The sequence below is a fragment of the Panthera uncia genome, chromosome D4 (assembly GCF_023721935.1).
Source record: "Panthera uncia isolate 11264 chromosome D4, Puncia_PCG_1.0, whole genome shotgun sequence".
NCBI lineage: Eukaryota > Metazoa > Chordata > Mammalia > Carnivora > Felidae > Panthera > Panthera uncia.
Window position 1 is genome coordinate 62,681,446 of NC_064807.1, and position 72,089 is coordinate 62,753,534.

Here is a 72,089-nt window from a genome sequence, read left to right on the forward strand (position 1 = left end):
CTTTATATACATGTATAATGCAAACATAGTTTTCATGTGTCTTTACAGATATTCTATTTATATTCTTAATTTTTTAACTCTTTTCTGTGAACTCTGGTGATCTATGCCAAGTTGATACCTTTATCTACATTGATATAATTACTGTTGGACATTATTATTCTCTTACTCTGCTACTGCACATAGTTTATAGGTTCATAGTAGATCAAGGCATGACATAATGCGATAGATAAGAAAAAGACTACATAATAACAAAAGTTAGTGTGAAAAAAGATCTGACTAAAGTTGCAAAAATTGTGATTCAGATTATACTCTCCTCTAACATCTGCTGGGGCTACGACAAGAATACAGTTGTAAGCCCACATGCCATATAAATTAATCTATAACTTGTATATCAAGTTAAGGAGTTGGCCCACCAAGCATTCCTGCCCAGGGCCAAGTTGCTCTAGACTTTTTCTGATCCAAGAGCTGACTCTGATTTTTCTCATCCCTACCCCTCTCACCCTATTCCTGCAAGCTCTTTGGAGAACTATGTGTGTACATACATGCACGTACACTCACACACACATATGCATACAGGCACACAGACATACACCCACACCCACACACATATATGCTGGAGCTCCATCAGCCCTGAACCTCTGGCCTAATGGCAAGTTTGGTTTAAGACCTCTCTCCCATGAGTTTAGTTTGATCAAATTGTCACTGACCTTTCAAAACACTCTTACAAGACCAAATTGAAAAAAATATATAGAAAATTTTGTATTTCTGTTTGTGACCCAGAGTCTTCTAAATTCATTAATTTCTTTTGAGAAGCAAAAACAAAAATGTGAACGGTTTTGTAACAACAAAATATTAAATATACATATACAGGATTTAAGATGATTTCACAAATATACACAAGAATATAGAGGTCTAAAATATAGGCAGATAAATGATTAAAGTATTATATTTGAAAAGCTGTTGTATCAAAATGGTTTAAACATTTGCCATTCTAATTTGCAATCTGACTGAGTCACTTGTTTATATGCAATATAACAACTACAGTTCTATAGTGGTGATTTTTCTATTCAGTGTTTTAAATTCAGACTTAATTATTCATGTCATATTCTAATGACATTTTCTAGGTCCTTCAATGCTTCTGCATTTATTACTGGATTTATTCTCTAAGGATGAGTTGTCTCTTTTCTCTCCCTTTATTTATCCAACTATTTATGAACTCATGGATATTTACACTATTTCATGGATTACAGTCCAACACACATATTATTTTGTTTTCAAATTGTTCCAGATTTTGCTGTTGGAAGATCTTTCAGCTTGGCTCCTATGTGTTTTCAACCTATTCCCACCATTTTTATTGAGCAATTCAATTTTCATTTTATTTTAATCATAAATGGGTTTCAAGATAATAAGTCCAGAAAATATATGAATCTGTATTCATAATATCATCTCAATTTAATAAGTATTTGTGTGGAATAAATGATATTCCATCATTTAAAATCTATTGATTATAATTTTACACTTTTGTGGTATAAACACTATATTGTGATTCCAAAGCTGTTATCTCTGTGAAGTGAGTTAAAAGAACAAATTCTATTATGTGTATTTTTGTATTTTTAAATTGCTTTCTAACATAAGTTTTAATTTGATGTTGAGAAAGAGTATTTTATTCTTTATTTTTTAATTTTTTTAATGTTTATTTTTGAGAGAGATAGAGACACAGTGTGAGCAGGGGAAGCGCAGAGAGAGGAGGAGACACAGAATATGAAGCAGGCTCTAGGCTCTGAGTTGTCAGCACAGAGCTCAACACGGGGCTCAAACTCACAGACCACAAGATCATGACCTGAGCCGAAGTTGGATGCTCAACTGACTGAGCCACCCAGGTGCCCCATGAGAAAGAATATTTTAACCTGAAAAGATGTAATACTTTCTGGATAAGGGGAAGACTTTTTTCTTCTGTTTTAACTTCTTGAATTTGACATATCTGTGGAACATTTTCAAAAAAACAGATATGCAAAACCAACAGCTGGCAGTAAATATCTGTTAATATCTTGGTTTTTATATAAGGGACCAGGGCTTAGAGAAGTATTTGATTTTAGAGCCAGAGAAAGAAAAAATATTGATGAGCCTAATTTCATAGTTTTGCTCGTTGTGAATGATGTTAATTTAAGTTTTGGTTAGGATACAAGTTGTTAACATCAGGGGGATTTGGATAAATGTGACAGGGAAACCTATATTATTTTACAATTTATTGGCAATTCAAAAATGAGTTAAAATAAAAAGTTAAGCAAACTTATATATTCACTTGAGTTTTCTTGATACCTGTGCTATTTGAAGAATTTTGTGGGTTTTTTTTAATGTTTATTTATTTATTTGAGAGAAAGAGAGTGAGAGAGGGGAAAGAATCCCAAGCAGGCCCCATACTATCAGTACAGAGCCCGATGCAGGGCTCAAACTCACAAACCTTGACATCATGACCTGAGCTGAAATCAAGAGTTGGATGCTTAATGGACTGAGCCACCCAAGGTGCCCCTAGAAGAATTTTGTTTAATCTCTAAATAGCTGGTGACTTTCTGGATATTTTCTTATTATTTTCTAGTTTAATTCCATTATGGCCCATGAACATACTTTGCATGATGTATATTTTCAAGATCTTTTTATGGTTGATGATATGCTCTATTTTGGAGAAAGCTGAATACCCTTACCTGAAAACCTGAATAAATATTCTCCTATTGTTTGGACTGAATATTTTAAATGCTTATTTATTTATTTTGAGAGACAGCTCTCATGAGTGGAAGAGGGGCAGAGAGAGAGAGAATCCCAAGCAGGCTCTGCACTGTCAGCACAGAGCCCAATGCAGGGCTGGATCTCACAAACCATGAGATCATGACCTGAGCTAAAATCAGGAATAGGACGCTTAGCTGACTAAGCCCTCAAAGCACCTCATATTGGACTGAATATTTTAAATGTAAACTAGACATGGTGACTGATAGTTTTCTGAGTCTTCTATATTCTTAGTGTTTTCAATTTTTCCTATCTATTATCAAAAGTAGTAAAGTGTGATAGCAGGGAAGATGGTGGAGTAGGAAGACCACAGGCTCACCTTGTCCCATGGATCCTCCTGTATATTACTCACACCAGTGCAAATAATCCAGAAAGTGAGCTGAAGACTGGCACAACAAACTCTCCAGAGCTAAATGTAGAGAAGAGGCCACATCACAGAGGGTAGAAAGGGCGGAGACACAGTCAGGAGCCAAACTGACCCACAGGACCGTCTGTGGGAGAAACGGATGCCAAAGTTACAGAGAAGAGAGAAGATCAGACCCCACACAAGACACTCCAGGCACAGGGGATCCATACTAGGAAGATGAATCCCCATCAATTTTGGCTTTGAAAACCAGAGGGGCTTAACTTCTTCAGTCACTGGGGCTTAATGAGGAATTTTAAAAATCTGAGGGCTCAATTCTGGGAGAGTCTGAGGGCAATGGGAAACTGGGAATCTGAACTTAAAGAGACAGCACAACAAACAGCCCTGCTGAGATACAGCACAGAAGTAGTAGTTTGAAAAGTGCCTGGGATATACAGGAGAGAGATTTATTTACTAATATTAGAGCATGTACTAAATAGGCATGGATCTTAGGGAGACTTCTCAAAAAAATAAATAAAAATTTAAAAAGGAGCTGGCAGGCACTATTTCCTTTCCCTGCCCCCAGCCTAAATACACAGACACCTATAGGAACCTGTGCACCATGAACAGTCTCTGCCTAGCTTGTTAACATCCACCTTGCCCCACACACCTCTGAGGATCTGTTTACTCCAATCAAGCCTCCTCACACAGAAAACCAGTGCAAACCTTGCTAACACCAAGCACCCTCCACCTATACTCTTCTGCAGACCCAGCCTCTCAAACACACCCTCAGGAAAAGTTCCTCCAGGTAGCATCACAAGTATGGTAGTATGCAAGGAGCATGGACAGAGATCAGCACCACATAAAAGTGATGCCTGCTATAAAAAGAGAGGAAGATAACCACACATACCAGTTCCACTGCAGTCTAGCAGTGGTCTGGTGTGATGCAGGACTTAACCATCAACCAAAGCTTTTCAGGGTACAATACAGGGAGAGTACCCTGCAGTTCAATGTTACTGCAGCTCTGGAAAATGCCTGGTCTGATTCAACTCAAGCCCAAGGCAGCCCCAGACTCATCCACTAACAACACAGGGCCTAAACACTACCCACAACAGGCAAAGACAGCCATTACAGACAACTGGTCTGAAGGCAAATGCCTTCAACAGTAGGATGCACGCAAATAAGAGACACCCTTGAAGCACCATGTTCTGGTGGATAGGGGACATTGTATTGCAAGACACTACAGGATCTCTTCTTCATAACACTACTACTTTCAAGATCAGCCAATGTAGCTAATGTTCCTAACACATAGAAAAAAACCAAAGAGAATTAGACTCAATGAGGAGACAGAAGAATATGCCCCCAAAAAAGACCAGGACAAAAATAAGAGCAAAGGACTTAAACAATACAAATATAAGTAATATGCCTGATAAAGAATTTAACGGGTACCTGGGGCACCTGGGTAACTTAGTCAGTTAAGCATCAAACTCTGGAGTTCAGCTCAGGTTATAATCTTACAGTCATGACATTGAGTCTGTCAGGCTCTTCACTGAGTGTGGACCCTACTTAAGATTCTCTCCCTCTGGCCCTCTCCCTGACTCACATGCTGCTGCTGCTGCTGCTTTTCTTTCTTTATCTCTCTTTCTTTAAAAATATTAAATAATGGTTATAAAAATACTCACTGGACTTGAGAAAAGAATGGAAGGCCTCAGTGAGACCTTCAACATAGACACAGAAAACACAAAAAAGAACAAATCACAGATGAGTAAATCAATAACAAATTAAAAATACACTAGAGGGAATAAATTGTAGACTACAGGAAGCAGACAAATGGACCAGCAACCTGGAGGACAGAGTAGTAGAAAGCAAGCAAGGGGAACAGGAGAGATAAAAAAAAGAACAGTAAAAAATGAAAAAAAAATTAAGGAAACTCAGAAATACCAGTAAGCATGACAACATTTTTATTATGAGGATCCCAAAAGGAAAAGAGAGAAAAGAGGGGGCAGAAAATTTATTTGAAGAAATAACAGCTGAAAACTTCCCAAATCTGGGAAGGAAACAGAAATCCAGGAGGCAGAGAAAGAAAATCAGCCTCAAGAAAATCAACCCAAGGAGGTCTACACCAAGACACCTAGTAATTATGATGGCAAGAAGTAGTGATAAAGAGAAAACTGCAAAAGCAGCAAGAGAAAATAAAATAGTTATATACAAGGGAAATCCCAAAAAGCTATCAGGAGATTTTTCAGCAGAAACTTTGCAGGCCAGAGAGGAGCAGCATGATATACTCAAGTGCTGAAAGAAAAATATCTACAACCAAGAATAATCTGCCCAACAAGGCTATCGTTCAGAATAGGAGAGATAAAGTTTCCTAGACAAAAGTTAAAGGAATTCATTACCACCTAACCAGCCTTACTAGAAATGTACTCTTCTGAGAACAAAGAAAAAACTGTAAGCAGAAGTAAGAAAGTAGGTGGCACACACATACATACAAAAAAAGTAGGAGACACAAAAGCAGTAAAAATTAATTATATCTATAAAAATTAGTCAAGGCATTCACAAAATAAAAGAATGTAAAGTATAACATTATATACCTAAAATGTAGGAATGAGAGGAGTAAAAAATAGTGCTTTTAGAATGGGTTCAAACTTCAACTGAATATAGACTGCTAAATGCAGAAAAAATTATATATCTCCACAAATTAAAAACCAGTAAGGGATATACAAAAAATGAAGAGAAAGGAATCCAAGTGTATCACAAAGGAATCCAGTAACTATGAGAGAAAAGAGCAGGAAAAGAAAGGAACAGAGAAGAACTACAAAAACAACCATAAAACAAGTAACAAAATGGCAATGAGTACATACTTACCAGTAATTATTCTGAATGCAAATGGACTAAACATTCCTTTCAAAAGACACAGTGATGGAACAGATAAAAAAGCAAGACCCATCTATATGGTATCTACAAGAGACTCATTTCAGATCTAAAGATACATGCAGATTGAAAGTGAAGGGATGAAAGCTCATTTATCATGCAAATGGAAGTGAAAAGAAAGACATGGTAGCAATACTTATAATAGACAAAATACACTTTAAAACAGACTGCACAGAGACAAAGAACACTACATAATCATAAAGGGAACAATCCAATCCAACAAGATATAACAATTGTAAATATTTATGCATCCAAAATGTGAGCATCTAAATACATAAAACAGCTATTACAAACATAAAGCAAGTAATTGCTAGTCATACAATAATAGTAGGGCTTTAACATTCCATTTGGATCAATGGATAGATCATCCCAAACAGAAAATCAACAAGGAAACAGTAGCTTTAAATGACACATTGAACCACATGGATCTAACAGATCTATTAACATTTCATCCTGAAACAGCAGAATACACATTACTTTCAAGTATGCATAGAACGTTCTCCAGAACAGGTCACATATTAGGCCACAAAACAAGTCTCAATAAATTAAAAAAGACTGAAGTCATACCGTGCATCTTTTCTGACCAGAAGAGTAGGAAACTAAAAACCTCAAGAAATCTGGAAAGAACACACATACATAGAGATTAAATAACATGCTACTAGACAATGTATAGGCCAACTAAGAAATCAAAGACAAAATTGAAAAACACATGGAGACAAATGAACACACAACGATCCAAAATTTTTGGAAGCAGTAAAAACTGCTTTATTTATATCTATACAGGACTACCTCAAGAAGCATGAAAAATCTCAAACAAACTAACCTTATACATGGAGGAGGAAGAAAAAGAACAAACAAAACCCAGGACAGTAGAAGAAAGAAAATAATAAAGATTACAGCAGAATTACATAAAATAGAAACTAAAAACAAACCCAAAAGAACAAAACAAAAACAAAAGAACGTATCAATGAAACCAAAAGTTGTTTCTTTTAAAAGATCAACAAAACTGATTAAACTTTAGCTAGACTCAACAAAAGGGGTGGGGGTGGGGACTGAAATAAACAAAATAAGAAATGAAAAGAGGAGAAATAACAACTGACACCACGGCAACACAAAGTATTTTAAGAGACTATTGTGAAAAATTATATGCCAACAAATTGGACAACCTAGAAGGAATAAATTCCTAGAAACAAACATAACCTCCCAAAACTGAATCAAGAAGAAATAGAAAATGAAATTGAATCAGTGATCAAAAAACTCCTAAAAACAAAACTGCAGGATGAAATGGCTTCACAGGTGAATTCTACCAAACATTTAAAGAGGAGTTAATACCTATTCTTTTCAAAATGTTCCAAAACATTAGAAGAGGAAGGAAAGCTTCCAAATTCATTCAATGAGGCCAGTATTATCCTGATAGCCGAACCAGAAAAAGACACCACCAAAAAATAAAAAAAAAAAAAAACAACAGGAGAACTACAGGCCAGTATCTCTGATGAATGTAGATGCAAAAATCTTCAAAATATTAGCAAATTAAATCTAACAATGTATTTAAAAAAATCATTCACCACAATCAAGTGAGATTGATTCCTGGGATGCAAGGGTGGTTCAATATTTGCAAATACATCAATGCAGTACCTCACATCAATGAAAGAAAGGATAAAAACTATAGGATCCTTTCAATAGATGCAGAAAAAGCATTTGACAAAGTAAAAATATCCATTCATGATAAAAAACCCTCAGTAAATCAGGCTTAGCGAACATACATCAACATAATAAAGGCGATGTATAAAAAACCCACAGCTAGGGATGCCTGGGTGGTTCATTCACTTAAGTTTCTGACTCTTGATTTTGGCTCAGGTCTTATGGTTCAGGAGATCGAGCCCCATCTAGGTCCCTGTGCTGACAGTGCAGACTGTTTGGGTTTCTCTCTTCCTCTTTCTGTCCCTCCCCCACTCATGTGTGTGCTCTCTCTCTCCAAAATAAATAAGTAAATATTAAAATAAAACAAACAAAAAACCCATAGTTAACATCATACTTAATGGTGAAATACTGCGAGCTTTTCCTCTTGGGTCAGGAATAAGACAAGAATGTCTACTCTTACCATTTTTATTCAACATGGTACTAGAAGTCCTAGCCACAGCAATCAGATAATGAAAAGAAATAAAAGGCATTCAAATTGGCAAGGAAGAAGTAAAGCATTCACTATTTGTGAATGACATAACACTAAATATAAAAAAAAACCCAAAGACTCCACCAAAAAACTACTAGAACTCATCAATGAATTCAGTAGGGTCACAGGATACAAAATCAATATACAGAAATCTAATGCATTCCTATACACTTAATAATGAAACAACAGAAACAGAAATTAATAAAACAACCCCATTTGCAAATGCACCAAAAATAATAAAATACCTAGGAATAAGCATAACCAAGGAGGTAAAAGATCTGTATTCTGAAAACTATAAAACAGTGATGAAAGAAACTGAAGATGACACAAATGGGATGGTATTCCATGTTCCTGGATTGGAAGAACAAATGTTATAATGTCCATGCAACCCAAAGCAATATACAGATATAATGCAATCCCTATCAAAATGTCCACAGCATTTTTCACAGAACTAGAAAATTCTTAAATGTGTATGAAACTATAGAAGACTCTGAATAGCCAACACAGTCTTGAAAAAGAAGTACTAAGCTGGACATATCACAATCCCAGATTTTAATATATACTACAAAGCTGCCATAACCAAAACAGTATGGTACTGGCACAAGGAAAATATAAATCATGGAACAGAATAGAGTCTAGAAATAAATCCACCATACATGGTCAATTAATCTTTGACAAAGGATGCAAGAATATCCAATGGGAAAAAGAGTCTCTTCAATAAATGATGCTGGGAAAACTGGACAGGTACATGCAAAAGAATGAAACTGGACTGCTTTCTGCATATACAAAAATAAACTCAAAAAGGATTAAAGACCTAAATGTGAGACCTGAAGTCATAAAAGTCCTAGAAGAGAGCATAGGTAGTATTTTGGCAATAGCAACACTTTTCTACATAGGTCTCCTGAGGCAAGGGATATAAAAGTAAGAATAAAAGAATGCGACTACATCAAAATTAAGTTTCTGCACAGCAAAATAAAAAATCAACAAAATAAAACGACAAGCTACTAAATGGGACAAGATATTTGAAAATGATATATCTGATAAAGGGTTAGTATCCAAAGTATATGGAGAATTTTTTGCAACTCAACACCAAAAGCAAATAATCCCATTTTAAAAACTGGGCAGAAGATATGAACAGGCATGTCTCCAAAGAAGACATACAGATGGTTATCAAACAGGAAAACATGCTCAATATCACCTCTCATCAGAGAAATGCAAATCAAAGCCACAATGAGCTATCGTCTCACACCAGTCAGAATGGCTAAAATCAAAAACACAAGAAACAACAAGTGTTGGTGAGGATGTAGAGGAAAAGGAATAGTCATGCACAGTTAGTAGCAATGCAAGCTGGTGCATCCACTGCGGATAACAGTGTAAAAACAGAATTACTATATGATCCAGTAATTCCAGTGCAGGGTATTTACTCAATGAAAATGAAAAACACTAATTCCAAAAGATATATGCATCCATGTTTATTAACGAATTATTTACAATAACCAAAGTATGAAAGCAATCCAAGTGTCCATCAATAGATGAATGGATAAAAAAGATTTAGGGGACACACACACACAAACACACACACACACACACGCACACACACGCGCACACACACACACACACACACACACACACACAGGAATATTACTCAGCCATAAAAAAGATGCTTAACTGACTGTACCACTCAGGTGCCCCTATGTAATATTCTAGGAAATATAATCCTTGGTTATATTTCTTGGTCTGATACCTACTTTGTACAAAGTTAATATAGTCATTCCAGCTTCTAGTTGTTATTTCTTCTTAATTTTTTTAATGTTTATTTCTTTTTAGAGAGAGGGTGAGCAGCAGCAGGGGAGGGGCAGAAAGAGATGTTGAGAGAGAGAATCCCAAGCAGGTTCTGTGCTGATGTGGGGTTTGATCCTGCAAACGGTGAGGTTATGACCTGAACCAAAATCAAGAGGCTTAATCGACTGAACCACCCAGGCAAACATTCTAATTATTATTTCAATATGTTATATAAATTTCTCTTTTGCTTTTAATACATCTATGGCTTATGTAATTTTTTTATGAAAAGTTTGCTATAATTCTTCTTTTTCTCCTTTGGTAGGTTATGTGTTGTTGTTGTTGTTTTCCCTACACCTGCTCTTTCACCAGTGTTCCTAATTATTAATAATCAGGAAAACGTAATTTAAAACAACAGTGATATACAATCACATAACTTCAAACTAGCTAAAATTAAAATAATTCATAAAAACCACTGTTGAGAGGACAGGGATGAACAAGAGATCTCTCTCATACACCACCAGTGATACAGATACTTTGGAAAATTATTTGGCATTGTCTAAAGTTGAGCATCATTAAACCCCACCATCAAATACTTTTATAAATGTTATATATCAACATACACATACGATCATGTCTGCCAAAATACATATGAAAAATTGACCATAATAAAATAATTAAAAATAGTTAAAAATTAGATGTAAAATAAATTCATCAATTTAAGAATATATAAACAATGTTATATACATATAATGCCATAATACACAAATAATTACACATACAGAAAAATTATGAACAAACTGAAAACATATGCAACTAGATGGATGAATATAAAAGTGTATATTGAAAGAAACCACATTAAAGAAAATACATATTACATACTATAATAGGATTTCAAAAACAGACAAATTAATAGTATAATAGCTATGATAATTGTGGTCACTTTTGGGGAGGGCATAAGGTTAACAATTTGAATAGATCATAGGCTACCAGTAATAATCCATTTGTAACTAAGATCATTGTTAAAAACTTTGTTCATTTTACAATATTTTATCATGCTGATCACTTAACATTTTAGTTACATTTAAAAATAATAAAAAAAACTTTAGATATTTATATAATTTTGTGGTTAATCTTCACAATGACACAAACTACTATACCATACAAATAGCTTAAATTATATTTAATAATTTTATTTCTACATTTATAATACCCTTATTAGGTGTCTTAAATCTTTTAAGCAACACAGAGAGAAATAAATAAGTTGATACATGGATACATAAATAAGTTAATAATCACATATATATATTGTATACATAATTCTGTGAACTTTGAAACCAGCACAAGCTTGAATAATCAATCTATCTATCTATCTAATGATCTATCTTTTATGGGGAAAATTATATAACCATACTTTTAAATTGGTAATCTATTATAAAATGTTAGGAAATAGCTGTAAATATCAAGGACCAACTGTACGCACTTCATACTGTATTATTATAAGAAAAAATGAGTTAATATACACAAATTATTTTATAACCTATAAAACCCTTAAAATATATTATCTATTTATACTTTTATATTTTTATTTTACACATAGTTTTTAAATACAATATTTATATTTGAAGACATACTTACTAAGCTGAATGGCCTTTTAAAAAACAACAAAATGCTTGTATATAATCATAGTGCTGCTGGATAGACATTGGCAAACTCTTAGGACATAAAAATAACATATATCAGGCTGATATATTTCTCATAAGCCTCAAATAAAGACTTTAGTCTAATTTTGGCTTTATGTGAAGCCATAGGCAGAATGTGAAGAATGACCCCCAATGACCTTTCATTTTGAGCACAGGTGGGACTTGTGACTATGAAGAGATATTATCCCCATGGTTATGATCTGTTATGAGGGACAGGTGACCTTCAGAGAGATATCTACAGGGGCCTAATGTACCCAATGAGCTGTTTAGAAAACAAAATTTTCCTCATCTGGTAACAGTGGACGAAGGGAGAAAAAGAACACAGATATGAACTAGGAGAAGGATTATGAAATGCTGCTGGTTTGAAGAGGGAGGGGGTCATCTGAGAAGGAACGTAGGCACCTTCTAGGAGCAAAAAGTAGCAGACAGTGATAACACACAAGAAAACACAGACATCAGAACCAGTCACAAGGAAGTGAATTCTGCAAGTGGAATGTTGCTTGGAAACAGATTGTTTCTCAGAGCCTCCAGCTAAGAGACTAGTCAACAAATTGACTTCAGCCTATGAGACACTGAGCAGAGGAACCAACTGAACCTGAGATTTCTGAACTACAGAATATGAGATTATAAATTTTTTTTAATGTTTATTTTTTGAGAGAGTGAGAGAGAGCGAGCATGAGCAGGGGAGGAGCAGAGAGAGAGAGGGAGACACAGAATCTGAAGCAGGCTCCAGGCTCTGAGCTGACAGTTCAAACTCACGAACCACGAGATCATGAACTGAGCTGAAGTCAGAAGCTTAGTCAAATGGGCCACCCAGGTGCCCCCAGAATTATGAGATTATAAATGTTTTCTATTATAACACTAAGTGTCTGATAATTTGTTATACAGCAATAGAAAATTAATACAAGCTTAGAATAAAAAGATCATTAGGTCTCTGAGATCTTAAAAGATTACATACAGTTAAAATGACTGAGAGATTAATTCAAGAGGTCATGGTGCAGAAGGCAAGTATTGTTGGCTGCCCAGTAATGATCTGGACCTTACTACATGCTGACAGAAGAAATGCACTGGGTATACCTACTTTCATAAACCAGGTATTTATTATAAAGTCTTAACAAAATACTGTGGATTCAGAAATCATACTTTGCTAATCATCACTTTGCAAAAAACCAACAGCATTAATAGTGTTAAGTTAGTGGATAATGAAGCCATTAAATCAGAGAAACCTGAATTACTAAACATTGTTTTGGAGGAGCACCCAGGTGGCTCAGTCAGTTAAGCACCAGACTTCAGCTCCGGTCATGATCTCGCAGTTCGTGGGTTTGAGCCCTGTGTCTGGCTCTGGGCTGACAGCTCGGAGCCTGGAGCCTGCTTTGGATTCTGTGTCTCCCTTTCTCTCTGCCCCTCCCTTGTTTGCTCACTCTCTCTCTCTCAAAAATAAACATTAAAAAAATTTAAATCTTGTTATGGAAACCTCCTACCTCAACCACCCTAGAGCTTACCATGGTCTGAGACATAAGATAGTAAGTTTCACTGAGTTAAAACCACTGAGATTTTTGTAACTGATCTCCTACAGTAGCTGAAGTTTAATGAAACTATTCCTTAAGGGGAAAAAAAATCAGCTGAATTTCCCTAAAAGGAGCAAGATAATGGCAGCATGTTCAAATACTACTTGTATTTGCATTCATCTGTTAGCGGGGTGGAGGGTGGGTATAGTAAAAATGACCTGAGATCTATCAGTAACTTGATAATTTAAAAAAAATTAAGTTTATTTATTTAGAGAGAGAGAGAGAGAGAGAGAGAGAGGAGGAGGGAAGGGGTAGAAAGAGAGACAGAGAGAGAATCCCAAGCAGGCTCTGTACTGCCAGAGCAGAGTCCAATGGTCATGAACTGTGAGATCATGACATGAGTTGAAATCAAGAGCCAGATGCTAAACCGACTGAGCTACTGACGTGCTCCTATATTCAAATTTTAGTAAGCACCTAGCCTTATTTAAAATCTTGTATCTATGAGCAACCCGTGTGTTTAAGATGGGAAACGGTAAAAGGCACAAAGTTATACAAAGAATTTAACAAAAGACACATGAATATCAAGGAAGTTAGGATTACAATTTATTTTAATAGATACTCAGATTCATCTTTTTGTCTTATTAGTCAAAAATTAAAATTACATGAAAAACTTAAACAAGAATTTTATAAGATGTAAAACCAACTGGTTATTTTTAAACCACCAGTTGTAGTCTGTCAGTAATAATGAGTGAAAGAAAACACAAATCTTAGACTGAATATTAGAAAACATAAAATACAAGTTAAAGTGATTGCTTTTGTTTTCCCCTTTAACTCCCAGTGCTCTTGGCCTCTTTATGATGTCACCTCTCAACATCATTAATTTGAACTTACAGTGCTTACTTAAGTCCTGGCAAATCATAGGTGGTGGAAATGTCTGTACCAAGATTGTAAGTCCTCTTGTCAAATTTTATATTTTTAAAATAACTGAAATGCTCTAGTTAGCTTTATATTTATTCTCTTTAGTATAAAGAGATGTCCATTATTATTCATTATAAACAAGAGAGTATGTGTTTAGCAGACACATACATTCTCAAGCAACATCATAGGCTGTTTTGATCCAAGACTTAACTAATTCATTCATTTCAGTGAAATATATGCATAGTTTTGGATAAATCTTTTTGAATGTGATCCTTACTTCATTTTTTTTTTATCATACTGTATTTTGTAACATACAGAATAAAATGTTTCATGGTTCTCATTCAGGGAACTTTCACATCTTGGAGCCTATTTGGAAATCTCTGGGAATGTTTTTTTGTTTTGTTTTATTTTTGTTTTCTGTTTTGTTTTAAACTTTATTTTTGAGAGAGAGAGTGGCACTGAGAGAGGAAGAGAGAGACTCCCAAGCAGGCTCCTCACTGTCAGCACAGAGCTCGACGTGGGGCTCAAACTCATGAACTGTGAGATCGTGACTGGAGCAGAAATCAAGAGTCAGACACTCAACCGATTGAGCCACCCAGGCGCCCCTTGTTTTTTTTGTTTGTTTGTTTGTTTTTTTAATGTCACAGTAACTGAGGAGTCTACTGACTTTTAGAGGGCATGTATCAAGGATGCTAAACCTTTGGTAATAAGTGGGGCATCCCAACAGAAAGAAGATCAATTAAATACTAACTGTATTCCCCTTGAGAAATACTGAGTAGGCAAAAATACTTTGCAATGAAAAGCAGATTATGCAGACATGGGAAGTTTGACAATAGTAGCTTCCTTATGCTTAATTTATGTTGTGTTATAATGAGGTAGGGAAAGAAGACCTTAAATTATGTAAGCCTTTTAACTATGTAGACTTGGAACAAAGGTGAAAGTATGAACTATGAAATAGAAAGAATGTAACTGGTTTTTATTTTGGACAGTACTTTTGAAGAAAAATAAAATACAACTCTTGAAAATAAACAAAATGGGCTTTAAAAGTCCCTAGTGCCTACTCCCTTATAATGCAATCATAAAGGACTACCATCAGTAAAAGGGTTCAAAGTATGTGTAATAATTAAAGGGTGAGGGACTTGCTGATGATTACAAAGCAATCTGTACTTTGGCATGTAACATGACAGAATTACACTGTATAATAATTACTTTAAAATGTTGAAGCACAATAAAATATTGATGGCATTACTATTATCACGAGCACTGCATGACTTTCAGAGAACTTCACACAAAGAGTTAAAAACTTATTTATGGTTCTATGACTATTTCTTTATGTTGTTTTCTGGTATAATCCTAAAACTCTCATGTATCATAGAAGGAATGTGTCGTTCAATTCATAATCAAATGGCCTCATTGTTAGCTAATGAAGCACACATACAAGTCCTTAATAACAAAATCTTATATTTCTCTGGGTTCAAATGGCAACTTTCAATTCAGTTACAAGAGAATTTGAGATGCAGAAAATAATTTTGTGCTTTTTCCTCTGAATTCTATGACAGGACCTTAATTCTGGACTTACATTTCTGTGTCATGGCTATCAACTTATAGTTGATAGAAGAAATTTTCTCCTTTCAGTTCAGTTTTCCCCCTCCCCACTTATTCCTCTTTAATACCCTTGTTCATCAAACCTCAACAGCACCGTTCAAATGTTTCTCCTCTTCCTGCCTTTTCCTCCAACTCAGGTTGTATCAGTCAACCCAATCCTTCCATTTCTAATACTGAATAGACCTAAGGTTACTGAAGGAAGTAAGAGAGGTTTTCACAAAGAATGGGGCTATCTAAAACGTGAACTTCTTAAACTTCCAGTATTAACTTTTGGATCCCATATTGACTATACATTTTTTTCATCCCTCGAGTTGCATTAATAAGGTCCTCTCGTACCATCTTGCCTAGGAATTCACCTTGATATAGAACAAGGTATATGAATCTTAACACTATTGACATATTAGGAAGGATAACTACTTACTGGAGGACTGGGCAGGGGGCAGGGAGGTACTCTGCAGTGTAAGTAGCTAGCAGCATCCCTGGTCTCTACCCACTAGATGCCACTATCAGCACTGTGTGTACACCCCCCCCCCCCAAACCAAAAGATACACACAATTGTGATAAAAATATCTCAGATGTTGCAAATGTCCACTGCAGACAAGGCATTAATAATAAACCCAGCTTGAGAAACACTACTCTAGAAAATGTTAAAAAAAAAAAAAAGAGCGAATTTGACCATACTATACCTAGAGTCATCTTTCACCAAGACAATAACCATGTGACAGTTGAGTTTTGCCTTAAAAAAGAGACCTCTAGAACAAATACAAGAGTGACTCAGACCCAGTCTGTCCCTGGAAAACTTTCTGCCAACTACTTTATTTGTCATATATCTGATGCAGAATACAAAAATCAAAAGTCAGCCAGCAGGATATGTTATGAAACTCACATATAATGATTGTCTGTAGCCATTTTAAATCAAAATAAAGTAGGTATAACATTATTGAGAGCCCTTATTCTTTGAATTTATTATACATTTCAAAGATATACCAGAGATACAGTTAAAGGTAAGAGTAAGGGCAGGTTTATTGTATACAAAGATTAAAAATTTTAAGACTAAGAAAAAAAAGTCCTACAAATACAGTTACACATTTACTCCTTTAAAAGGAAAAAAACAACTTATTTCCAGTGGTAATATAAAAATAGATTTTTGTCATAAAAAATAAAGATCCCCATGTCTCCTACTTTGGGATCTCAATTTTTTATTTAGGAAAACCCAAACCCAGTTTCCCTTTCTAACTCATGAATGCATGACATTCCACAATGCTAACAATGGGCACCTTCTTTACTTAAAGCTCACACATATGTGGAATCTAACACAAAATGAAGAATCAGACCTATAAATACAGAGAACAAAGTGATGGTTGTCAGAGGGGAGGAGGATTGTGGGGATGGGCAAAATGCATGAAGGAGAATGGGACATACAGGTTTCAAGTAATGGAAGAAATAAGTCATAGAATAAAAGGCACAGCATATGGAATACAGTCAATGACACTGTAATAGTGTTGTATGGTGACAGATGGCAGCTACACTTGCTGTGAGCAAAGCATAACATATAAACTCGTCCAATCACTATGCTACACACCTGAAATTAGTGTAACACTGTGTGCCAACTATACTCAAATAAAAAAAAAAATTAAAAGAAATCTTGAGATTAAGGAAAAAAAAAAGCTCAGAGACACTGAGACTGATTTTGAAATGATTAAATGTGTGCACTACACCTGAAGTGAAGGCAGGTTTTTGTGGCACCTGTTTTCCATTGCACCATGGTTAAGATGAAGTATTAGTTATTATGTTTCCTTATATATATATAGCCAGAGATCTTAATTCAAAAACTAGGTATATCAAGACAGAACAACCTTTTTGACTTGTTGCATTTTTTCTTTTTATGAATTAACCAATTGTTTCAAAATAGAAAATATAAAAAAAAATATGCTGACTGTGTGTCTGTGTGTGTGTGTGTGTGTGTGTGTGTGTGGTTTAATAAAAACTTTAAAAATTGAATCTAACTGCATCCTGGTCTAGAAATTTCTTGATGTCCCAGAGAGGTAAAGGGAGAGATGCTATTGCCAGGAGGACCTGATTTAGGCAAAAAAGTAGAAAAATGGTATCTATTCCCAGCAGGTTAAATTTATTGAATTGTTTATGGCATAGTGAGAACTAGGGTATTAAGATCATGGCTATTTTGGGATCCTATAAAATCTTCCCAGTGAAAATGAAAGAGAATTAAACTTATTTGTCACTAACCCTAACCTAACCAACCTTAAGAAACATTAAGAATTTTCAACCACACCATTAAGTTACATTGTGTCACTTTCTAATCAACCACTCTGCCACTCCCCCACAACGGGGCTGTTAAATTACCATAGAGAGCCTTGCCTATGCTTGAAATTCATACAAATTAGATCATACAGTATATACTTTTGTGTTTCTGGATTTTCTTTCAGTATAATTTCTTTTTGATTCATTTGTGTTGCATATATCAACAGTACATTCCTTTACATTGCAGAGCAGTATTCCATTACATGAATATACCACACTTAGTTTTTCCATTCTGCTGATAGACATTTGAGTTACTTTAGTTTTTGGTTATTATGAATAAAGCTGCTATACACATTTTGTCCAAGTCTTTTTGTGAACTTCTCCTGGGTAAGGTACAGTGGAAATGCTGAATCATACGTATAGCACACATATGTTTAACTTTATTTTACAAACATCAAGTGGTATTCCAAAGTGACTGTACTATTTTACACCTACCACCAATGCTGAACATGTCAGATATTCTACACCTTTGCTGTTACGTCGTTAGCCTTTAATTTTAGTTGTTTTGGTAGGTATAAAGTACAAAGGATGTCTGTGAATCAGCAAATATATATTATGTATATGAATAAAAATATAGGTTTATACATATGCATATGTGTGTGTATATATATACATATGTATGTGTGTGTATGTATATATATATATATATAAAATTTTCCTCAAAAATTCACGCAGAGCCCAATAATCTCATAGACTGTGAGATCATGACCTGAGCCAAAGTTAGACACTTAATGAACTGAGCCATTGAAGCACCCCTTTTAATGTTTATTTTTGAGACAAAGAGCAAGCGACCAAGAGCAAGCATGAGCAGGGGAGGGGTAGACAGAAAGGGGGACAGAGGATCTCGAGCGGGCTATATGCTGACAGCAAAGAGCCTGATCCAAGACTTGAACTTGTAAACTATGAGGTCATGACCTGAACTAAAGTCGGACACTTAACTGAGCTATCCAAACGCCTCTTAGTTTTCTTGCACATATTTCAATAAATTTACCTCTAAGTAGTTTTTTATGGTATTGCAAATTATACTGTGTTCTTAAATTTATATTTTTAAATTTTTCCATTTATATTTAAAAATATGTAATTTTTAAAAAAATTTTATTTAAATCCAAGTTAGTTAACATATAGTGTATTAACGGCTTCAGGAGAATAATTTAGTGACTCATCATTTACATGTAACACCCAGTGCTCATCCCAACAAGTGCCCTCCTTGATGCCCATCATCCATCTTGGCGATCCCCCCACCCAACACCCCTCCAGCAACCTTCAGTTTGTTCTCTGTATTTAAGAGTCTCTTATGGTTTGCCTCTTTGTTTTTTCTTATTTTTCCTTCCTTTCCCCATGTTCATCTGTTTTGTTTCTTAAATTCCATATGAGTGAAATCATACGGTATTTGACTTTCTCTGACTTTCTTTGCTTAGCATAATACATTCTAGCTCCATCCAAATGGCAAGATTTCATAACTTATATAATTAGAGCCTATATCATACAATCTTATTACATTCACTTAACAGCTCTAAATAATTTTTTAAGTTTATTTTTATTTATTTATATTATTTAAAAAAATTCTTTAAACGTTTCTTCATTTTTGAAAGACAGAGGGTGAGCAGGGGAGGGGCAGAGAGAGAGACACAGAATCTGAAGCAGGCTCCAGGCTCTGAGCCTTCAGCACAAAGCCTGATGCAAGGCTCAAACTCAAGAACCATGAGGTCATGATCTGGGCCGAAGTCAGATGCTTAACCAACTGAGCCACCCACGTGCCCCAATTTATTTATTTTGAGAGAGAGAAAGAGAGCACAAACGGGAAGGGCAGAGAGAGAGAGAGAGAGAGAGAGAGACAGAGAATCCCAAGCAAGCTCTGCCTTGTCAGCATCAAGCTCAACACAGGGCTTGAACTCAGGAACTGTGAGATCATGACCTGAGTGGAAACCAAGAATCAACCAAAAGTGGGATGTTTGACTGAGTCACCCAGGTGCCCCTCCCTAAATTATTCTTTTTGTAGATGTTACTGGATAGTCCACTCAAGCATGTCTTCTATGAACAAAGACAATTTTACTTCTTCCTTTCCAATCTTAATGTTTCATTGTCTTATGGAACAAAATAGTCTGGATTGCAAGGTTGATTAGAAAGAGTGAGCATCTTTGCCTTATTTCTGGTTTCTAGAGGAAAGATAGTCAACATTCCACAACTGATTTTAGAAATGAGTATTGTCCGGAGACATTTTATCCATTTGAGGAAGGTGTCTTCTATTTCTATTTTTCTCAGAGTCTTAAATTATGAATTGATATAATTTTTTTCAAAAATTCTTCTGCGGGACGCCTGGGTGGCTCAGTTGGTTAAGCATCCGAGTCACAGAGAACTCTCTCTCTCTCTGTGCCCCTACTCGGCTGTGCTCTCTCTCTCTGCCCCTACCCCACTTGTACTCTCTCTCTCTCAAAGTAAATATTGAAAAAAAATCTATATATCTTGAAATTATTAGATGAATTTTCTTATTTGTTATTTGGAGTGACTGCCTGGGTTGATTTATACATGTTAAACCAAACTTATATTCCAGAAAGTAAATTTCAATGACCATGATGTATTTGCCATTTTATATATTGTTCAGTAACTGGTTAACAAATTGCTAAGGAAGTTTTGTGTCTGTGTTAATGCAAGATATTAGTCTATATACTCATTTCTCATAACTTCTCAAAATTTCTTTGAGAAGTTTTAGTGTCAGAATTATTTATATTGGTGTCAAAAATGAGTTGAAACTTCCTTCCCCTACCTCTTGTTTCTCAAAACCTTGTGTAGAGTTAGTATTTTTCCTAATTTTTTTTTTTATGATCCGAGTTTAGGTCTGTGCTTTCCTTTCTTGGAAGGTTTTTGATAATGGATTCAATTTACTTATTATGGAGCCCATTCACATATTTATTATTTAATCATGTGTTTTGCTAAATTAGTTTTACAAGGAGCTCATCTATATCATTTGAGCTGCTGAAATTTTTGCCATACAATTATAAATAATATTTCCCATTATCCTTTAAAATCTACGTAGTTAAAAAACTTGCATCAATCCTGATATTGGTAATTTGTATTTTCTCTTTATCAGTCTAAGAGCTAATCAATTTTAATAATTAAAAAAAACAAATTTTGGATTTTTTAATTTGCTTTAATTTTGTGTTCACTTTGTTTCTGGCTTATAGCTTTATTATTTACTCCCTCTAACTTTGAACTTAGTTTGATATTTTCCTAATTTTACTCATTTATTTTTCATATTTTCCTAATATTAAAGCAGGGATTTAAAACACTGTTGTAAACTTTTTTCTAATACCAGTCATTAAAACTATAAATTCTCCTTTGTGAACTGTAGTCCACAATTTTTGATACTATGTTATTCTTAATTGTTTCTTTTCGTAAATGTGCACTGTGATTTGATGATAGGTTTTTTAGAAGAACGATTTTTTAAAAAATTGTATATTTTCTATATAGTGACTTTGATTTCTAATTCAATTACTTGTTGATTAAAGAACAACTATAGAAATTATACAAGAAATAAATGGATCATGCCTATGTACATTTTAAATCACAAATTTAATATTGTTTCATGAATCTGAAATATTTCCTCTTTCAGAGTATTTAAAACAGAGATGTTCATAACCATAGCTGAACATCAAAATTTCTTCAGCAATATATTAACATACATTGGCTAGATCCAAACCTAGAGATTCAGATTGGCCAGATCCAGACTTAGAGATTCAGATACAACAGGGCAAGTGATTTTAATGCATGTCCTCAGTTAAGAAGAAAAACCATCACCAGCAACAACACCCAACTGTGTGGATGGAGCTACAGAGTATTATGTTAAGCGAAATGAGTCAGAGAAAAACGAATACCATATGATTTCACTCATATGTGGAATTAAGAACCAAATGAACAAAGGTTAAAGAAAAAGAGAGGTAAACCAAGAAACAGACTCTTAACTACAGAGAACAAACTGATGGTTACCAGGGGGAGATGGGTGGTGAAGTAGATTAAATAGGTGATCGGAATTAAGGAGTGCACTTGTTGTGATGAGCACTGAGTGATGTATGGAAGTGTGATAGCACTATATTGTAACCATGAAACTAATATTACACTGTATGTTAATTGGAATTTAAATAAAAGCTTAAAAAAAACTAAACCAGATAACTTATTGGTTAATACATCCTAAATTTTATTAATTAAAATCATTTAAATTTTTATAGAGTGACAAAAATGTGCCAAGTTTTGTGCTAGGAAATAGAGCCTAAATAAAAATATCAAGATACTTATTTTAATGTACTTTATTTTTCAATTTCTTTGAGTACAGTTGACATGCAATGTTACATTAATTTAAGGTGTACATTAGACTTCTCCATTATGCTATGCTCATCCCAAGTGTAGCTACCATTTGTCACCATAAAACATTATTACAGTATCATTGCCTATATTCCCTATACTGTGCCTTTTATTCTCTTTTATTCTAGTGACTTATTCATTCCCCAACTGGAAGCCTGTATTCCCACTCCCCTTCACCCATTTCGCTTTCCCCCACAAACCATTAGTTTGTTCTGTTTATGGATCTGGTTCTGCTTTTTGTTTATTCACCGTTTTGGTTTTTTTTTTTTTTAATTTTACTATGTAATTAATTCTTAATATTTATATAATGTCAAAATAAGTAAGATCCTGTGTATGTGTGTTTGTGTGTGTGTGTGTGTGTGTGTGTGTGTGTGTGTGTGTGTGTTTATGCGTGTCTGTAAGCCCCAAACTCACACACGATCAACAATGGCTTTATTTTTGTAATGCAATGAGATGTTGTAAAATAACATTTTTAGGGGTACCTGGGTGGCTCAGTGGGTTGCGCATCTGACTTGGGCTCAGGTCATGATTCACTGTTTGTGACTTCGAGCCCCACATCAGGCTTTATGGTGACAGCTCAGACCCTGAAGACTGCTTTGGATTCTGTATCTCTCTCTCTCTCTTCTCCCCTACTCCAATTCTGTCTCTCTCACTCTCAAAACTAAACAAACATTTAAAAAATGTCTAAAATAACCTTTTTATATGAAATATTAATGTATGCCTCCAATGCGAATATTAGATAATAAAACATGCTCATATAGTACTGAAACAAATGGAAACTTTTAAATGAAAAATACTTTGCAAAATAGTTTTTATTTCTCAGATATTCCTAAAGAACAAAAATTAAAACAAATAAAAATCCGTATCGATACTTATGGTGCACACTGACACACATACACATTCACACACATATAAGTATGTCATTGAATGATTCAGATTTGCTTAAGTTCTGAGAATATTTTGAGGATCTGATTTTGCTTAAGTAATGCTTTTAAAGTGACATATTTGCTAAAATTCAATTGCAAGTGAATCTGGAGCATGAGATAGAGAAAAATAATTCAACTATGATGTCACAATTCTTTTTTAAAGTTTATATTTCAGACATGGCAATTTGGTAACTTTATAAACTGTTTTTTATTTACTTTGTTTTAGTTATGTTAAAGTTTGGGCAAAAGACACACATGTACTCATTTCTGTTTCTTCTAGAATAAAGTAATCTTACATAATAGTAGAGATCTGAGAATGCAAACTATTTCTCTAGTTGGTGATGGCAAGTGCTTACACATAATAGTGATCATTAGAGTGATTATATATAAATTAATTAAAAACTTTCCCTCTTATTTTAATAGCCAAAAAATAAACTTTGGAACATATGATAATTACATTCCAGGTAAGAAAGAATTTAATATTTACTTTTGAAACATGATTAATTTTAAGATTATGATTATTTTAAGGATAAGTGATTATTATCCTCTATTCAAAGGGATAAAGCAAGACCTCTTACAGAATATTATTAAAAAATAAACCCTTTTACTTATAAGGCACCTTACTCATGGACTCAGCAAACACTTTCTAAGATATTTTGTTTTTAAATCAAACAAAGTTTAAGCAAATAGGTTCAGCAACATAAAGGTGTTATGTTAGAAATGATACATGTTAGAAATAAAAAATCAGATAATCTTACAGTTGAAAAGTAGTCTAGAAATTGGATAAACAACTCACCAATAACCACAATGACTTGTACTACATTCCTGCTAGACTATATCCCCCTGATAATAGGCCAAAAACCCAACAATCTGATGTTGAAGGCCTTCATATATCAAATGATTTTCCCTCATATAGTGAGCTTAAATATCTCTTTCATTCTGTATATTTTCTCATCGATCCTGTTTTCAGGAGACTCATGGGAAAAGTATATTTTCTCTTACACAAAGTACTACTACTGCACGTGTTTAAATGCAGTGAAAATCTCTCACTAGTTTCATTTGTACCCTAAATGTCTCTAGCCATTCTCTTATAGTTTCCAGGTAACTTTACCCTCACAGTCACAATTCTATAGGTACTCTTAATTTGTTAGATTTTTTCATTAATATGCCACTTACATTTTTTTCAAATTTTTATTTAAATTCTAGTTGGTTAACGTATAGTGTAATATTGGTTTCAGGAGTAGAATTAAGTGGTTCATCACTTATTTATAATACCCAGTGCTCGTCAAAACAAATGCCCTCCTTAATACCCATCACCCAATAACAACAATGCTGTTATTAAGTGCACAACATTTACTCTTGTAGCTTGGAAAATTACTAACTAAAGGAATCTTAAGCAGTAGCATTTAGATTCAATCATATATTTACGAAATATTTTATAACAAGTACTGTGCTAAGTACTTTGGAGGCTACAGAAGTAGTTACCATATTTTCTGATCTCAATAGAATTTATTCTAACCTAAAGAATCTATAGCAAGAATCCAGACCCGGAGAGACAGAAAGATTATAAGCAAGCAGTAAAGATGTTTCTTTGCATTTATATCACAGACTGTATTAGTTTTACAATGACTAGTTATCTGTAAAACTGATCAAAATAGAAAAATAAATTTTTATTTTCATGTACTGATAGCAGAGAATTCCAAATATTAATAAAATAAATGAAGCCATAATTCGTATCATTTGTTTATTCATGAAGTCTATTATCTTACTGCCGTTTTAGTTCTGATGAAATTCTACTTACTCTAAAATGTTTGTTAAATATTTTCTTATTTTAGTCAGTGAATTAAGCAAAAAATCATGGAATCAGCAATACTTTGCCCTGGTATTTCCCAAACCACCACGGCCAGGAAAAAAAAGGAGATCAAAACCATCTCAACTACGAGACAATACAGCTCCTGTGAGTATTGAAAAGATCATATAATCTTACTAGTGATAAACTTGTGAAATCATGTATAGTTATGTGCTTTACAGATCAGTGCTGACCAATGGGATTTCTGTGATGATGGAAATATTTATGTCTTTGCATTCCAATTTAGCTATTGAACATTCATTTTGAGAGGCTAGTCCAACTGAGGAATTGAATTTTACATCTCAACTCAATTCAATTCATTTCTCTTGAGGCTTATATACCATATTGGACAGCACAGTTAAAGGTAATTCAAATTCTACTACTTGACAAAAGTAGATATATTTTATTTTCATTTCACTGTATAAAAATTGGGCCTCTTATTTCATATTATTTCTTTAGTAACAACACTATAGAAAATGTGTGTTCAAGAAGCACAAAAATCTGAGGATCCTAATGCTGCAGTTAATAAGAACATTCAGAAAATGTTCCCTAGCTAGAGAAACTCCCTCATTAAAGTTGTGGGGTTATATTATACCCTGATGAAGTTTTAATACTTCTTCAATGTAGAATTCAGTATTCTGAATACTTGAAGATAAATATTTCTTAATGTGTGTGGAGTCATCATGGGATATGAAATGTTAAAAAAAAACTTTAAGATAAATGTATCAACTCTTGTTTGTTTCAGGGAGTGTTTCTAATCAGTAGTGATCCTAGCTTATTCTGTAATCTCACACTCTTTGCTTTTCCTTTCTTTCTTTATTCAATTTATTTTTCCATTATTTGTTATCATTACTTGCAAAGTTTGCTTTTTTTGCAATTAAGATTTTGCAAATACTTGGTTAGGAGTTGAAAAGAAAATGTACCATTCTGCACAAATTTACTTGCACTGAATGTTACAGATTTTATCATTGTAGTTTCCTATCTGAAAGATATCAATTTATACCTTGCCAAGCAGTAGCAGTTTTAGGCTTGTACTTTTAACCACATGTAGCAATCCAAATTCCAGAGACCTTGAATGTGATAATAGAGAACAGGATATGCCTGAACATGAAACTATTAGATATTAGAGAATAGTTTCTGAGTTAGCCTAGTAATGGAGAGTGGGCAGAATATTTTAAGAATTCTCCAGAACACTGAGGAAAAAAAAGCCTCCCTGATTGTGAAATCATAAATGCTGATATGTCATTAGTCAGTGGAGGTCTCTACCAATTTTAACATAATATCTTGAGGGAATTATGAAGATCCTCTAAATTGAAATAAGGCCCACAATAATACATGAATATCAATTAGTCATAAAGAGAATGAAATTGGAAAAGCAAAATAAACTGAGATCTACAATATATCCACTTATCAAAATCTAAAATCTTTTAATGGTTAAAGTTAAAATGTATTTGATATCTGGTAATAAAGGCTGTGTAACTTGCACACAAGTTGTTCATCATTATTCTAACCAATATTTCAGAAATATGATGAAGAGAAATTAAGAGAAGGTCCTAAACGACCGTTATGGATGCACAGTTCTTTAATGAGAATTTCTGAAAGACCATCTGATTATTTAGCTGCCAGGATATGGCCCCCACATAAACCAACCCATCACTCCAAGGAGGTTGCTAAAGTAGCAGATGTACACAAACCTGTATCTCCAGCAAGAGGTAAGAAAGATAAAGAACACAAGAAAGCAGACAAGAAAGACAAATCAGAATCAGAATCAGAATCCACAGTTTCAAAGGGACCACTAATAACTAGGAAGGAGTCAAAGAAAGATAAGGATATAGAAACAGGAACTAAAGGTGAAAAAGATGTTGCAAAAACAGATGTCAAAAAAGAGAAGAAACATACAAAGAAGGGTAAGGAGTCAGCTACAGAATCTGAAGAGGAACAAAAAGGTGCAAAAAAGGATACCAAAAAAGAAAGAAAAGATTCAAAGAAGGGTAAGGAGTCAGGTACAGAATCTGAAGGTGAAAAGAAAGATGCCAAGAAAGGTGCTAAGAAAGAAAAGAAAGATTCAAAGGACAAGGAGTCAGGTATAGAATCTGAAGGTGAGAAGAAAGATGCCAAGAAAGATGCCAATAATGAAAAGAAAGATTCAAAGGACAAGGAGTCAGGTACAGAATCTGAAGGTGAAAAGAAAGGGGCCACGAAAGGTGCCAAGAAAGATAAGAAAGACTCAAAGGACAAAGAGTCAGGTACAGAATCTGAAGGTGACAAGAAAGATGCCAAGAAAGAAAAGAAAGATTCAAAAAAGGGCAAGGAGTCAGGTACAGAATCTGAAGGTGAAAAGAAAGGGGCCACGAAAGGTGCCAAGAAAGATAAGAAAGATTCAAAGGACAAGGAGATAGGTATAGAATCTGAAGGTGAAAAGAAAGGGTCCACAAAAGGTGCCAAGAAAGATAAGAAAGACTCAAAGGACAAAGAGTCAGGTACAGAATCTGAAAGTGAAAAGAAAGATGCCAAGAAAGAAAAGAAAGATTCAAAAAAGGTCAAGGAGTCAGGTACAGAATCTGAAGGTGAAAAAAAGAATTCAAAGAAAGATGCCAAGAAAGATAAGAAAGATTCAAAGAAGAGCAAAGAATCAAGTATAGCATCTGAAGATGAAAAGAAGGGTGCCAAGAAGGATAAGGATGGGAAAAAAGATTCAAAGAAACCAGGAGAAAAAGATGATGAGTCAAAAGACAAGAAAGAATCCAAGAAAGATGCAAAGAGAAAGGTGAGTAAAAAAGAGAAGAAAGATGAAAAGCCCAGCGGGACAGATACTGAATCAAAAGATGATGCCAAGAAAGATGCCAAGAAGAATGCCAAGAAAGATGCCAAGAAAGATACTGACACAGAATCTCCTGATGCAAAGAAGGATACAAAGGATGCAAAGAAGGATGCAAAGAAGGATGCAAAGAAGGATGCTAAGGCAAAGAAAGGCAAGTAGGTCTTGGATAAAATTCAAAAGCATGTTTGATAAAACAATTTTAGCAATCTGATACTAAATCTATGAGTGACAGGGGGCCTCAAAGAATCAAATAATTTTTAAAGTGGAGCAAAGAAGAATACAAAGAAAGACTCATAAAATCATAAAAATATAAAGAAGAAAAGAAAAATTAAGAGATGATTCAATGAAGAACTTGGAGGATACATATGCTAAGTTTGGGGATATGAAGGATTCAATGAAAAATCCCTAGAAATGTTCAAAGAAGAATATTCAAATCAGGATGTAGAAGTTAATGACACTGGATCTGTGGATAGCAAAAAAATAAAAAATATATATATATCAAGACTTCAAAAAAATCCAAGGAGGTAGACATTCAATCTATATAATCAAACTGTGAAGCTGCATCCACAGATTTAAATAAAGAACTATAGGTGTATCAGAGGAAGTCAAAAAAATTTCAGAAAGTCTTTCAAATAAGTACAAATTAAAAGTAGCATTCTTCAAAAAAAATACGGAAGGAAGGAAGGAAGGAAGGAAGGAAGGAAGGAAGGAAGGAAGAAAAGAATTGCTTCCTTGTGAACCTATACCATCATCCCTGAAGTGTAAACAGCCACACCAGGTTGATGGAAATTAAATTCCACATCCAAGCCAAGACAAACACACTTGGTAAGTTAGTTTTGTTTTTTAAGCGAAACTGGATTAAACAGTAATTGAGTCAATTTAAAGTTTGAATTGAAATATACCATTCTTATAAAAATCTGTGTCATCTGCCGAGTATGTTTTGCTGGAATTTGGTAGAATTGAGTAGAATTTACTTAGGGCTTTCTCATTATAGAAATTACTGATGAATTTGGTAACAATAACACAAGAATGAAGACTTTAAAAGTATCAACAAAAAGGTTAATTAGAATTATTTATCATGAGAGAGGAGACTGATTTTTGATACATGGAAACTAACAATTATCAAGAGTTTTTTGGTTTTTTTTTTTTCTTTAAACAGAATATAGTAGCCAACTTCTCTCCATTTAAGACAGGAAAATCAAACTTTTCCAAATTGCCAAGGTAAGTAAATTTATTTTTTATTTTATTTATTTTTGGGGGTGTGCGGGGAAGGAGAAAAGGGAGGGAGAGGAAGAGGGAGAGGGAGAGGGGGAGAGAGAGAGAGAGGGAGAATCCCAAGCAGGCCCCATGCTCAGCACAGAGACCAACATGGGGCTCAACCCCACAACCGTGAGATAATGACCTGAGCTGAAGTAAAGAGTCAGATGCACAACTGACTGACCCACCCCAGGTGCCCCGCACCGTAAGTAAATTTAAACAAGTCTAAAGAGACACCTGATAAATTGCTAATACATATACAAAACCAAATTATCCAGAATTCAACAGGGTCTAACAGAGTGAAAGCATTTACATATTTTTTATATATGAAAACAATTAACTTTGTATTTTTATAACTATGTTAAACTCTCTCGTGATCCATAAGTCCTATTAATGTGACAAAAAATTTTTTAAAAAAAGCAATATAAAGCACAACGCAAAACTCTGAATGCCCAATTAGTGGAAATTAAATTTCTTTAACATTCTCTCTCAGATAAACTCAACATTGTTGCAGAACTTGCTAAGTGACTTTCCCTCATTTTTATCCATCCCAATATAAATTCTGAATACAAAATAAAGCTTCTCCTTGATACTCCTATTCCACATACTTTCAAGAGCTACCTTTCTGTGAACAGAAGTATAATTATGTTGCCTGGTCTTTAAACATTGGCCCCTGTTCCCCTACATCAACTACTCAAGGATTCATGGCTACTGGAATTTATGGTCTTCCAGGCTGCCCTACCTTGCAGATCTGACTCAGCTGTAATGACATACAGTCAAATCCTGTCCCACTATTCTCTCCCTCTTCCAGGAAAATCATTCTTTTTCTCCCTTTGCTTTATAGTAAAATACTATATTCAGATTTTCAAAATTTTCTGAAAATGTTAGCATCTCTCCCAGGATTTAGGGAATCATTTAAAATCCCCTAGGGGAGCCTGGGTAGCTCAGTTAAGTTTCCAGCTTTGGCTCAGGTCATGATCTCATGGTTCACGAGTTAGAGCCCCACATCGGGCTCTGTGCTGACAGCTCAGAGCCTAGAGCCTGGAGCCTGCTTCAGATTCTGTGTCTCCCTCTCTGTCTGCCAACTCTCCCCCACTCATGCTTGTCTCTCTTCCTTTCTCTCTCTCTCTCTCTCTCTCTCTCTCTCTCAAAAATAAACACTAAAACATTTTTAAAATCCCCTATTCCTTTAAAACAAAAGCCCTTAGATTATTGTCTAACATAGTATTCAGAAGTCAACTTTTAGGTTAAAATTTAATGTATAGTACAATAATAACTGAGCTGTCTTTACCATTCTACTGAAATGCATGAAGGTCCCCCGAGAACCTCTTGGAGTTCCAGTTGCAATGTCTTTTTATCCTAGCCCCTCTTTTCTATGTATTTCTCTATATTTATTCCATCTATTCCCATGGCTTTATACATCATTCTTATTCTGCTGAAGCCTTCGTTTCATTTATTTTTTTTTTTTTAGTTTATTTTTGAGAGAGAGAGAGAGACAGAGACAGTGAATGGAGGAGGGGCAGAGAGACAGGGAGAAAGAGAATCCCAAGCATGCTCTGCACTGTCAGCACAGAACCTGATGCAGGGCTTGAATGCATGAACTGTGAGATCATGACCTGAGACAAAACTAAGAGTCAGATGCTTAAACCCACTGAACCACCCAGGTGCCCTGAATCCTGTATTTTAAATCTAGTACTGACCTTTCCATTTAGATCCAAAATCATGTGTCTAAATATTAAGTTAAAGCATACACTTGACTGTCTTCTAGACATCTCAAAATTAACAAGTCCCAAAGAGAACTCAATACCTCTCCACCCAAACCTGTTTTCCCTAGGTATTCACCAACTCAGTAAATGATGACTGCTGACTCAATCAAAAATTGGTGGGTCATTCACAATTATTTTGTTTCTCCATGCTTATCTATTATTAAGTCCTGCCTGGCTACCACCAATATTTAAATTGTTCTGCTTCACTCCATTTATACCACTTTTACATTAGAAGTCCAATCAGCCATTATATTTCACTTGGAAATCCCAAAGCCCCCTAAATGCAGGTAAAACCGCCTACTTCAACTCTCGTAACCACCAAACACCCCTTCTCAACCCAGAAATCATGTTCCTCCATTACTCTAAGTCTTCTAGTGTATTGATGTCACATTTAGCATAAGCTTGCTTTCTTTCTTTCTTTCTTTTTTTTTTTTTTTTTTTTTTTTTGCTCTAGCTTATATAGCCTTTAATTATCTGGTTTCTGACTACTTATCTGCCTTCATGTGGTAGCAAAATTGTCTACCATGCTCTTGTGACACTGGATTTCTTTCTGTATTTAACCATATAGATCATTACACTTTCAAGGCTTCACACTGTTTCCTCTGCCTATAACACAATTCTTCTAGAACTTTACATTGCTGACTCCTAATTATTTATACTTAGCTTAAATTTTACCTTTCCAAACATTTAAAATATATTTTATTTTTAGAGTATTTTTAGGTTCACAGAAATATTGATGATAAGGGGAAGATTTTTCCCATATATCCACCTATACATGCATAGCTTCCTCCATTTATCAACATCCACCACCCGGGTAGTATATTTATTACAACTGATAAGCCTACATTGACATATCATTATCACTCAAAACACATAATTTCCATTAGGGTTCACTCTAGGTGGTGTACATTCTATGGATTTTTAATGCATAATGACATATATCAACCAACAGTATCATACAGAGTAATTTCACTGCCCCTAAAAATCTACGTGCTCTACTGTTTCATCTCATCTTTCCCTCTTACATCTGGCAACTGCCGATCTTTTCACCGTCTCCATAGTCATATAGCTGAAATTATAGAATAGGTAACTTTTTCAGGCTGGCTTCTCTTATTTATCTACATGCATTTAATATTCTCCCATGTCTTTTCATGGCTTGAAAGCTCATTTCTTTTTAGCATTGAGTAATATTACATTGTCTATATGTACCACAGATTATTTATCTATTCACCTACCAAAAGACATCTTGTTTGACTCTAAATTTTAGCAATACTGAATAAAGATGCTATAAACATTCATCTGCATTTTTGCATGTACATATCTTTTCATCCTATTTGAGAAAATACTATGGAGTGCAATTGCTGGATTGTATGATAAGGCTATGTTTAGTTTTTTCAGAAGTAATGTATGCTTAAAAAATTGCTAAGATGGGATCTTATGTTATGTTTTCTTATATAGATGACGATAATAGTACATAAAAAAGGTAGGAGGAAACTTTTGGAGGTTATGGATAATGCTTATGATACAGATTGTGGTGATGGTTTCATAGGTGTATACGTACCTCCAAAATCATCAAGTCATCAAGTTGTACACATTAAACTTGCACAGCTTTTTGGGTGTCTCATATATATATATATATATATATATATATATATATATATATATTTCTAATTCTGTTATTTATTTAGCTCAAAAGGATATGGATATGGCCCAATCTCATTTGACAAGGCTCCTATAATGTAACTTTACTCCATTTCAAAGGGCATTGTATTTTTTAAGTTTATTTATTATTATTTTGAGAGAGAGAGGCAGAGAGCACACAAGTTGGAGAGGGGCAGAGAGAGACAGAAAGAGACAGAATCCCAAGCAGGCTCTGCACTGTCAGTGTGGAGCCTGATGTGGGGCTCTAACTCACCAACTGTGAGATTATGATCTGAATGGAAGTCAGACACTTAACTGACTGAGCCACACAGGTGCCCCACTTTACTCCATTTCTAATGGTTAGCTCAACTTGGAAGTTGTGTTACCTAGCTTAGTACTCTCCTTCCTATTTATAGACTGGTATTAGTAGACTTTTATTTTAATTTCCTATTCCCACTCCATAAGAGAAATTAAGATTTTATCCCCTCTAAAATCCAGGGGGAAAGTACACATAGTTTTTTGTTTTTGTTTTTGTTTTTTTTTTTTTTTGAGTCTTTATATGTAGCTCTGATTTCTGAACTAAGTTACTTAATTCTTCCATAAGGACTACTAGGATAACCTCTAAATGACTTTATTCATCAGCTTATACCTTGACCTATGGCAGAGGATATTAGCTTTTCTCCAAAGCTGTGTTCTATTTCCCAAATGTAGGTTATGAGTTGTTAGAAATATATGGAAATGATTAAAGAAAAAATTATATTGCCACTCATATGAAATATAGGGTTTTAGCCACTAAAATAAAAATATAATACAGCAATATAAATATCCTCCTATCGATGACAATTAATACATGTCTCTAAGAAGTATCCAGTTTTCTAACTTTTAGTTATTTGCTAACTTTTCTTCACACATAACAACGAGCAGCAGAGACAATTAGTTGTCAATTATAGGGTGTTTTTCTAACCCTCTTTACCTTGTCTCCTTAGTACCAAAGCCAAAAGTGGAGGTGAAACAAGTTAGCAGATCAATTCAAAGGCAAAAATCCACATAAAGGACAAACTCCTACTCAATAATCCTGCCGTATCTTTCACTTCTCAATTTAGCCTTTTAATCACACAGTTTGAATGTATAAGATATTTTTCCTCTTTTACTGATTCATTTTCCCTCGAGTAAAACGGAGAGCTGTAAAAGTGAAATACAGATGTGAAAGAATTGCTAGCTTTGTATGCTTGTTAATATATGATTAATTCACTGCAAAGGCTTGGAGTGGTGGCTAAAGAATTTCAAATGTGACTAAAACCACAGAATATCATAAAAAAAAGAAATATCATAAAACAAAAACAAATCTTTAGAAACGTATATGTCCTGAAAGAAATATGTCAATCTTCTGGCCTCCTTATGTGAAAAAATAAAGTAGTATAATAGATTCATTAATTAGTCATGTCTGATTTTATAGAATTCTATAAATATTCCACATCTTGACTTATCAACTGAAGTGGTATGGTTATTTGCAAGGTGCTTTCGAATTATTTTTCTCCTCTGTATGTGTATGTCTCTGTGTGTCTATGTAATATTGTCAATAACACAGAACAAGTAAGAAAATCTGTTAAAAGTGAATGTCATGAAAGATGAAATGACTGATGGATTTGAGAACTCTGTTTTATGTAGGAGGAACAAATATCACATTATGTCCAATTTTCTAAAACTGCAGGAAAATTTAGATATTATCAATTTTCTTTAATTCTAATAAAACTATCAACAATAATTTTAAACATATAAATAGGAAATAAGTACTAACATCAATAACAATTGATTTTGCACTCAAAACAGTATTTTCTGCCTGTGTTTCACATAACTCAAAGCACCACTTCTCTGTTTTATAGATGGAAATAGTTCAAGCCTTGTCCTAGACTTCTAAGATGCTACTCCAATTGAAAAAAAAACCTAGTTATACCTGTATTACAATCCACACTCCAGCATGAAGTAGACATCTGGAGATTAACATGACTTCTCCATGCCATTCATTATCTCCTTTCAGTTGCTAGTATTCATGAGCTTCTTTCAAAGGGTCACACTTTATCCTTCCATGTCCTCAGTGATATCTGCACTGCAGGATACATATTACCTCCTTAAGAAATGTTGCTGTAAAACTAATTGAATTAAAAACATTTTCTCCCATTCCACAAATTGCCTTTCACTCTGTTGATTGTTTTCCTTGCTGTGAAGATATCCTTTGAAGTAGTGCCACTTGCCTATTTTTTGCTTTTATTGCCTGTGCCTTTGTTGTCATACAATCATTGTCTACACCAAAGCCATAAAGATTTTCCCCTGGATTTTCTTCTAGGTTTAAGTTTTACATTTTGCATTTTTTAGATTTTAATTCATTTTAAGTTTATATTTCCATACAGTGTAAGATAAGGTAATTGCCCACTTTCATTCTTTTGCATGTAAATGTTGTTTTCCTAACACCCTTTGTTGAAGGGACCATCTTTCCCCATTGTACTCTTGGCACCCTTGTCAAAGTTCAGTTGACCATTATGTGTGGATTTATTTCTGGGCTATTCTGTTCCACTTGTCTATATGTCTGTTTTTATGTAAGTACCATACTATTTTAATTACTGTAGCTTTGTAATAAATTTTGACATCAGAATGTTGATTCCTTCAGCTTTTTCTTTATCAAAATGGTTTTGGCTATTTGGGGTATTTTATGGTTGCATATATATAATTGTTTTTTCTGTTATAGTAAACAATGCTATTGAGATTTTGATAGGGATTGCACTGAATCTAGAAAATGCACTGTGCAGTATAGACATTTTAACAATATTAAGTCTTCCAATCCATAAACATAGAATGATTTCTATTTGTTTCTAATTTCTTTCATCAATGTTTTATAGTTTCAGTACACACAATCTTTTACCTCCTTGGTTAAGTTTATTTTTAAGTATTTTATTTTTGATGCTATTGTAAATAGAATCATTTTCTTAATTTCCTTTTTCAGATAGTTTATTACAGAAACACAACTAATTTTTTTAAAGTATAATGGACATGCAATGTTATATAAGTTTCAGTTGTACAACATATTGATTCAATAATTCTATACACTACTCAGTGCTCACCATAAGTGTAGTTACTATCTGTCACCAAACATTATAATATTATAGACCAAACCCTCTATCCTATACTTTTCATCTTCATAACCACTTATTTTATAACTGCAAGTTGTATCATTCTCTTTATGTATTTTACTCATCCTCCTACCAACCTTCTCTTGGGCAACCAGTTTGTTCTCTGTATCCAACAATGTCTATGTGATACAACTATTTCATATAAATTTCACCTACATCGGAATCTAAAAAACAAATGAACTAAGAAGCAAAGAAACAAAGTAACACAACTGATTTTTGTATGTTGATTTCACATCTCAGGAATTATTGAATTTGTCCACTAGTTTTATTTATTTTTTGAGTTTACAATAAGGGTATAGTGTATTTATTATTATTTGTAAATTGTGTGGTATATACCTTATATATAAAGTGTATAATAACCTTATGTATAAAACACGTACATTTTTTCTGAGAGAGACAGTTGTTAAACATTTATCAACAAACCACCACCTGTGCCTCACTCTCATACAGGGAAGGGGGGATTTGTTTTGTTTTCACTCTTAGGACAATTATCTCTTTTTATTGAGAAATATCCAATTTCAGATTTCTGCCTATTGACCCTTTGTTGTTTTCTACAGTGTCAAAAGAGCTTGGCTTAAGGGCTATTACAAGGAAAAGAAGGCAGCAATTACCTATTTTGTTTATAATTAAAAGTGGCTTTTAAGGATGAATGTAGTTGACCCTTGAAACACAGTTTGAACTGTGTGGTCCACTTACACGCAAATTTTTTACAGCACAGTTCAGTAAATATACTTTCTCTTCCTTATGTTTTTCTTAATACTTTTTTCTCTAGCTTACTTTATTATAACAATACAGTATGTAACACAAATAACATACAAAAATATATGATAATTGACTACTTATGTTATGGGCAAGGTTTCCAGTCAACAGTAGCTTACTACTAGTTAAATTTTGCGGGGGCGGGGGTGTCAAAAGTTATACGCAGATTTTTGACTATGCAGGGGATGGGTCAGCACCCCAAATTCCTGCATTGTTCAAGGGTCAACTATATGTACACACTGCATTATCTTTGCTAATAATCAAGCTGACCCAAAATGTATTAGTTGTGTCTCTGAAATTATTTTATGAGTTTGAAAAAGATTTATGTTTGTGATATTAGAAAAACTTGAAATTTTTTTTTTTTTACTTTTTAAGAAACCAGTATGCACTCTGAGAACCAGAGTACCTACATTTTAAACCTGCAAACTACCAACTCTGTTATCTGCTTAAATAACCTCTCTGTACTTAAGTTTCCTCATCTGTGAAATTAACATGATAATAAAATCTATGGCACAGGGTTGTTGTGATAGTCAATGTGTGCAAAACATAAACAGTGCCTGGCACACAACAGAAGGCTTGCCATTATCATTACCATTGCTATTACTACTACAACTGCTGCTGCCCCACAAAGAAGTCAACTCACTGACATCTTTTTTGGGTTCTAATACTACAGACTGTGTGATCTTTGGTAAGTCACTCTTTCTACACCAGCATGGATCTAAGGTTAGGACTCTTCACAGTTTACTTTTAATATCTGTAAGTCAGCGAGTTAACTACTTTGTTCATTAGTTCCACTAATTTTTTGTGGAGTCTTTTGAGTTTTCTACTTATATGTTCATGTCATCTACAAAGATAACTCTTTCTTTCTGTATTAAATGCCTTTTATTTATTTTTCATGCCTGACTTCTCTAAGACTTCTATTAAAATGTTGAATATAAGTTGCTGGAGTGGGCATCCTGGTCTTGTTATAGATCTTAGAAGAAAAGCTTTGGGTGGCAAGGTTGAGTAAGATGTTAGTCATTGGCTTTTCATATATGGCTTTTATTATGCTGAGGTAAATTCTATATTTCGTTTTTTTTTAAGATTTTTTATCATGAAAACACGTTGAATGTTGTGAGATGATTCTCCTGCAGCTACTGAGATGATCATGTGATTTTTGTCATTCACTGGTGTTGTGTATCACATTACTTGTGTATTTTAAACTATCCTTGCATTTCCAGTGATAAAACCACTTGATCATGGTGTATGAGCCTTCTAATAATGTGTTGTTGAATTCAGTTTACTACCATTTTGCTGAGGAAGTTTTCATCTATATTAATCAGGGATTTTGGCATGTAATTTTTTCTTATAATGTTTTTATCCAGTTTTAGTATCAGAGTAATGCTGGCCTCACAAAATGAGTTTGCAAGTATTCTCTGCTTTTCTATTTTTTCTGGAAGAGTTTCAGAAGAATTGTTATTAATTCTTCTTTAAATGTTTGTTTTAATTCACCAGACAAGCCATGTGGTCCTGGACTTTTCTTTCCTGGGAGGTTTTTTTATTATTGAGGCAATCTCTTTACTCATTATTGATCTGTTCAGATTTTTTATTTCTTCATGATTCAATATTGGTAGGCTGTATGTTTCCAGGAATTTATCCATTCTTTGGGGTTATCTAATATGTTGGTGTATAACTGTTCATAGCAGTCCCTTATGATTCTCTTTATTTTTGAAGCATCCCTTGTAATTATCTCTTCTATTGTTTAATTTGTGTTTTACCTTGCTTGCTTAGTGTAGTAAAAGGTTTTTCAAGTCTGTTTATCTCTTCAAAAGCCAAGTCAGTTTTAATTTTTTTCTATTGTATTTTTGTACTATATTTCATTTATTTCTGCTTTATTATTTCTTTCTTCCACTGGCTTTGGGCTTAGGTTGTTCTTTTCTTAGTTACTTGAGTTGTAAAGTCAGGTTAAGATATCTCTTCTTTTTTAACGTCTATGTTACTGTTACAAGCTTTCTTCTTCCTACTGATTTGGCTCCATCCCATATGTTTTGGTATTTTGTATTTTTTTTAATATGTATTTAAAAATTTTTTTTAATGTTTATTTATTTTTGATAGAGAGAGACAGAGCATGAGTGGGGGAGGAGCAGAGAGAGAGGGAGACACAGAATCCAAAGCAGGCTCTAGGCTCTGAGCTGTCAGCACAGAGCCCAATGCGGGGCTCAAACTCACGAACTGTGAGATCATGACCTGAGCCGAAGTTGGATGCTCAACCGACTGAGCCACTCAGGCACCCCATTTAATGTTTGTTTATTTCTGAGAGAGAGCACAAGTGGGGTAGGGGCAGAGAGAGAGGGGGACAGAGGATCCAAAGCAGGCTCTGCACTGACAGCAGCAACCCTGATGTGGGGCTTGAACTCACAAACCATGAGATCATGACCTAAGCTGCAGTCAGACACTCAAATGACTAGGCCATCCAGGTGCTCTTGGCACCCTTTTTTTGTTTATCTTGAGTTATTTTCTTATTTCCCTTTTGATTTCTTCTTTGACCCACTCATTGTTCAAGAGTGTGTTGTTATATTTCCACACATTTGTGAATAAACCCATACATATACAGTTAATTGATCTTTAACAAAGGTACCAAGAGTACACATGGAGAAATGATAGATTCCCAAAAATGATGTTTAAGAAACTGAATATCCACATTCAAAAGAATGTTATAGCTTATACCATATATAAAATATATGATACATATATCATATACAAAAATGAGCTCAAAATGGATATAGGATCTGAAAGTGTGAAACTCCTAAAAGAAAACATAGGAAAACTTCATGACATTGGTCTTGACAGTAATTTCTTAGATTTATCATCAACATGTAGTCAACAAAAGCAAAAAATAGACTACAAAAATCCTACAACTCAGCAACAAAAAATCAAATAATGAACTTAAGAAATGGTGCAAGGACTTGAAGAGGAATTTCTCCAAAGAACATAAAATCGCCAACAGACACAGGAAAATATGCTTGGCATCCCTAATTTCTCCCAGAAAAACAAAGATAACAAGTGTGGGTGAGGACATGGGGAAATTAGAACCCACGTACATTGTTGATACAAATATAAGATAATGCTGTCACTATGGAAATCAGTACAGAAGTTCCTCAAAAAATTAAAAATAAAACTACCAAATGATCCAGCAATCCCACTCCTGGGTATATATCCAAAATAATTCATAACCGGATCTCAAAGAGATAGCTGCACTCTCATCCTCACTATGGTATTCAAAAAGCCAAAATATGAAAACCTAAATGTCCATCAGTGAATGAATGAAGAAAATGTGACATATGCATACAATATTTGATTTTAAAACAGAAGGAAATGCTGTTATATGCAATTACATGAATGAATCTGGAGGACATCATGTTAAGTGAAATAAGTATGTTACAGGACAAATACTGCATGATTCCACTTACATGAGACATCCAAAATAGTCAAACTCCTAGAAACAGAGTAGAATAGTAATTTCGAGGGGATGGAAGGAGGGAGATAAGGGGAGCTGTTCCTCAACAGGTATTAAGTTTCAGTTATACAAGATGTATACATTATAGAGATCTGCTGTACATCATGTATTAACAATACTGTACCACACACCTATAAAAAAATTAAGATAGATTTCATGTTAAGTGTTTTTACCATAATGAAAAAAAAAAATGAGTTATCTAGGATTAGACAGCTAACCTTGAAAGTGCTACCTAATCTACTAGCGAATCTCTAATTGTACCTTTTTCATGGAAAAGTACTTTTCTTGGTTTTTCAATCTGATAATATCCCTTTTAGATATATCACATTTTCTAGCCTTGGATTTTCTAAACTATGTAGATATTTTAACAGGTGAAATCTGAGAAAATTTTTCTAATGCTACCTATTGAAGAGACTGAGGTCAAATGAGATTCAGTAATATACCAGTTTTTATAGTTTCTCAGTGACATAATTTGGATGAGGATGGTGATCTTCAAATTCCCATTCCACTGGTTCTGCTTATGCCTACTAAGGAAAAAGTTTGATTATTAAATGTGTGTCTTTATTCTCCCTTCTCACATCATCTCTAATCTAAGTTTTCTTTGGTAGCTCTATTCAAAAAGAAAAAAGGAAGTGATATTTTCAGGCTTTATTGAAGAATAGAAAATAAATTAATGTTCTAATCAAAACCATAGAAATATACATATTTTAATCCTTGGGAAAATATATTTGACAGGTAAAATACAGCATTTCCTAGTAACAATGTTTTTTTTTATTTCATCAGTAATATGGATTAAATGTCCAAGAAAACTGACCTTACTATTTTTTTTTTGCTTCATATAGAACTAATTTTTAGTCCTAAATATATAAATTCTGGGAAATGTACTTAGAGATATAGTTGGAATTTTTTCAAGTAGAATGTAAACAAAATGTATAAATTCAAATCATTTAAACAATTTTAATTATAGATTAATCTCCAAATTTCAAGAGAAACAGATATTCCTGCAACAAATTTGGATGAATGATACATTGTCTTGTTACTTGCTATAAAAATTTTTAATTTTAAGATAAAATGTTTTACATTAGGTTTGATAATGATTATCTGCTACCAAAGAAGAAGAATTAAGCTCTATTACTGCAACTTTTCTGAAGACTGAAATTATGACAAAATAAAAAGTTAAAAACAAACTACTGAAAAGTAAAATGCTCTGACTTAGGCATAATCGCTATTAAAACATTATATTCTTTGTATCTGAAAAAAAATCCTGACTAAATTAAGTACTATCTCTTTCTCTCTCTCTCTCTCTCTCTCTCGCGCACACACACACACACACACACACACACACCTAACAGATATATCTAGTGTTCATGTATATGTATGTGTGTGAGTAATCAAATTACCTCTTTCTTCACCATTTTTTTGTGAATTTTTACAATATCTACAAAATATTCACCATTCATGGATATCCTATGACAAGGCCCTTAATTAAAAAAAATAAAAAGCATGGCTATTGGTCCATGTACATCTAGGAATTTTCCACATATATACATATACATACTATCACCATATAGAATAAATGGAATAAAACGCTTGAATTCCTAAGTTCTATAGTCAATAACTTATTTTCTTTTCACAAAATTCATATGATTTTTGTACTGAATAGACACTGCTATGAAAGAAAACATTTGCAGTAGACATTGTATAAGAAGAGTGAAGTAATAGCACCCGAAAGTTACATCAAGTTCTAAATTTAGAAATATTGGTGTAGTTGTTTTAGTTGTGTAAATTTTTATTCCATTAAACTCATCCCCAGAGGCAATCATTAATTCTTTGTAATGTTCTATCATTTAGAGAATATTATAAGACAAGAAGATGCTAAACAGCACAGAGATAACTGCAAACATGAGCATGGAAGAACTAAGGAAAGATATGTAGAAAAAAGAACACTTATAAAGGTCTTTCTGGAAGTACAGGGGAACCTTGGTGAAGATTTTTCATGGTTTTATTATTTAAGAACTATGATATACACTCAACTTTAATTTTGCTGATTTACATAATGTTTAAGCGCAGGATGGTATACAAGAAACCATCATTTAGGTCATACGTAAACCTTGTCTGCTGGTCATCCAAATTCATCAAAATATTCTCTGTCCAACCTCTGTGTACAAAGCATTAGTTTTTGCAATGAGTTAAAATGTCTTTAAATTATTATCAATTCAGTCTTCTAGATTTAGAAACATTTCTTATTATTGGCACCATAGAAAATAATTTAAAATAGTAAATTATTTGCATGGAAAATTAATAGATTTTCCATTTTGTTTGCAATTAATTCATATAACTATGTAGAGTAGGAGATGGTCACATCATTTTCCCCATAAATATCTTGCTGTACACTCTAGAGAAACTAGAGGTAGCAAAGATAATAGTAAATCTAGATTTTATTACGAGGCAATTGTAAGAATTTTGCTCCACTAATGAAAGGGGATTGACTCAACTTTGAGCCATTCTTGAATTGTATATGTAACTACATTTCCAAAAAAAAAAAAAAAAAAAAAGTGCATGACTTCCATCCATCCAAGTATTAAACTTTATTTGTGCTTTTTGGTTAGACATAAGTCACATAAAGAAAAAGAAATTATTTATTTAGACTCTAATTATTATTCTATATTTTAATATTTCTATTTCTCACATTATTATACTATTATATATCATATACTAATATAAGTATTAAATTATCAAAAGACTACATTTGAGAATAAAATAAACTATTTCTTCTGTATATATTCAATATTGAAATTAATGTGAATCACTAAAAATATTATTACATATGAAAATAACATTTCACATTCTGGTGCTGTGAATAAACATAATCTAGTTGGTTGAAAAGGCTATTTATTTGCTTTATTATTTTAGTGGCAAACATTTAAGAAAGCAGTTTTTATATCTGTGGTCCTAATTCCATATCAGAAACATCAATAATAGTAATAAAATAAAGACAAATTTAAAAAATTATTAGATATATTTAAAATATATGTCACTACTTGTGGATATATTCAATCTTATTTCTAGGAGGTATCAAGTACTATTCATGAAAAAAGCCAATAGTAAATCACTGAAAAGAGACAGAAAAGTTATCTACTGAGAAGTCATATACCACATTACTGCACAACCAGGAAAATCTTTTAAAAGCAATGGCAAAATACAAAAATATTTCAATATAATAATAATTCATATCACTACTCAAATAATCAACAAAATATTTCTAAATTGAAATAACAGCAATAGCAAAATCACCCAATATTTATTTGCCACTAACGATTTTCTAAACACTTTTCTTGTATTGTCATTTAATCCTCATACCAGTCCTAACATGTTGTCTCTGTTTAACTGAACATAGAGCAGTTAAGCTAACAGGAGAAAATTTTCAAAAATAATGGTAAAAGCAGACTTTCAATCTGAATTTAAATCTCACAGCACACTAGGATTTAGACCAAGATTTTGTGGCTTAATTGTTCCGGGATTTGGGGAAATTGTTCTTTAACACCTCGCCTCAGTTTCTTCATAGCATCATTACTTTATCTGCAAAAATGTACAGTTCTATTAAAATTACATAAAATTACATCACATATGTAAAGTTCCCACTCTACAATTTTTTAAGAAAAGCAGTTGTTCAATGCATAACTGCTTGGCTCCATTAGTCTCAAAGGAACCTGTCCTGCTACTACTCTTCCCACTGCTGATAGACTTTAGTGTGTCTCTTCACAAATATTGCACTCTGATTAGTAAGTCATAGGAGTTGTATTTGCAGGAATATGCTATAGAAAACAAAAATACGGAAACTGAAAATATGCATTTGAATCCTAGCTCAACCATCATGTCATCATGAAGGAGGGACAAGAAAAGAATATAAAACACAGAACTCAAAGCAGAATGGGAAAGTACTATCTCACATCCAAATACCATTAATTCTAAAAAGCATTAGAAAAAATGAATTATGCCTGGAGACAAGGTAAAGATTCATCTATTTATCTATCTATGATATTATTAAGGAATCAGCTCTAGTTAACACGATATTTTCCAAAATATTTCATGTTTTCCCCTTATCTTTATGTGTGTCATCAAGAAATACCTCTAAAGGGGTGCCTGGGTTGTCCAGTTGATTAAGCCTCCTACCTGGGCTCAGGTCATAATCTCACAGTTGGTGAGTTCGAGCCCCACGTAGGGCTCTGTGCTGACAGCTCAGAGCCTGGAGCCTACTTTGGATTCTGTGTCTCCCTCACTCTCTGCCCTTCTCCCACTCACGCTCTGTCTCTCTCTGTCTCTCAAAAATAAATAAAAATGTTAAAAAAATTAAAAAAAAAAAAAAAAGAAATACCTCTAGGGATGCCTGGGTGGCTCAGTCAGTTGAACAACCGACTTCAGCCCAGGTCATGATCCTGTGCTTCATGGGTTCGAGCCCCGCATCGGGCTCTGTGTTGATGGCTCAGAGCCTGGAGCCTGATTCTGATTCTGTTTCTCTCTCTCTCTGTCCCTCCCCCACTCTCTGTCTCCCATAAATAAACAAACATTAAAAAAATGTAAAGAAATACTTCTATAATTCCTTTTTTTTACATTTCAATTAATCAGTTTATAGTATCTTAAATTCTGCTAAGAATTGAATAGAATAAGAGAAAACTGACATCTAGTGTCAAATAAAACATATAATGGTGAGTACAGAGATAAAGATTACTAGAAAATTGTTTCATGCATGGTTTCTGCAAGTAGTGAATATTGATAACAGGCCAATTGGTTTTGCAATGTTTTACTTTGATACTGATAGTTAAAAAAAAAAAATTATTTTGAACAAGACTGAAAGTGGGGGCAGAGGGAGAGGGAGAATCACAAGCAGGCTCTATGCTCAGCACAGAGCCAGACATGGTGCTTGATCTCATGACAGTGAGACGGTGCCTGACACAGGTCTGGATCTCACCACTGTGAGATCATGACCTGAGCCAAGAGTCTGTTGTTTAACCCAATGATCCACCCAGGTGCCAGACATTGATACTCTTTAAAGCAGTCATTCTCATATATATAAAAGGAGATTTCAATGAATGAGAGTTGCAGGTCAAATGATATAATACTAGCAAAAACACACACACACAAAAATCATGCTTATACATTATTGAAATACCCTAGTCTAAATTAGAGGGACTTAGTTTGGTTAACTAGTAATCAGGAGAGTGGGGTTTAAGTCTAAGGTTAGTTTAGACAAGTAAACATTACTGAGCTTCAGTGTTTCTTCAGTAGCATAAAGGCACTGAAACAAATTCTAATATCTCAACAAGTTACATTGTATGGTTTTAAAACTCATTAATAAAATGAAAAACAAATATTTTTAATAATGTCAAGTCATATAGACCAAAGTCAATATTGCATTTTATGTGGTATTTTAATCCATGGTAATATAAAATATTACAAATGCCAGAGATATAATATGAACAAAGGTAAGTGATTTCTTGTAATCCTTCATAATGCCCATGTCAACTACTGGGAATTATAAAACAAGAAGTAGTAAACACATTATTTCTGACAAAGAAACTAAATACCAGATATTCTGCTGCTCTGACATTTCAGAAAACTGATACTCAAGATTATATTTTTAAATGCCAGCATGTTATTACTTTATGTGCTATGTGAATGCAGTTGCATGCATTCAAAAAAAATGATGGCATTTAGTTTATCTTAAAACAGAGCATAATAAAATAATTATAAGTTAGAATAAAATTAACAGGACTATGTCCCATTTTAGTACAAATATAGGGAAATACACTTTTCATTCATAATAATTTTGTTATTTTAAATATTTCTAAACATATGGTTTTACTCTTATTCAAATACATTTTTTATGCATTTTAATTGTCTTATTGTGAAAGCTATGTATCTGAGGGCAATAGAAAGAATTCGGAATTCAAGTGTTACATTATAGAAAAATAACTAATAAACTAAATTTTCTGCAGTAAATTCAAATGAACAATTCTAAGAAATTTTAATAATAGTCACTAAAATCTCAGTCTAGATAATTATATATTTGATTTGAAAAATAAACTGTAGACTTTAAATGTTCTTCTAAAATTTTATGAAAGTACAATAAAATTTATGATAGATTTAGCATACAACACAATCATGATACACAGAAATACTTATTGAATAATTATTACATTAAACTTTTATTATAAAAGGATATAAACCTAGTATTTTTTTTTATTTTTATGAAATGTAAGTTTAATAAAAACTGATGGCATATGCAATAAACATTTACAAAATTTAGACAAGTCCATGTAAGTAGAGTGTAAGTATATATGTATATATATATATATGTTTGTGTAATGTATATGTGAATGCATATGTGTGTACATATAATGTGTTCTATTTCAGAAATGCTACATTAGAATTTTAGGTTGATTCCTTGGAACTCTTTATTCTAGAAATATATAAGTATCTCTAAAAATTTTAAAGCATATTTAAATTGACCTCTGACTCAGGAGATAAACCTTGACAGAGGTAAAGATCTTCTACAGAAATTTCTAGTAAGTTAGTACGTACTTACAGAGTAGGTAAATCCCTCACCCCTTAGTAAGATAAAACTTCTCAGAATAAATTGTGTTTAAGTACTATCCATAATTTCCTTAGAAGTCCATGATGTGGCAAGCTTAACAGCCTTTGTTTTTGCAACCTAGTTACTTTTCTCAGGACACATGTGTTAAAATAATTCAAGAGAAGCTGACAAACTGGGAGGTCTGACAAACTAAAAATTCTATATGTAAAATTCCTTCTCTCTCTCTCTCTCTCTCTCTCTCTCTCCCTCCCTCCCTCCCTCTTTGTATGCATGCACGTGCACCTGTTTCTTTCTCTGTCTCCAACCCCATTGGTTTTTTTCTATAATAGTTGTTATGGACTGGTAAACACAGGGCAATAATGCCTTTGGGTGGTTTGCTCTGCCTAGGAAATTAGAACCTTGAACTCCAAAAGAATGAAGGTGACACATCTGAATCCCAGGAGCACACTCTAGTTTTTCCCTACAATTATCAAGTACAGTTTGATCTAAACAATATGCTAAAACTCATGAAAGGCAGATACATTGTATTTATATATCATTTCATACAAATGTTATATTTCACACTAAACAATAAGCCACCTTTTACGAATATTTTCCGTATCAATAAAATATATCAAAAATATCAATAAAATATAAATATAAAAAATTAAAAATAATAATTAAACAACAATAACATTAAAAAATTGTAGGTTAATACCAAAAGGTCACTGGTATCGATATTTTGAAGTCAATAAAAGAATCACTAATTAGGGAAATGAAAGTTTGAAATGAGAGTCACTACCAATAACATATGATTCAATTCACCAGGAAAATGATAATTCTAATTTTTTATGCACCTAATTAAAAGTATCTCAAAAATATAAAGCAAAAATTGACTGAAGTAAAAGGAGACACAGATCCACTATCCTAATGGGAAAATTTAACTCATCTCTCTCTGTAAATGATAGACATTAAATATCAGTAAGAATTTTTAAAAGTTCAACATAATCAACACCTAAATATAATCGATAAATTATCCAACTTTACTCCTAATAACTAAGAAAATATATACCCTTTTCTCTACCATGCAAGGTCCACTCATGAAAACTGTTCTCATTCAAATCTCGAAAGCAAGTCTCAAGAAATGAAAAAAAAAAATCATATGTTAAGTTACAAATAAAGAATACACATAGTTTTGGAAGATTCTAATTGTTTGGAAATTAATAGCAATCCCTATATAAATTAAAGAATAAATTTTTTTTAATAAAATCAGAAAGATAAAGAAATGACAAAATTATACAATAAAACTTGTGAATCTAATTAAAATTACAGTACAGAACTTTCTATAATGCAACTTAGGAAGTTAGAAAAACTAAAACAGAATGTAATAAAATATCAAAGGACAAAGAGAAAATTATAAAAATAAAATTAAAAATATATGATCAATTTATCAACAAAAGTGAGATTCACAAAATAAGATTCATAAATCTTTAAGATTTACAAACTAAGATCAATGAAGAAAGAGAGAAGGCAAAAAACAGATCACATTAGGAAAGCAAAATAGTGTGAAAAAAGGGGACAGCAATATTAAAAAATAATGGATGGAAATTGTGAAATCTTTATCCCAATAAATTCGAAAACTTGCACTTCCAAAAAAAACATAATATTTGCCAAAACTGACTCAAAACAAAAAACTTAAGTATTACTCTAATCATCACAAAACCCAATATGGTTTTTAAAAATCATCCTACAAAAAAGGGCAGGTCCAAGCAGTCCTACCTTCTAACATTCAAGGAACAAACAAATCAAATTCACCACAATTATTGTAAAGTCCAGAAAGAGAACACATCTATGTTACTTTAACCAAATCTCTTAACCTTGGTACCAACATAAAAATAATATTAAAGGTAGAATTATAAGCAAATCTCACATATAAATATAGATGCAAGTATCTTAAAATAGATACCTTCACACCAAATTAAGAACAACTAAAGGTGATAATACACCTTGAATAATTTAAACTTACCACAGGAATTTATTGTTTTTTAGTATGAGAAAAAAATTAGTATAAACTGACTAATTTGTATATGAGAAAATCAAGTAATCATCCCAATGGTTACCAAAATGGGGATTAAGGAATCACAACCTGTTATGTTAAAAAACATCTCACCAAAATAAACAGAAAATAGAGTTTTCTCAATGTGACAATCCTTAACCATTATAAAACTGGAAAAAAACACATAATGTGAAATATTTAAAGTATTTATTTTATGACTAGAAACAAGTAAAAGGCATCCATTTTTACTGACGTCATTTCATATTCTGCTGGAGACACTGTCCAGTGCAAGAAGTCAAAGAAAATTAAGGGGATAGCAAAAAATAAGTCAGATCCTTTTTTATAAATGATATAGTAAAAAGAATCTACAAGTAGATTTATAAAAATTTTAGATTGTACAAAATTATTAAAATTAACAATGGAAAATTTGCTTCTATACAAAATTAATATCTGAAATTTTATTGCACTTTAATGTTAGAACTAAAAGCATTTCTAATATTTAATTAAAATATATCACTTAACATAGAAACAAAACCTCTAATGTACCTAAGGGGTAAAATCTAAGAAAATGTGGGTAAAATTTTTACAGAGTAAAATGCATTTATAATATTTATATATAGTTTATATATTTTATGTATAGTTTATGTTGAGTATACATAAAAATTACTGATATATATTGGAGGATACATTAATAAATCAAGAGATATGTACTCATACTCAATATAACAAGATCCCATATTTATCATAAATGAGATATAAATTCAATTCTAATCAAAATTTCAATAGGATTTGGTAGAAATTAATAAACATAAATTTAAGTCATAAAATGCCAAGAATAGTCAAGGAATTCCCAAAGAGTAAGACTTATCTGCCACATAATTTTCAAGTATTATTTTTAAAGATGCCATATATGTCAGTGTCATATGACAGCACTTTAATCAATGCTATTTTCAACCCATGTGACTGCAGAATTTAGAGCTGAGATTATATATAGGATTCCTATAAACTTACAAAAAAACCCATAAAGTATCCAGATGATAAGTGGACATACACAGAGGCAATTTACAGAGAAGGAAATATGAAAGCCTAATAATTATTTTTATGATATCACCTATTGAAATGTCAAATACATGTAACTTAAAATATAATTTTTAGCAATTCACACATATGTGATGACGTTGTCAAGAAAGACAAAACATAAAACAAAATTGAGGCTAGTAGTCCTCTAGATGGAAGAAGAGGATGTTGATTTTTGTCAGGGAAAGGCCAGTAGGAATTCTACAATGACCAGAAAGTTCTGGATTAAAGGTGATTAGTGGGCACACAAATATTTTTTTCTTATTCCTTATGTGTCACATGTTTCTTATATTTTTATGGAGACATAAAATATGTGTATATTTTCATATAAAATGCACAATTTAAGGAGTATCATGGTAAATTATTTAAAAAAATTAAAAAGACAAAAATGTAGTATAAAAAGTTTCCAGAGAGACCTTGCTTCAGCAGCACATAATACTAAAAGTGGAAAGACACAGAGAAGATTAGCATAGTCCCTGGACAAGGATGACACAAAATGCTTCCAGAGAGAGTAAACCTCTTTACTCATAACAAACTCAACCACAGTAGTATATACTACAGAAAGCTAAATAAAACCATTTTCAGAAATGCAAGCAGTGAAAATCTACCATGCAATGACCTTCTAAGAGTGAATTACTCTTAAGTGTATTCTTGCACACTAATAAATTCATCAATGAAGAATCATGAAATATAAGAAATAATGATGAGAAAGAAAACTGGTAAAATGTATAGTTAATACTAATAATCATTAACAAAAAACAAAACTCAACAAAACAAAAATGGGCCTTTCTCTGATTTTTCATTCTGAATGGAAATAAATTTGATTCAAGAAAGAGTTAGGTGGTCCCATTTTAGTGTATGGCACAAGATGTATTTTTCACTGCAGGTTCTGCCAGAGTCTTTCATTGGCGAAACAGACTGTTCAAATTATACACACACAGCAATTGTGTGTGTGTGTGTGTGTGGCTGTGCACACACACTATAGATCCAACAAATCCTAAAGAAAGCATAAGTAGAACACACTGTACCCACCCTCCTTTATACAAAGGTGTTCTGGCTAAGCTTTCAGTAAGTACATGTAATATTTTTAATATTTGCTATCTAAATGCTACATGGGAAGATGAAGGGTTATGTTGATCAAATTCTGTATCATTTTAACCATCTTCCCTCCTTGCTTGGCTTTAGTATACACAGGTTGATTAGTAATGTAGTTTCGACTATTGTGCTTACTCACAAGATCACAATTGGGGTTAAAAAGAATAAGAATCTTCATTTTTTTTCAGCAATTTCAAGGTATTAGTTTCAGAATTCAGGCCTTTTCTAGGGCCAAGTAAGATGTATCTCACATCAAACTTATTTCAAATTTGGCCTCTGGCATTAAGGAGAATATAAGGTCCAGCAAGTCCATTGTTTGAGATTTCCTTTGAAGTATTAGGTAACAGGTATGGATTGAATTATCTTCCCAGATGCTTTCCTTTAATTCTTTCTGTATGAAATGCTAGGGCTCTGTTATTTAAGACTGCAACATGAAAACAGAGCCAAAAATATATTCTGGTTGTTTTGGAGCAATGAAGTTTAATGAAGTCCCAGTTTATGAAAAATTTGAAGATGGTAAAAAATTGTAAGACCCTAAAGCACACTTTACATTGAAATTCGGAAGGCTTAGGGAATGTGCCAACTGGAACTGAAGTCATACCATAGAATAAATATTGCATTATTGAATATATACTTATATATTTGTATCTTGTGAATATAATGTTGCTGCCATGAAAGTATGCGGGTGCTTAATAAAAATCATTTCACTTAAAAGATGAGCCAGTATGGAGCTGTTGCAGATAGAGGCTAGGATATAGGTTGACACAAAGAAAGAGGTTATGAAGTTTAAATGAGGTGAGAAGAATGAAGCTTCTCTTCTGCCCTCAGCCCTCTCCATGTTTTCTACCCACTTTTCTTTTTTTTCTTTCATTTTTTTATACCAATTCTTGCCAAAATTAAGTTGATACTTGATTTCCTTATCTAGTAATCTCTGCATGAAATGCTTATTGGTCACAAGCCTGTAGAAGAGGAAGGGTCAGTGGCAGAATACACTGCTGAGCTACTCCTTAGACACTGATTCCATTTAGAATTTTTCAAAAATAGGATGCTTACGCTTTTGATTTGGTGATGCTGCTAGATTTTGTTTCTGCCACTATTACTGGAAGGAAAAACGACAGTGGTCCCACAAGTTTCTAATTTCTATTCTGACATATATGCCCAGGGGCATATCACTCTCCCCCCATTGGAGTTGCTTAAGATTTTATACTTCCATAAAACCTGGACTTGGTATAGGAGAAGATGTCTACTCTTGTAATCCAGATGTTTGCCTCATATTCTGCTCAATTTTCAAGGATGATCAAGAGCAGGGACATCCATTCTCTTATGAAAATCCTTTATCCTCAGCTTTTGAGCCATTTACAAGATTCCAATGGAAAAAAAGGATATTTATCATGTGAAAATTACATAATTTTTAACATGTTTGAATATTGTAGTCAATTTATATATATGTGCATATATATGTATATATATATATATATATATACTTACATATATAGAAAGTGCAGTCTTTGTCAGAAAATATATATTTAAATTAGCTATATTGATAAAAATGACAATTATTGGAAGGATTTAGAGATATTGCTCAGAATCCAAGAAAAGAAATGTAGCAAAAATCCATGAGGCTCTGGAATCAGGAAATACAATGTTGAGAACTCAGGCCATAACATAATACAGATGTTTAGGGATTAAAGCTTTGGATAGTAGAAGCTTGTTAATATTGAATCACGAATAGGTCAGTTCTTTATTAACTAGAAAACAATATACAACTGAAGTGAGTTTTTCATAAAGGGTATCCATATTAGATGAAAGGATAGAAATCATCCAAAAATGTTCTCTAACCCCTCCTACGTAAGGATTTCCTTGATATTCATACATGTATTGAAGGATTGACATTTAATGCTCAAACTATCCATATATGCACACACACACACACACACCCCTCTATATAACTAATTGATTGAAGTTTTCATTTTCCTGATCATCGTTTTTACATATAAACAAAACTTGCATTTCTTCTCTATTTTTTGCTTCTATAAAGTTGAAAGTTGCTTGGATTTTCTTCCTTTAAGTTACTATGTAACTTTGATAATGTAGGCTTTCCAAATACTACAAGACATGAACTATATTATTTTTCTTAAAAAAATGCTTCATGTTTGACATTGTCAACGTAGGTTTGATGGCTAAGTCACTTACTATTGAATTTTGGTACTTAAGGTTAAGGGAATTTAAGATTTTTCTATAGAAGAGGTGACAGTCATTCTGCAGCAGTTCTTGAAAGCTGATGAAACCGCCTAAGTGACAAAAATGGGGTCCGGTTGAAGCTAACCAATTTGGAAAATTGGGGGAAGGGAGGATGGCTAAGTGGATAAAGCATTATTAATACAGTTCTAAGTAGGGTCCAATTTCACAAGAGATGTCAGAAATCCAAAACCACTACTCTGTGGGTTTACAGTGTGAAGTTTTCTAAAGTTTCCTTCTGAAGTATACAAAAATTTGCCTACCAATAAGATGGGATTAACCTAAGGCCCATAAACATCCAGAATTTTATTTGTATTATTTGTATTTGTATTATTTGTATTTATTTGTATTATTTTTTACACAAAGTTTGGTCTCTTTGAGAACATGTTAAATCCAGAGAATAGACGAAAGTAATTCTTAAGAAACATTACTCAAATTCCCTTGGCAACATATATCTTTGTCAAGTCACAAAAAATAATTTGCTAAATCTTGGATTATTCTTTTTTAAAAATAAGAGGGGAGTAATCATTTTAAGATAGAGAATTGCTCAAAAGCTTATAAATAATGTGGAATATCCATTTATCAATCCTGGTCTTTTTTCAGTAATTTTGGTATTTTTCATCATGCTCTGTAAGATCTATTTTTAATCTATTGGACAATAATTCATGAGAAATTTGGAAGAACTCTGGTGTTTTGATCTTGAATTCAATATGGCATCTGAAGAGATCTAATAATTTTTAATAAAGCACAGCTTCCATTTCAACCTTCTCCTTGTTAAATGATTTATTTTAAAAATTTTTCTAAATTAAAAATTTTTTTTCTTATTTGAGAGAGAAAGAGAGAGATCAAGAGCAGGGAGGGACAGAGAGAGAGAGGAAAAGAGAAGATCTCAAGTAGCCTCTGCGCTGACAGCCAGGCTCAAACTCACAAATCATGAGGTCATTATCTGAGTGGAAATGAAGAGTCCTACTCTTAACCCACTGAGTCACCCAGGTGCCCATTCTTGTCAAATGATTTAAATGAAACTCGTGACTTCTTCAGCCTAATCTGGACCCTCATACGTGATAAAATCAAAATTGCTTATGGAGATAAAGTATAATATGTTACAAATGAATAATATTTTTAGGAGAGAATATTGAGGGGGGTAACCAAAGATTAACTCCTAGTTTTCTTATTAAACAAAAGTATCAGAGAAAAAATAACAGGAAATCTACTCAAGGTGCTGAATCTGTTCAAGAATTAACTTTATGGTTCTCAAAAAGTTATAAGCTAAATTTATACATTTCCTAAGTTCTTACATGCAAAAGGAGATAGTTGCCACAGTAATTACATTTGTAATTCCTATAGCTGGCAATAACCAGAGAAGGAAGTTTCATGGTGTATAGAGAGGGTAAAAGAACATGGAATGGTGAAGTTCAGCCTTTGGATAAAGGAAGTGAAAAAAAAAGCCTGGGCATTCGAAATATATTTTTGTGGAGAAAAAAGGTAAGATGTGGTTTTTACTGATACCACAATTAAGCACCACACGATATGTTTGAAAATCTAATGATTTATCTAAATAAAAGCATCCTTAAGACAATTTCAATATAAATCATGTCCAAAATATTTACCTTGAATGTTCCTTGGAATGCCTATGTGAGTATGTCAAGTGATATGGATCACTACCTTTCAGCGTAGGGATTTTTATGTAATTGAACCACAGTTGATACACAATTTTAATTTTACATTAGGTTCAGGTGTACAACAATGTTTCAACACAGAATAGGGCACTTTGGCTTTGACTAGCTATAACTTTTAGAAGATGTTCTCCTTAGATCCAGGATTGCACAAATATCAGTATCTCTTCAACTTCAAATATATGCAAAACCAGAAAAAAATGGGAAGATGGAAATTTATGTGTACTGCTGATTCCCAGTTCAAGCATAGATCTGGAGATATGAATGAATGAATGTTAAAGTTGATAAAGAACTGAAAAGCTGGGTAGAGAGAGTGGCCTAAGATTGAGGAAAAGCAGCAACCTCTCTGGTAGCAGTTGTTTACCACTATGGTCAGAAAGTAGGCTATGGGGCAGATTTTTTTCTCTAACACATTGCCATGGGAATATCATTGCCTACTCCTGCTCTTTCTGGGCAGAAAAAAGATACAAAACTAACATAATGCTAGCACCAGAATTGTTGTGAGGTGCAGGTAGCAATTAATGCAGGATGATTATTCTTCTCCTGACCTTTATTCAAGGCTTAGAGCCAAACCAGGAGAACAGCTTTAATGGGAGTCATTCGCTAAACCACCTAATGAAAGTGAAACAAAGATGATCAAGATTATGACTATGTGAAGTCTCCCACCCATCAGAAACCCTACTGTAATTGCATGTAGGTAAAGTGTATTAAGAATTTTAAAACAATGCATTTTTCATTTATCGATTTTTTCTTTTATTCATATCATTTCTTTACTGTTTTCTTTAGAATTTTCATAGACTTTTTGTGTGTGTATGCACAGTAGTAATCCTATAATTGTTATATTTTCTCCCATTTACTACTTCTAAGGACAATATATTCTAGTATAGAATTTAATTTTTTTTTGGTTTGAATTATTTTATCTCTGATAGTTCCCAATTAATTTCATATTGTTGTCTTACCTTCTCATTAATCACTGCTCCTAAAAAAGTAGCAAAAAAGAAAAAGCTGTATGTCAATTGATTCAGTTGATTCACCAGGGAAAGTAACTTCCTCTTAGGAAGAGAAATTCACTTTGTCTTAAAGTACGTTAACAGAATAATGGGGTAGTTGAGCATGAAAGATGAGGCCTTCTAAACATAACCCAGATAGAAGGTGTTTACTTTACAAAAAGTCAATTTCTCTACGTAAGAAACAAAAAGGATTTTTTTTTTTTTTGGAGTTGGGGCTGGGGGTGGAGAGGGAAGGTGATGGTTAATGCTGGAGAAAGTTATCCTAAGAGGCAAGAGTAAGACACCAATAAAGGGCATAAGAAAGCCAGGGAAAAATTATCTTTTATGTGTAATGGACATCTAATTTTAGGAGAGTGATATTTAGTATGTAAGGTCTTTCTTGCCACATCTATTGTTATCATCTGCTAGCCCCATACTTACAAAGAAAGACATTTGTACCGCTAGTTTTGTTTAATGGCATAAATGATGTTTAATTGGGAAAATGGTAATTATAAAGAGGACAGAGAAGGAATTTCAAAAGGGGGCTTAAGGTGAGCAACACTTGTGAAACAAGCTTATAAATGAATTAACCATTAATATATATCTCCTATTAATACTGAATCCTTCTGAAATTCAGAGTAATAGAGAAAATCTCAAAGATGATTTAATTATACTTAAAGATTTCTTATTTAGATATAAAGGGCATCCAATAATGCTGAAGGCCTAGAATCACCTGGAATATGTTTATTTCATAAAGAGCTCTTTAATTTTCAGAGTTTTTATTTGTTGCCTCTTATTTTGTTTAATAAAGGAAATGATCTGGAAAAAAAAAGAATGGCCATCAACTATTTTCAGCATGCTCTGTTTATCTCTTCAGAAACTTCTCCTTCATGATGTTTCCCCCCATCACCCCAGTGAAACATGCAGTAAGTACGTCTGTGTCTCAAATATCTTCTTAGAGGGTACATCAGTCATATTGGTTTGGGACCCACCTTAATGACTTCATTCAGCCATAATCACCTACATAATTTACTTATCTCCAAATACAGACACATTCTGAGATACTGGGGGTTAGGATTTCAACATTTGAATTTGGAGGGACACAATTATGCCCATGAAAAGGGACATATGAAACTAGTTTATTTCACAGATTTAATCACTCAGAATCCTAAAGTGCTGGGTTTGGAACTCACAGCTTCAGTAGAAGAATAGAAGAATTTTACCATCTGATGTGACTCTGCTCTGATTATATTTTAGGACTACCATGAAGATATACTAAAAATTCTAACACCCTGGAGGAGTCTAAAATCCCATTCAGTTGCAAATCTTCCTGTCATGGGAGTTGATTGCCAGCTCTAATTTTGAGTGAACGCATTAAACATGATGGTGAAAATATCAATTAAAAAAATCTACTCTCCATACTACGTGTGTCTATTTCCATGTGTGTTCTTCCCTAACTTACATTCCACCTACACATAGTTGTTTGTGGCTTCTATTTTGTCAAACTCTTAAAACATTCTTAGTTAAAATCATCTATTTTTTTTTCTACTATCCTACCTTGACCTTGTCTTCAGCTTTTGCTCCTTAAAGATTGGGATGTGGGGGGACACTTCTCTCCTTTACCACATAATTCTTTTGTCAGGAATTTCAGGATTTCCTCAAAGTTTGCAGTTCTATGTTTGACATTCTCTAATTTCAACACTGATGTTTTTCATTTTATATTCTCATATTTTTGTAATTTGGGTTGGTTCTTGTATGGATTTGAAAATTTACACTTATTCTAGGCTATTATTCCCAAGAATTTCCCCATTACAAGGTTTGTATCTACCTGAACGCCCCAAAGATCCCAAAAATGCCAGTATTCAGGTTCCTAATTCCTAGTTTTCCCCATTTTTAATACAGTCCTCCTTGACAGTTTGAAATTTAGCAGATAAACTTGTGAACATGAAGTAGTTTTGAGTTAATTCAAAATCATCATCAGGGAAGAAAATTCTTGTCAATAAAATTAAAATCTGTACCCATCAATACTAGTATAGATCATTTCCCTTTAACAGATTGCTTTTGAATTTCAAACATTTTTTTTCAATTTAAATATTAAGCATTTACAATCAAGTGCTAATTTATTTTCAATCCCACTTCCACTATTTCCCCACCTTTCTTCTTTAATCCAACATTATATGTCAACATTCCTTTTCTTCCAAAATATATTTTATCCTTCCTTTCCCTGGTATTTTTACAATACTATTTACTTGAGCTGGAATATCATATTCTTCCACTGTATCTGTTAAACATTTTTATATCCCCCAGTGTTTCTATTTAGGCAGCTAGCCTCATGAAGAATTTCCAGTCCATCTTCTATAATCTGAGTTTAAGGTCTCAAGGGGCATCTACTAGAGAAATGTTGAGTTCTCCTTATCTTCATGAGCAGAAATCAGCATTAAATACGGACAGCAGTGTAATTCTTCCAAAGGAATTATATTTGAACTCTCTATCAATTCCTCTAATCAGGATTGGCTCCATTGATGAGTAAAGTTGCATAGTGTCCAGCACTTAAAAAGGCCCTACACTTGGGGTTTCATGTTCTATAGACATCATTTAAAAATTATCTTTGAATTGGTGTTTTATAAATGAGTCCTATTAGACAATGCAGGACTGGAATGGGTAGGATCAGATTTAAGTGAGAGCCTTGCAGTGTCTGGGGCTGGGCAAGGTTGCAGCCTCCCTGACGCTGGCAGTTAGCTGAATAGTACCTTCCAAGGGGATTTGATGGGGAACTCTTCACACATTCCCCATCCAGATACTGAGTGCATCCCAGCATGGAATCTGCAATCCTTTGGAGGTCTGCAGGGTTAGGGTGGTGGGCTCTGGAGAAAAAGAAACTGATTCCTGCCCCAAACCAGGGCCCTGCATTTTCACTTTGTACTGGGCCCCGTAAATTATATAGCCAACTATACCTCCAATGAATACCAATTAATCTAAAGTAATAGGGGGAAAGGAGGGGAAAAAAGTATTAGGAACTCCTTTTCTCCCATTCACACAGTTCAACATTTAAAATTAAGTAAGAGTATCATGGGTAAAAAGGCACTTCACAGCCACTGTCGGTATTTTTTGTCATTTGAATGGTTTCAATAAATATTGTTATTCTATTAAGTTGAATTAATATAGTCCTGAAGGTAAGATCTGTACGTATCTGAATAACTAGAAAGCAAATATAAGTGTATTCTGAGAAAAAAGAAAAAAAGATTCTCTAAATAAAAGATATATATAAAAGTTGTTTAAAAAAGCAGATGATGTAACAGGCACATTGTAAGTGTTGATGGTTAGTGAGAATAAAAGACTTTTTAAGGAGATGGGTGAGGCCTTTGTTATATAATTATATATCAGAAAATATCTCTCAGTGCTCAATAAAATTCACAACCACTTGAGCAGTAATTTTGTGAAGAGTAACAAAGGGGGACCTACCAAAGTAGTGCACTAGGGTGCTGATCAGTGGTAGCCTATGAACCCAGCATAGTCGAACTGTGTTATTTCACCAGGACTAAGAACTCAGCCCAAACATGTGAGCTTCCTGTACCATCTTTGCTGCAGAGAACAGGATAAAAATGAACTATCACTAAAAATAAGGGCAGACACTTAGATATGATTAAATATGTTATGGACATATCATATACACCATAAAAACTCTACTGAGACAGATACTATTAACATACAGATAAGGAACCTAAGGCACAGAGAGGTGATTTGCACACCACACAGAGATTACAAGTGGAATAGCCAGGATTTGAACTATGTATGACTCTTCATCTCAGGACCTATGCCCTTAACCTCTACATCTCTCTATTGATTCTCAGTTTCCTAATATAGGTGAATGTAATTTCAAGTTTTTCCTCAGACAACATCTGACTTATACTAACTTGGATCTTTTTTCTCTCATTCTTAGTCAACATGGGGAAACAGCCAAAAATGCAAAACCATTCTAATACGTTAGGAGCCAGTCCTCTCTCTCTCTCTCTCTCTCAATTGCTTGAAAGCGTGTAGTCATATTTCTGATAGACCAGTAGCAATAAGACTAGATTTTTGAAAGTTTATACTATAGTTATTTTATGTTTATTTTAGTCTGTAATTTGTATCTTTTGAGTGATATTATAAATGATGATATTTGTTCAGGGTTGGTCAATATGATATTTTCCAATTAGATAATCATTTTAACTTCTAATATCATTTTTCGTAGTATATTGTCCAAAAACGGGTAAAGGTATTCTAGATTAGACTTCGCAATTACTATTATACTGAGATTGTACTGAGGACTCCACAGCACACCATTTGACAGGTGGTATTTATTAAATACATGACATTAGAGAAGGCAGAAAATAACAAAGGCAGAGACAGACATGATAAACATGTCTGTATTTCACCTATGAATTTTAGTTTTCAGTGACTTTGACAGTTAAGATAATGCGAGGCTAGTGTCACTGCTGAATTTTTTTTTAAGTTTGTTCAGAAATTCATTTTTCTTACCTTCGAGTTAAAGAGTCAGTGTTTCTAGCCAAGATAGACAATAACAGGGTCACACAAGGTATAGGAAACTACAGAATATAAATTATTTTTGTGACTTTGACTAAAAATAAAAACAGATTCTCATATTGGTGTATATTTTAAAAATACTAGAATGTATTAAACACTTATTATGTGTCAGGAAATATGATCCTAAAAAGACAGCGCTCTCTCTGCTTAAATTGCCTTAATATATTTTCTTGATCTACCCTAAAAATACACTCTATCATTCTGTTATTTTTCCCTGCTCTGACTTAACATAATCATATATTCCTTTTCTTTGACTTTGTTTGCATAAAAGTAAATGATGGTTAATCAATCACCCTTTTCTCCCTACTTTCCAGGAGTCAGCCTGCCTTTGCACTCAACCAACTTTCCTTCTCTAGACAAATTTATTACGAGTAGCTCTGCTTCTCTTTGGAGAGGTGTGCAAGAAGTCTAAAACTTCAACTGAGGTGTGCCCTGCTGAACCTTATTCAAATGGCCTGGGGATCTCACCGGTGGATGTAGATAAATAGCCATGGCCTTTGCAGTATGAGCTCTTGATATTCTATTGGCTATATTTAGCTTTACCTTTTATTGCAGGAGATGCTGAAGCTGAATGCAATCTTCCTGACGCAATGTTGAACAAAATAACATGTCCTACTTTTCTTTTTTTAAAGCTGTTGATTTCAGTAAGTCCCATAGAGCATTTAGGCTTGAGCTTCTAGCTTTAACTTAATGCTAAGTAGAAAACACTGGATAAACTACCCCGACTTCCATTTGGGATTAAAAGCAAGGACAGGAATAGTAAATATTCAAACTTAGATGCATGTGGTTGTCCCCAGACTTAGGAATCAGGGTCCTATATGGTCTCACATGAATTCTAGGTTTATAAACTATGTATGAGAGCCAAATAGAAGTTTTCCCATGAAAAGGTGTCTGATTTTATTAAAACACAAAAAGAACTGATGGCTCACTCTTATTGTTGTGAAAATATGCCAATTTCTTAAGTTAGTTAAAATACTCATGAAACTATTGCAAACCCGAAGGATAAGAAAGCAATTTAAAAGGCCTGAAATTAAAGCACTGCCCCTGGAAACCAATAAATCAACGGGAAACTAGAGTGGATTCTGTCGTACTGTCAGAATGAAAACGAAAAGGAACGCAGAAGACACATAAACTAAAAGTGGAAAGAGTTTTCCTTAAGACAAATGAGAAATCTTAAGAGACAGATTAGATACATATAAAATGAAAAGTGAGATACTGATAGCCAAAAAGACCGATATAAAAAAAAAAAAATGTAGGCTTACTTACATTACTGCTTTTAGGGAAGACACTGGACAATGTGTCTTAATTAGTAATGTGGTCTGGGATTAATAAAGCAGCACATTCTCAAGACAGCTCTCTTTCAGTACAATTGTGGTATTCAAAAGAAAAACTGAAACTAAGTGATTTGATTACTTTCCTTTTCTAAGAGATAATTTGCACATGTGGAAATATCCCTCAAGATATTTTAAAGTATCATAGATCAAATGTTTACGTCAATTTAGTTTAAATGCAAAAAGCATGGATTCTGAAATAGACTGCTGTTTTGATAAATAAATTTATAAATAAATCTAACTTTATTTATTTATTTATTTATTTATTTAATAAATATCAGTCTCTGCTAGGCTCCTAAATACCACCAAATTTATATTCTGGGACATAAATTTTGCTGGGAAGCTTGTTGAGGGCTAGGATTTAGCTTGTTTTTATTTATTTATTTTTTATATTTTAAATATTTGGTAGTACAGGGCTGGTGCAATAACAGTTTTATTTCACATTAAGCTCTATAAAAGTGATATTCATGAGAGACTTGGCACTGGTTCTAAACAATTTCTGATGTCCTAAACAACTTAGCACCACTCCATTGAGAAATACCTGACTGAAATTTCCATTTGAATCCCAACTTTACCTACGCTTTGATCCAAATTTATCATACTAGAAAATAAAAGCTAGAACTTGGCGTACTAGGTTAACATCATCAATTCAGTCCACCAGCCATTTGCTGAAGTTCCAGTATCGTGTATTTTTTATTGAGGCTTTTAGCACTTGATGCCAATGCCAAAACTGTTCAGTTAAGCTGATGCCAAATTCTTGCACAGAAATTGTGATACGATAAATGTTGTAGTTGAACCCATTAAGATTTGGTATACTTTGTTATTCAGCAACAGTAAGCGAAGCACAGAGCAAAGAATTTCATAAAAAGCTTTGGCTTGCAATCTTAATATTCTGCTTTGTTGAGATAGTCTGAACCATGGCGTGAATTATTTTAGCCGCTCTTCAGGTCCTCAATTGTATGACAATGCAGTATAAAGGCCTGCTATGATTCTAAACCCTTATATCAATCCTGGATCTTAAAATCTGCAGAAATTTAGAAAGGAAGAAACAACAAACTGGACCAAACCATTCCACTCACAATCTATACATACTCAACCCCAGAAAAAAGTTTTTGTTTTTTTTTTTTACATTTTTCTCACTGCTGTGAACAAAATATCTTATTCCGCATCATTATCCTTACCAGCACTCTGGTACAGAAAAAAAATCCATGACATTTGTGTATTTATTGCACAACAAAAACTCTACTGAAACACTTATTACTTTTTTTTTCAATATATGAAATTTATTGTCAAATTGGTTTCCATAAAACACCCAGTGCTCATCCCAAGAGGTGCCCTCCTCAATGCCCATCACCCACTGTCCCCTCCCTCCCACCCCCAATCAACCCACAGTTTGTTCTCAGTTTTTAAGAGTCTCTTATGCTTTGGCTCTCTCCCACTCTAACTTTTTTTTTTCCTTCCCCTTCCCCATGGGTTTCTGTTAAGTTTTCTCAGGATCCACATAAGAGTGAAAACATATGGTATCTTTCTCTGTATGGCTTATTTCACTTAGCAGAACACTCTCCAGTTCCATCCATGTTGCTACAAAGGGCCCTATTGCGTTCTTTCTCATTGCCACGTAGTACTCCATTGTGTATATAAACCACAATTTCTTTATCCATTCATCAGTTGATGGACATTTAGGCTCTTTCCATAATTTGGCTATTGTTGAGAGTGCTGCTATAAACATTGGGGTACAAGTACCTGTATGCATCAGTACTCCTATATCCCTTGGGTAAATTCCTAGCAGTGCTATTGCTGGGTCATAGGGTAGGTCTATTTTTAATTTTTTTGAGGAACCTCCACACTGTTTTCCAGAGTGGCTGCACCAATTTGCATTCCCACCAACAGTGCAAGAGGGTTCCCGTTTCTCCACATCCTCTCCAGCATCTATAGTCTCCTGATTTGTTCATTTTGGCCACTCTGACTGGTGTGAGGTGATATCTGAGTGTGGTTTTGATTTGTATTTCCCTGATAAGGAGCAACATTGAGCATCTTTTCATGTGCCTGTTGGCCATCCGGATGTCTTCTTTAGAGAAGTGTCTATTCATGTTTTCTGCCCATTTCTTCACTGGGTTATTTGTTTTTCGGGTGTGGAGTTTGGTGCGCTCTTTATAGATTTTGGATACTAGCCCTTTGTCCGATATGTCATTTGCAAATATCTTTTCCCATTCCGTTGGTTGCCTTTTAGTTTTGTTGGTTGTTTCCTTTGCTGTGCAGAAGCTTTTTATCTTCATAAGGCCCCAGTAATTCATTTTTGCTTTTAATTCCCTTGCCTTTGGGGATGTGTCAAGTAAGAAATTGCTGCGGCTGAGGTCAGAGAGGTCTTTTCCTGCTTTCTCCTCTAGGGTTTTGATGGTTTCCTGTCTCACATTCAGGTCCTTTATCCATTTTGAGTTTATTTTTGTGAATGGTGTGAGAAAGTGGTCTAGTTTCAATCTTCTGCATGTTGCTGTCCAGTTCTCCCAGCACCATTTGTTAAAGAGACTTTTTTCCATTGGATGTTCTTTCCTGCTTTGTCAAAGATGAGTTGGCCATACGTTTGTGGGTCTAGTTCTGGGGTTTCTATTCTATTCCATTGGTCTATGTGTCTGTTTTTGTGCCAATACCATGCTGTCTTGATGATGACAGCTTTGTAGTAGAGGCTAAAGTCTGGGATTGTGATGCCTCCTGCTTTGGTCTTCTTCAAAATTACTTTGGCTATTCGGGGCCTTTTGTGGTTCCATATGAATTTTAGGATTGCTTGTTCTAGTTTCGAGAAGAATGCTGGTGCAATTTTGATTGGGATTGCATTGAACGTGTAGATAGCTTTGGGTAGTATTGACATTTTGACAATATTTATTCTTCCAACCCATGAGCGCGGAATGTTTTTCCATTTCTTTATATCTTCTTCAATTTCCTTCATAAGCTTTCTATAGTTTTCAGCATACAGATCTTGCACATCTTTGGTTAGATTTATTCCTAGGTACTTTATGCTTCTTGGTGCAATTGTGAATGGGATCAGTTTCTTTATTTGTCTTTCTGTTGCTTCATTGTTAGTGTATAAGAATGCAACTGATTTCTGTACATTGATTTTGTATCCTGCAACTTTGCTGAATTCATGTATCAGTTCTAGCAGACTTCTGGTGGAGTCTATCGGATTTTCCATGTATAATATCATGTCATCTGCAAAAAGTGAAAGCTTGACTTCATCTTTGCTAATTTTGATGCCTTTGATTTCCTTTTGTTGTCTGATTGCTGATGCTAGAACTTCCAACACTATGTTAAACAACAGCGGTGAGAGTGGACATCCCTGTCGTGTTCCTGATCTCAGGGAAAAGCTCTCAGTTTTTCCCCATTGAGAATGATGTTAGCTGTGGGCTTTTCATAAATGGCTTTTATGATGTTTAAGTATGTTCCTTCTAACCCGACTTTCTCGAGGGTTTCTATTAAGAAAGGGTGCTGGATTTTGTCAAAGGCCTTTTCTGCATCGATTGACAGGATCATATGGTTCTTCTCTTTTCTTTTATTAATGTGATGTATCACATTGATTGATTTGCGAATGTTGAACCAGCCCTGCATCCCAGGAATGAATCCCACTTGATCATGGTGAATAATTCTTTTTATATGCTGGTGAATTCGATTTGCTAGTATCTTATTGAGAATTTTTGCATCCATATTCATCAGAGATATTGGCCTTTAGTTCTCTTTTTTTACTGGGTCTCTGTCTGGTTTAGGAATCAAAGTTAATACTGGCTTCATAGAATGAGTGTGGAAGTTTTCCTTCCCTTTCTATTTCTTGGAATAGCTTGAGAAGGATAGGTATTATCTCTGCTTTAAACGTCTGGTAGAACACCCCTGGGAAGCCATCTGGTCCTGGACGCTTATTTGTTGGGAGATTTTTGATGACTGATTCAATTTCTTTGCTGGTTATGGGTCTGTTCAAGCTTTCTATTTCCTCCTGAGTTTTGGAAGGGTGTGGGTGTTCCGGAATTTGTCCATTTCTTCCAGGTTGTCCAGTTTGTTGGCATATAATTTTTCATAGTATTCCCTGATAATTGCTTGTATCTCTGCGGGATTGGTTGTAGTAATTCCATTTTCATTCATGATTTTATCTCTTTGGGTCATCTCTCTTTTCTTTTTGACAAGCCTGGCTAGAGGTTTATCAATTTTGTTTATTTTTTCAAAAAACCAACTCTTGGTTTCATTGATCTGCTCTACCGTTTTTTTAGATTCTATATTGTTTATTTCTGCTCTGATCTTTATTATTTCTCTTCTTCTGCTGGGTTTAGGCTGCCTTTGCTGCTCTGCTTCTATTTCCTTTAAGTGTGCTGTTAGATTTTGTATTGGGGATTTTTCTTGTTTCATTGAGATAGGCCTGGATTGCAATGTATTTTCCTCTCAGGACTGCCTTCGCTGCATCCCAAAGCATTTGGATTGTTGTATTTTCATTTTTGTTTGTATCCATATATTTTTTAATTTCTTCTCTAATTGCCTGGTTGACCCACTCATTCTTTAGTAGAGTGTTCTTTAACCTCCATGCTTTTGGAGGTTTTCCAGACTTTTTCCTGTGGTTGATTTCAAGCTTCATAGCATTGTGGGCCGAAAGTATGCATGGTATGATCTCAATTCTTGTATACTTACGAGGGCTGTTTTGTGACCCAGTATGTGATCTATCTTGGAGAATGTTCCATGTTCACTCGAGAAGAAAGTATATTCTGTTGCTTTGGGATGCAGAGTTCTAAATATATCTGTCAAGTCCATCTGATCCAATGTATCATTCAGGGCCCTTGTTTCTTTATTGACTGTGTGTCTAGATGATCTATCCATTTCTGTAAGTGGGGTGTTAAAGTCCCCTGCAATGACCACATTCTTATCAATAAGGTTGCTTATGTTTGTGAGTAATTGTTTTATATATTTGGGGCTCCTGTATTCAGCGCATAGACATTTATAATTGTTAGCTCTTCCTGATGGATAGACCCTGTGATTATTATATAATGCCCTTCTTCATCTCTTGTTACAGCCTTTAATTTAAAGTCTAGTTTGTCTGATATAAGTATGGCTACTCCAGCTTTCTTTTGACTTACAGTAGCATGATAAATAGTTCTCCATCCCCTCACTCTCAATCTGAAGGTGTACTCAGGTCTAAAATGAATCTCTTGTAGACCGCAAATAGATGGGTCTTGTTTTTTTTTTTTTTTTAATCCATTCTGATACCCTATGTCTTTTGGTTGGCTCATTTAGTCCATTTACAGTCAGTGTTATTATAGAAAGATATGGGTTTAGAGTCATTGTGATGTCTGTATGTTTTATGCTTGTAGTGATGTCTCTGGTACTTTGTGTCACAGGATCCCCCTTAGGATCTCTTGTAGGGCTGGTTTAACATTTATTATTTCTGATACCTGTTTGGCTGATTATGTACTTTTTTAATGTAGATAATCCTATCACCTGTAGCATGGGAGAAACTCTTCTAATACTTAACTCTTACTTAATTTTCCTATAATTGCATTGACTAGTACTCAAAGAAAATATAAATAAGAATAATACAAATTATAACTGGGAATAGTTTTGTTAAAAACTTTAATGTAGCTAGCTTTAAGGTCCATAGTTCCAAGCATTATACGCTTACTTGTTTTATGTATTCCATGTGTGATTCATTTTTATAAACTGCAAAATATAATCCCACTCCTATCATTTTATCAGTGGACTTTTTAAAGTTTTTGTTTTGCCCAGTAATCTCTTTTCCTATTAAGATGTTGAGGCTGGAGGAATAAAATAGATGGGACATCATACAGGATCTCCATTACACAGGAAGTCCAACTGTGCTTCTGACTCTTCTTTTCCATTCCTGTTTTGGTGTAATGCTAATTTTACCCTGTCAAAGCAGAGTCAGCAATTTTGACTTGACACCTACTTTGGTTTTGATTTTATTACAAAGATTTTAGAAGACAAGTCATGAAAAGCATAGAAAATGCTGAATTTTATACTCCTAGCCTCCTGTCTTTTTCATTGACATTTTGCTAAAAATTGAAATGTAATCTAAATTGGATATGGCTCCAAAATATCTTACTCCAAGATAGTAATAGCTTCGAAGTCACTAATCCACTCAAAGCTTTTCAGCTCCTTCATTACCTGGCCAGACAGTACCAATACTAATCATATCCTTCTATAAGTACTCTCACCCTCAAACACTATAAAACAATAGTATTGTGACATGTTTGTACTATGCGGGTTGTTTCTTTCCATTTCCATGGTCACCTTCTCTGTCAGCTGATATTTAAAAATTGAAATATCTCTAGTCCTTTTTTGTGCCCCCCATGCTCTTTTCTCTTTTCCTTTCCTTCTGTCTGCCTTATGCCCCAACCCAACTATATAAATATTCCTATCTACAAGGAGATCCTATCTACTCCAATGGTTTAAACTCCATCACCACCATCTCTTAAATATCCATCTTAGGCTTTGAGCTCTCTTGAACTCTGATCTGAATATTATACTAATTCTTCATATTCTTTAATTTGTCTCCTTATAAATACTCCAAACTAACAATGTCTCAAGCTAAAATTTTTATGCTCCTTTCTAAAACTGGTCTTTTTCTTTTCTCAATGTCCTGTATCAGAAATTACAACTACTTTTCAATTAGTTGTTCAAACCAGCAATCTGCATGCCACGATTTCTTTTTTTTAAAGCTCATTTCTCAAATCTCCTCCCAAATACCTCTCAGATTTATTTATTTCCTTACAGACCTATTGCTACCACCCTAGTCCAATGCACCAATACATAGGACACATGAACTATCGAAACAGTCTTCATCTTCCTGCTTATACTCTGGTTCCTTTCTACACTATTCCCAGTGGTAAGCAGAAATGTTGTGGTATTTTTAGTGCAAATCTAATTGTCATCTTTATGCTTAAGTTACTTAATGGCTTAACTTTTACACACTGAAAAAATATTGCTTTCTAGAACTCTCAAGTTCTTATACCTACATCTCTCTCAACAAACTCTTCATTGATTCACTAGAATTCAACTATGAAGGACCGCTTTTTGTTTCCATAATGCAGCCATTCTCCCTCAAGGTTAAGATGTTATCAAGGTGAACTCGCATAACATTTAACACTCGTTGTTTCTTGTATCTTTATCTTTATGGTGTTTGGTATACCTTATTTTGCTTTTTAATTAACTCTTTTTGTCACTAATTGGATTTCACTCTACTATAATTTTAAGCATGTGACTTAATTTCACACTTACTATAGTTACAATTGTGTTCCATTTTTCAAAAATACTTTTGTAATTAGTATTTTCACATACACAAACATACATAGACACTCACTTCTATATGGCTTCACAGACATTCCCATATTAAGCTTTTATTATGTTTCTTATGATTTATAACAGTTTTTATAATAATATACAGCAAAATTAATAGCTGGATTCTAAGCATTATAAACACAATGATTCCTTGCCAAATGCAAACTATTTTCTATGTTAATGGAATCATCTCACAAATGTCTCTGTTCATTCTTTTGCCTGAGGGAAGGAGTAAACATCATGATGTTAGTTTTCATTATTATCATCTTTGTCTCCTCTCCCCTAATTTTTTATGAGGTATTTTTGGCTATTGTCTTTTCTTTAGAATCATTTTTTTTTTGTTAAAATATGTGTAATTTATCTACTGGTGGAACAGTTGGCATTGTTGAAGTTGAGCTAGTATCAGAAACTTAGGCATTATTTGCTACTTAAATCTCAAAATCCATGGGGATTAGATGCATCCACCACTATGGTAACTGTTTGAGGTACTAAAAATCTCACATTTCAAAAGGCATGTTCCAATTTCTAGAATATCTCAGTGTCCCAAATCAATGCTATATTCTGCTCCAAAGTTTTGGAAATTTGCCACTTTCTCCTTCAGGGTATACTAACATTGGAAAAACAAAGTAAGGCTCCTAACATTTCAGAGATATTTCTTCCAAAATAGTCCTGTCACTGTTAGGTGTGGGGTGTGTTTGCATGTGTGTGTGTGCACAAACATGCGTGCACATGTGTTTATATATCTACTTATACTACTGGTTTTCAAATGTTTAACTGAAAATCCTAAGAAGAAGTAAGACTTCCAGAATGACAGTTTGAGGAACTTGGGGAAACCTCTCCCACTGGTAAGGTATCTACTAAATAGATATAAAAATTGGCAATAACAATTATTTAACGTCTTTGGGGATTTATTAAAGAACATGCAATAATTTAACAAAATTGGCCAAATTTAACAAAATATCTATTGGGCTTAATATGCACAGCCTTGGCACTTGATCTAGAGGATTCTATCATCTACTCACAGTTCTGCCAGTGACTGTCCTCCAGCTCCATGGGTAGAAAAGCTATTCTGGGTAGATTAGACTGATGAACACCAGCAGATCCCATTACTCCTTATATTCTCCTCACTGTAGAAGGCTTATATCAAGTGGGTAGTAGCAGTGGGACAATGGTGCTATCATCCTATCCTCAAATTCTAGTATGGATCCAGTGGGGCAGCTGGTGAAAAGCAGAGTCCCCCTTTTCTGCCAACTTGTGTGTTGCAGGACAGTGCTCTGATAATCTTGCCACTCAAGTGTCAGTTCTAATCTCTAGCTTCCTTGGGCAGAAACAATAAATTTGGCAGCCACTGAACATGGCAGAGCCCATCCCCCCATTTCTGCACTACAGGAGGTCCACCCTGGGCAGTTCTCACTCCCCCCCCTACCCCCCGCCAGAAGCAGCTTCTCTCCATAGGAAAGAGATCTGTAAGGCATCTGGGGAAGATCAAGTTCCTGCCTTCAACACCCCAAACATGATCCTTCTGCTGTATACTCAGAGGTTCTTCCCAGGGTGGGGTGTGAGCAAGCATCAAAAACTAACCACTCCGTAGATCTTACCAAGTAATTCAAGTTTAATCATATCAAGGTGTGAAACAATTTATAACCAAGACATGGTCATCAACAATAAAGCAATCAGCTAGCAATTAATGGAGGCTAACATCTGGGTTTGATACCAATGATGCAGATTTGCTGGAAGCTTAATGGGAGATCAGGAGAAAAGATTGTCAGAGTACTCAGCTAAATCCAAAATGAAATTAGAAAGCAAACATATACACAGTAATATTTTTAAATGTTAAGAATAAATTGAACATAACAAGTATAAGAAACTACACTAAAGTTACAAAACATTGTTGAAGGAAATAAGATCTAGCTAAATGGAATGATATCCTATACTCAAGACTAGAAGACTTACTATTGTTGAGATGCCAATACTCCTCAAATTGATCTTCAAATTCAATGCAAAGTCTATTAAAACTTCAAGTTCCTTTTTTGCAGAAATTGACAAGATGATCCTTAAATTTACATGAAAATAAAGGGACCCAGTATAGCCAAAATAATATAATTATAAAATTATGAAAATAATAAAATAATATTGAAAAAGAAGAACAGAGAAGTACTCATGCTTCACAATTTCAACACTTAACTACAAAGGTATAATAATCAAGATAGTGAATTACTGATATAATGCTAAATGAATACATAGCAATGAGAGCCCTGAAAGAAAGAAACCTTAAATTTATACTTCAATGATTTTTGATAAGGGTGCCAAGATAATGCAAAGTTTAAATACAGTTCTTTCAACAAACTGGGTTGGAACAAGATAACCAAGGCAAAGGTATGAAGTTGGACCCATACCTTTTATCATATACAAAAATTAACCAAAATATGCCATAGGCCTAACAGCTAAAACACTATAAAATTCTTAAGCAAACACCAAGGAATAAATCGCTGTGATTTGGGTTAGTTTGGTTTCTTAGATAGGACATCAAAAGCACAAGCAATAACAATAAAAACAGATAAACTGGATCTCATGAAAGTTTTCAAAAAACACTTCTGTAGTTCAAAGAACATCACCATGAAAAAGAAAACCCACAGAAAGAAAATATTTGCCCTAAGACTATATAAACATGATAGACAACTCAATAACATAAATAATTGAAATGGACAAAAATCTGAATAGACCTTTCTACAAAGATGATAGACAAGGGACCAATAAGCATATGAAAAGGTGCTCAACATCATTAGCCACTAGGGAAATGCAATTCTAAACCACAGTGAGATGTCACTTCATGCCCACTATAATGGCTAAAACAAAACAAAGATAATGACATGTGCTGACAAGGCTATGGAGAAATTGGAAGCACCATGTATTGCTTCCATGGCTGGTAGATACAGCCATTTAAAACAACAACACAACAACAACAAAAAAAAAACCCTCCACGGTAGTTCTGCAAATAGGTAAACATAGAGTCACCATATGAACAAGCAATTC

General features: G+C 33.8%; 1 protein-coding gene and 1 non-coding gene across 25 annotated transcripts; both read left to right on the plus strand.

Moving 5' to 3' along the window:
• Nucleotides 1-14,095: 14,095 nt before the first annotated feature.
• CYLC2 (cylicin 2) lies at nucleotides 14,096-57,239 on the plus strand. 24 transcript variants are annotated; one of them, XR_007459065.1, is made up of 12 exons: nucleotides 14,096-14,162; nucleotides 23,763-23,803; nucleotides 25,175-25,296; nucleotides 26,711-27,272; nucleotides 27,507-27,545; nucleotides 27,696-28,834; nucleotides 29,169-29,230; nucleotides 41,965-42,096; nucleotides 43,978-44,122; nucleotides 54,501-54,638; nucleotides 56,630-56,744; nucleotides 57,076-57,239. XR_007459065.1 is itself a non-coding variant. In XM_049635586.1 (4 exons), the coding sequence occupies exons 1-4, from the start codon at nucleotides 14,146-14,148 to the stop codon at nucleotides 28,166-28,168; spliced, it is 1,638 nt and encodes a 545-aa protein (XP_049491543.1). In that variant the 5' UTR covers nucleotides 14,096-14,145; the 3' UTR covers nucleotides 28,169-28,838. The 24 variants fall into 24 exon arrangements, 1 of the variants encoding a protein (XP_049491543.1); XR_007459043.1 differs by adding an exon at nucleotides 31,101-31,148 and having other exon boundaries at nucleotides 26,711-28,834; XR_007459041.1 differs by adding an exon at nucleotides 55,389-55,526 and having other exon boundaries at nucleotides 26,711-28,834.
• LOC125928003 (U6 spliceosomal RNA) lies at nucleotides 50,238-50,343 on the plus strand. The gene has a single exon (XR_007459529.1). It is a non-coding gene; the product is annotated as a U6 spliceosomal RNA (small nuclear RNA).
• Nucleotides 57,240-72,089: the final 14,850 nt, after the last annotated feature.

What these genes read in the sequence shown, in the direction of transcription:
- CYLC2 (XM_049635586.1), top strand. An exon ending in ATATGATAATTACATTCCAG is followed by an intron (nt 23,804 to 25,174) that starts GTAAGAAAGAAT and finishes TTCTTATTTTAG; the next exon opens with TCAGTGAATTAAGCAAAAAA. An exon ending in TACGAGACAATACAGCTCCT is followed by an intron (nt 25,297 to 26,710) that starts GTGAGTATTGAA and finishes CCAATATTTCAG; the next exon opens with AAATATGATGAAGAGAAATT.